Genomic DNA, 71,570 nt, shown 5'->3' with positions numbered 1-71,570 from the left:
TTTTTAGTGGGCAAAATCAACCATCTCTGGCTTTATTTAATCAGTATCAATATCCCCCAAAAAACTTGGAAGCCACCACCATCAAAGTACTACTTTTGCCGCTTTCTAGCCGCAGTCTTTAACGAACTTGTTTGTCATTGCTGTAAAAAGAACACCCAACCAAATACTCTGCTGGTCATTCATAATAAAAATAATTAGGAGAAGATACGCATTTCAGCCATTGTTAGAATATCTAGGATATTCTCTATATTAGGCCTTTATTCTAATTTCTTGTAGTTCTATTCTCTTCCTTATTTAGTTTACGGTTTTTTGTTCATAACACACTTACTTCTATATAAATCGAGACCATTGTAATACATTTAACATACTTCAATAGTAATAGTAAAGATGTAACCCTCTCTTTCTCTCTAATTCTGCTCTCTCTTTCACTTAATATATTCTATTATATATTTCTGCATGGTATTAGAATCACTTTTATATATGGCCTTCAATAAACGTCAAATTATTAAGCCGGCGGGTTTCAAGCCAAGCCAGTCAAATTAACAACCAAGTCCACTGGATTTAGGCCGATTCGACCCATTTCCAACCCAGTCTACTGATTTTGACCTCATCCATTGAGTTTTAGGTCAAGCCAATCCAGTCAATAACTCAGCCCACTATGTTCAATTAAACATCATCCATCAAGTCTAAGGCCTTCGTGGTCCATACAGACAACCCAAATTTGGCCCATTAAATGGTCTTTCTAGGCGTCCACCAGACCAGCACCAATGACCTACCAGGCATCGCAACGCTCTGGCCACCACCATCCATTGGCCATTGTCATCCTTCAACTTCCGCTGTCAATAGCAGCCGACTCTGACAACCTACCACTATATTCCATTAAGGGCATTTTCGGCAGGCCACTGACCACTACGCCAGTAGCCTTCCTCCTAAACTCATAATTAGTTTTTTTTTTTTTTTTTTTTTTCTGCGTTGCAATGTATCTTTTACCATCAGAGCTCACATGCATCTTTGCGCTCCTGACGCACAGGATTGCCATCAGCTTCATAAACGGTTATGAAAGCCTAGCTCACGCTAAGATTTTTGTGTTGTCTGTAACAAATCCAGTTTCAATAAAATAAAAAGTTCCCTTTCTTTTCCAAACTCACGCTTCCACCTTGAGTTTAAAGGAGAGTGTTAGAATATTTAGAATATTCTTTATATTAGGCCCTATTATATTTCTTGCAAGAGTATTCTCTTCCTCATTTAGTCTAATTTTGTTGTTTATCACACATTATCTTCTCTATAAATAGTGACCGTTGTAATACAATTAATATACTTCAATAGTAAATAATAAAACATAAGGATGGTGTTCTACTCCCAAATACAACAGACTCAGTCAATAACGTAATAAAGATTAAAATTTGCACAGCAAAAAATAAATTATTACAACCATAACACAAGAACTTGATTACGAAGTGGAAAACTTTTTGAAAGAATCAAAAGTAAAACCCATTCCGAGCCAGCCAAACTCGTGAAATTAATGAGCTAATATATTGTCACTTTATATTACTCCTCCATTCAAAATATATATATATATATATATATATATATATATATAGATATATATATATATTACTCCTCCTTGGAATATTTCATAGTCGAATCAAAGTCAATATATTCTCACTTTATTCAATACTTCTTACCCTTGAGTACCCAATTTAATTACATGATTACCATTTGCACTCTTGTGAGACTCGATTTCACTATGTACATAAAGTTTTAGTAAATCCCACTAAAACACTTAGGCCCAAGCTTTAGAATAATAATTCCCACTAAAATCTACATCGAGGAGAATATTCCTTATCACTATATTCTAAACAAAGGACTCTGATTCCTTTATGAAGAGGGTGTTCCCACAATGCTACATGTGATCACCCAATGCACCAAGATGTTAGCTATAGGAAGGTCTCAATCCTTGATACATCAAAGTGACCTACACTTTACATCTGAGTTCACGATTTTCTTAAGATTTAGAGTAATTGTTATAAATCATCGTACACATATAATTCGTTAAAACACTATTTAAAAGAATGATGACTCACATGGCCCGTTCGGTGCATCGCATCTCCTTATTCTTACACCATATCAACCTGAAACTCACTTGCTTTACATGATCAAGATAAATTGTTAAGGTTGACATGTTATGGTCTAGATGGAATACCCAGTTCCATTTATGACCACGAACAATGATTTATAAGTTGCAAATACGTATGTACGTATGATTAAGATCTTATGTGTGATAACCCCATAACTCACTCCAAAGTCATATACAATGCAACTTAGGGCTCTCACATCATATATATATATATATATATAAAAGTTGAGTTCTTGCTTGGAGAGGGCCTAGAAATGCGATATGTGTCTTGAACCCTTTTTTTTTTTTTTTTTTTGAGTGAACCGTTTTTTAATGTGTTTGATATACTTAACCGATTTTTCATTATTATGAGATCTTATTTCACAAATTTTCCTTAAGTGGCGGAATTTAATGTAGGATAATTATGGTTTGTCACATCTCTCTCTCTCTCCTTGTAGTGCCCCGGCTTTACCAGGCAAGCTGTAAGTGTAACTATCTGAATTCTCACGTGACATTAATACTTTTTCCTTACTAAATAACACAACGAAAAATCAGTAATAAATTTTTCTTTTCTTTTTATAGCCAACACTCGCTAATAAATATATACGAGAGCTTCTATTACACATCATCATAACATCACAAACTTTATCCATAATACAATGAGTCATATGCGTCATAAATACAGCTAAACTAACCATACTAGATAGCTCTTCAAAAGTAGAAGCCTCTAGGGTAAAAGTCTAATTAGACGTACGGATCCTCAACAACAGTCTTTATAGTGACATCTGTAAAATCATTATGGCTTTACAGGTAGAAGTGTGAGTCTACGGCTCAGTAAGTTCAAGCGAATTGACCATTTTTAATCAGAGCCCTCCTTTATTTGAAAATATATCTCATTACTAGTGTTTACCAAACAGTCATGTATGTGGGGTTTTCACAAATGAGTTTTAATAAACCACGGCTAAATGGTAAACCAAGTGATAGACAATTTGATACATAGTACTAAATCGTAATAATATTTCCTTGCATTTTCTTATTATATAATTAACTTCACATTTTATAATATGAAGCGGTAAAACAGTTCATAACATAATTAGTAAAACATTAGTTAAAAATCATCATAATTTATGTACGTAGCTTTGTGTAACATAACATATCATAACATAACATTTCATAACATACATATCATACCATACATAATATCATAAGTGAATTTAACTTCCACCTATCCCCTAGAGTTTGCTAAGTGTTTCCCTACTTAACCGCAAGGTTGCTAATAATTTATCCCTCTCATAGTTTTGAAGTGTTAAGCGTGTAACCCCGCTTAACCATGAGGCTATTAGGCAACTTTGTTTCCCCCTTCCTAACATCGGGATGTCAAGCACATGATCCCCACCTAACCGCTAGGCTTTACATGCATTCATATATGACATCATATTTTTTCAAGATATTATAATTTTTTTTGCAAATCACATTTCTTTCCAAAATTCAACCTCTTTCAACCACTTTTCATAAACCATTTCATTTGAAAACACATTTTCATTTAACACATATGTAAAAAAACATTTCAAAATATATTTGTACGTGTAATTAAAATAATAGGGCTCAACAAAACATACAAGACATGCTTTTATAAAATAATGTAAGGTCAGTAAGTTTGAACTTGCCGGTTTGAGCTTATATTCCTTAAATGTATTCTCCTTCGTCCGTACACTTTCTGCATTAATATTGTATTTTTCACATTAGCATGTATTTATTTTATTTTACTCCTAAGCCTCATTTTAAATCCTAAGATCCTTAAAATGCATTGAGAAACATTATTTTCATGCTTTTCCCTTTTCCTAAAAATTTGGGCAACATAACGGCATGTTTACAATATCTTGGAATCAATTGGGCATCATAATAACATATCTAAACATCTTAATACTATTTTGGCATCATAACGACTATACAACATTTTTTTTTCATATTTTCATACGGGCATTACTACAACATTAGTATAATATTTAATTAAAATCTCTAGCATTACTGGTATTGTAAGAGGGTGCCGAACCTTAAAGACTGCACTGATGTTGTTATCATGTTTTTCAAAATTATATAAATATAAATATATATATATATATATATATATATATATATATATATATATATATACACACACACACACACACAAAAGCCGAGTTTTGGCTCATAGATTGCATAGAATTGCGACACGTGTTCTGAACCCATGATTTTTTATGTCTGAACCCTTTTTTTTATTTTTTGGTCTTAACTCTCTCTCCCATCAACCATCGTGAATAAAAAATAAATAAAACCACTAGATCCAACGTACGTCTCTCTCTCTCTCTCTCTCCCTCTATCTCCACTTAAATGTCTTAAACCTCTCTCTCTCTCTCTCCCATAATTTATGTTTGAACCAGTTTTTTTTTTTTTTTTTTCTCTCTCCCATAAACCAATGCACGTCTCTCTCTCACCCCCTCTCTCCTTCTCTCCTATAATTTTATGTTTGAACCTTTTTTTTTTCTCTCTAAACTAATGCACTCCTCTCTCTATCTCTCCCACTCTCCCTCTCTCTCTCTACTTAAACTCACATCTCTCTCTCCCATAATTTTTTATCATAATCGGTTTTTTGTTTTTTTTTTTTTTGAATTAATTGTGTTAACTCTCTCTCTCACATAAATTTAAATTTTAGACTAGTTTTTTACGTCTCTCTCTCCTTAAAGATGTGAGACCGGTTTAGACCGGTCTTTTTTTGTGAGTGAACCGGTACTATTAGAGAGTGCCTAGAATTGCGACACGTGGCATTTTTAAGAGTGAAGTAGATGTTTAGATGTTAGCCTTTTAGTGAGACAATTAAAACATAGGGGTTTCATTTGCAATGCATTGAATTGTCTTAACGAATAAAACAAAAGTTTTTCAAATTCCCTATTTCTCTCTCTTTATTTAATTTTCTTTTTATATTCTTTTGCTTTCTATTTATATCTCAATGTGAGACAATTAAAATGTACAAGTTTTATTTATAATATATTTAATTGTCTTAATGAAAAAAACAAAAGGTTCCCAAAATTCTCTCATTATCTCTGTTTATTTTTCTTTTCTTTTCTCTTACTTTCTATTTATATCTCAATGTTCATTTGTAAATTTCACACTAAATTCTGGAAAAAGACGAGAGAGAGGTAGAGAGAGTTTCCAATCGTTGTTTCTCAATGAAAAATAATAATACAATTATTTTCCTTATTTTCTTTATTTATTTTCCAATCGTTGTTTCTCAATGAAAAATTATATTCCAGTTCTTTTCAATCTTTTCTTTTCTTTTCTTTTTTTTTCTTTTTTTCACTAGAACAGTTATTTTCATTTTATTCTGTTTTATTTATTTTTTTATCTTTATTTTCGGTGCTTATGTTCTTCCATTATTGTTTTTGTCCCTTATATTTCTATTTATATCTCAATATTTCTTTGTCAATTTCACACTCAATTAAGGAGAAAGACGAGAGAGAGAGAGAGAGGGAGAGAGTTTACAATTGTTGTTTCTCAATGAAAAATTATAGTACAATTCTTTTCTTTATTTATTTTTTATTTTTTGCTAGAATAGTTCATTTCAATTATATTAGTATTTTCCTTTTTATTTTATTTTTTTTTCCATTTTTTTCTTTATTTCTAGTGCTTATGTTCTTCTATTTTTGTTTTTGTTCCTTATTTTTTTTCTTCTAATTTATATATTATTTTATATTCAAATGATTACTTTTCTTTTGTAAATTTTATTTTGAATTCAGGAAATAATAGTGAGAGAGAGCTTCTTATCGTTATTTTTGGTTGATAATTTTTTAGTTTGTGTTGTTGTTTATTGAGTAATTTGTTTATCTGTTTACATGCATAATTAATGGATGACATTGTATTTCAAGGTTTCATTGGAATGTATACAGTAGAAAAAGACAATTCTTTCAATTATATTAATTTTTTTTTTTTATCTTTATTTAATGTGGTTATGTTCTTCCATTTTTATCCCTTAAATTTTCTACTAATTTATATATTATTTATTCAAATTGATTATTTTTTCTTTTGTAAATTTCACATTGAATTGAATGAAATGATAGTAAAAGAGTTTTCCTAACATTATTTTTAGTACGATGTATGATGCTTTTTTAGACTATGTCAGTGTTCATTGAGTAGATTTTTTTCGTCTTTGTTTTCGTGTATGCCTTAAAATTAGTTTCTTTTACTATATATATGTGAAGGATGGTTGAAAATAAATGAGGTTATGTTCTTCCATTTTTTTCCCTTAAAATTTTCTACTAATTTATATATTATTTATTCAAATTGATTATTTTCTTTTGTTAATTTCATATTGAATTAAGGGAAATGATAGTGAAAGAATTTCCTATCATTATTTTTGGTACGATGTTTGATGCTTTTTTAGATTATGTCAATGTTCGTTGAGCAGATTTTTTTTCGTCTTTGTTTTCCTGTATGTCTTAAAATTAGTTTCTTTTCCTTTATATATGTGAAAGATGGTTGAAAAAAATATGTGGTTATATTCTTCCATTTTGTTCCCTTAAAATTTTTACTAATTTATATGTTATTTATTCAAATTAATTATTTTTCTTTTGTAAATTTCACACTGAATTAAAGGAAATGATAGTGAAAGAGTTTCCTATCATTATTTTTGGTACAATGTATGATACTTTTTTAAATTATGTCAATGTTTATTGAGTAGATTTTTTTCGTCTTTGTTTTCCTGTATATCTTAAAATTAGTTTCTTATACTTTTATATACGTGAAGGATGGTTGAAAAAAAAAAAAAAAAAAAAAAAAATCTATTTGACAAGACCTTTTCTTATATTTGTGGATTTTATTGGAACTTTATTTTGGGAAAAATATACCAAAAAGAGTTCTTTTTATTATACTAGTACTTTTCATTTGGTCACGTCTTTTTCTTTTTTGTTTTTTCTTCATTCCAAGTGTTTCCGTTTTTCCTTGTTTCTTTTTTTTTTTTTTTTTTTTTTTTGTCCTTAATCTCTATTCTAATTTATATATTATTTTTCATTCAAATTTTCTTAATTTTATGGGAAAAATATAAAAAAAACCCCCCAAACTACCAGCCGTTTTCGATTTAGCCCCCTAATGTTCCAAAAGTGATAAAGCAGCCCCCCAAACTACCAAACTATTGCATTTTGGCCACTCCGTTAGTCAAAATTGTCAGTTTGGACGGAAACTACAAAACAACAGCGTTTGGTTACGGGTAAGTTACTATAATACCCTTGTATGAATTTTTTTTTAAATAAGAAGCAAAACGACACCGTTTTGCTTCGTGGTAAGGATTAATATTGAAAGGGAGCCTCTACTATGCGGTCATTTTGCAGCATCAACTCTTGTGGCGACACATCACCAAGCTCATTTTGACAAAATAAAATCAAAACACCAAACCAAAAAACAAACCGGTGCTAGCAAACTCACCCCCACCGGCGTCGAAGAGCATACAACCAGTCAGCATTGCCGGCCAGCGAAAACCAGCTTTCCGGCCCAAAAAAATCAGCATCGCCGGCCAGCTTTCTTTTTCCCAAACCCTCTTTTCTTTCTCCCAAGCCCAGCGTCGCAGGCCAGAAAAACCAGAAAAAACCCTCTTTTCTTTCTCCCAAACCCTATTTTCTTCATCCAGAAAAAAAAACAGCAGGCAAAAAACCAAGTAAAAACAAAACATAAAAAATCAACAAACCAGAAAAAACAAATCCCAAACTCCAAATCCCCTCTTCTTTCCAAACTCCAAACCCCAATCAGCCGAACCAAGAGAGACCCAACAAAATCAACAAAAACAAATTTCTGCAATCAGCTACATCAACAACCCAATCAGAAATTGCAATCAACCCAATCAGAAATCCGGCGAGACCCAGCGAAACCTAGCCTCAAAACTCGTTTCTAATGCCTCAAAATCGTTTTTGGATTCAAAACTAAAACCTAGAGGGGAAGATTAACCCTTAGGGAATTTTATCACCCTAAAGGTATCCATCAGAGAGGGCTGCCGGCTGGAGAAAGGAGACGCGTGGGTCTGCCGGCGTGAACCATAGAAGAAAGAAGAAGAGAAAGTGGGAGAGAAAGAGAAATGCTGCAAATTTTCGGTGAAAGAGAGAGAAGAAGAGAAGGTGGGAGAGAAGAATTAAGTGTATTAGCTTGTAAAGGTTTTTTTTTGCATTTTATTTGCAAGTGGAGTACCCCACATCTTTTCCCACTTCATAACCAACCTACCTGCAATTCACTCTGTCGTTGTGTTCGTCTGTGTGAAGTACCTTCCTGTCCACAAGGTCTCAAAAGAAGAAAGGTTCCTTGTAAAGCTGATCGGACCCAACCATAAGAGAGGTTTCTTATGTTTGAGGGAGATGATCGGCTGGATGGGGAAGACGGGACCGGCTGCACAGAGAAGTAGGGATTTCAGTATTAATCCTTACCACTAAGCAAAACAGCGCCGTTTTGCTTAGGGTAAGGGAACCCTAATTTGAAGCAAAACGGCGACATTTTGCTTCTTGTTTTTTTTTAAAAAAAAAAAATTCATACATGGGCATTGTAATAATTTACCCATAACCAAACGATGTCGTTTTGCAATTTTTGCCCAAACTGACGGTTTTGACTAACGAAGTAGCCAAAATGTAATAGTTTGGTAGTTTGGGGGGCTACTTTATCGCTTTTGAAACATTAGGGGGTCAAATCGAAAACGTCTGGTAGTTTGGGGGGCTTTTTTATATTTTTCCCTAATTTTATTTAATACAAGTGACAAACTTTCTTTTGTAAATTTAATTGACTTTTATTGTTTATTTTTGTTAATGGGTGCTCCAATATTCTTGCCACTGTTTTTTATCTCTTTCCTTTTTAAAAGAAAAATTAAACTACCAACATTCTTTTGTTTACAAAATTAGTAAACATAACTGTAATCAAATATCAACATGCTCCTATATTTTAAAATACTTCTTTATTTTTGTCAGTGTAATAGAAATTTCTCAAAAGAATTGTTTTTGATGAGAAAGTTCAACTCCTGAAAGACAAAAGTTTACCATAATGGATTGTGTAGTAGAGGAGAAGTGGTGTCATTGTCGGAATATAATAATTAATCAATCATTTTCTATAATTGATTAATCTAGGTTTTATTTTGAATTTTTTCCCTTTATATTTCGTTTTAAACTACATATATGGGAACAAATATTTAACACATTTCAGTTTATAAGAACTAAAATTTATGAATTTTTAAATTTATTAGATATGTATTGAGTAAAACTATGGTTTAAAATGATCTTATAAACATTTGTCATTTTTGGTAGCTAATTAGTTAATTAAGAGAAGAAAATAAAATTTGTTGTTGGTAATCTTTTAAAGACTTTTAGAGTAAATTATATATATATAAAACCCGGCGCGTAGCGCGGGCTCTAAGCTAGTTTAATTAAAAGATGGTAGTTTGTTTTCATTTGGAAACTAAATGAATAAAAGTAAAAGTAACATAGATTGTGATGAGATAGAGAATAAGGGGTTGATTTCACCACTAACTACATAACAATGATCAATCATAAATTAATTAGGAAAATTCATACTATGCATGATATAAGGCTCGTCTCACTCGAGTAGTTAAGAAAATATTATCATTAAGAAATAAGTATAAGCCATGTTCGATTGGCACGGACCATCTGCTTAACCTCTAGATGCGGTACGGTCCGTCTTCCCTAGGTATGAACTATTAAATCGCTTAATTAGTTACACGCAATCAAGGAATAAACATAACCCATCTTCAGGTCGTACGAATTGTCTACCTAGATTACACTAAGCTAGGGTGTAGAGTAATTCGCCTTCCTTAGGCATGACCTATCAAACCCTCTTGATCATGTGTTAGTTAAAACCGTTGTATAACAATAATTCATATAATCACAGAAAATATGAATGATTGAGTTCAATCAAGATAAAAATATTTTTAAGACAAAAAAATAATTTCATAATGATTGCATATAAACTTTAAGACCAAATCTCCAAGTTATACAACCATTATGTATATAGGAAATTCCTAAATAAAAAATACAATCAAGCCATTGTTACTTGGAAATTGCTATATCAATACCCTATTACGAATTTAGCCGCTAATGGTAGTGCTAGAATGCCCTTATACAATGTTCATCTTCTCTTCAACTCTTCAAGCCCCCAATAAGATATTTTCTGTCTAAAACTAAGCACACCTCTCTTCAACGCTTAAAGGCCCATTTATAGGGTGTAAAACAAATCCTATAAGCCTTAGGAATCTCAGAAAAACCATACTTTGGTCTGCTTGTCAAATTAGGAAGTAATTCTAGTACAAATCAGAATAGGATTCGTCCAAAATTGTGTTATTATACTGCGGGACAATTTTGGCATAACAAACATCTGCATTAGGAAAATCTTATTTCACAATGGTTTATAGTATTTTGAGTTAGCTTTCCAGTGCTGCTAGTTTCATCTCAATCCAATACTTGAACAAAAAATTATGGTCAAAATACTGAGATGTGTGCAGAATCCAAATTTGAATCCAATCCGATTTTAATCCCAATTAGAGAAATTCTGATTTAATAATTTCCTTGATTTGATTAAACTTAACCACATCATATAGGTCCTCTCTTATGATTGGTTAAGCTTAACCACATCTTCTAAGTCTTCTCAAAGTGTGTTTTAAGCCCAAAATCAATGGAATTTCTTGCATATTTATTTAAAACCTTAAAACAATAAAACAACACAAAATCAAATAGATAACAGTGCTAAGGAATTGACATATGTGAGTTAAGGGGCTTGAATGTGCAACATTCGGCACTTATCAACTTTCTAGCAAGCTCAAGCGTTTTTAGATTAAAAGATTCTCTAGTTAAATTTGTTGGAGGAGTTGTAGAGGATATGTTGATTCTTTTCCTTCACACATACCTCAATGTAACTGACGGTTTTTCTATAAAACCATAGGAGCTTTCATCTTACAGTGGTCCCAATTTCCGTGACTTTCTGCCATGCACAATCATTTCCAGATTAGTAGAATCTCCAGTTAATGTTGTTGGTGGAGTTCTAGAGGATATGTTGATTCCTTTCCTTCAGACATACCTCAATGTAGTTGTAGGTTTTTCTATAAAACCAATAGACCTTTCATCTTGGAATTGTCCGATTTTTCGTGATTTTTCTGGTAGGCTCAAGTGTTTCCAAATAAATATGTTCTCCAATTAATTTTGAAGGTGGAGTTGGAGAGGATATATTGATTCCTTTCTTTTGGACGTACGTCAATGTAATTGCCCCTTTTTCTATAAAACCAATAGAGCTTTCATTTTGCAATTGTCCTATTTTTCGTGACTTTTCTAGCTGGCTCAAGTGTTTCCGGATCAATAGATTCTCTTGTTAGTTTTGCTAGACGAGTTGTAAAGGATATGTTGATTGCTTTCCTTCAGACATACGCCAATGTAACTGCCGATTTTTCTATAAAACCAGTAGAGCTTTCATCTTGTAGTTGTCCTATTTTTCATGACATTTTGGTAGGCTCAAGTGTTTCCAAGTCAATAGTTTTGAAAGAATACGAGGATCGTGTTCTACCTCTGTCACCAGATAATCAGTTCAGATTTAAGCCATCGAGTAATTTAAACATGCATAGCAGAATTATAAAATCATCACAAAACACAACACAAAATTTGTTGACGAAGTGGAAAACCATTTGAACCAATCAAAGTTAAAAACCACTCTAGGGCAGCCAAACCTGGGAAATCACTATATAAAGATTCAGTTTACAGACTGTAGAAGATACTCAAGACCCTTGAGAATCTCTAGACTCTGTAAGAACGACAAGTTCCTAGCTCGTCACCAACTTGATTGATGAGCGCCGAATATTACACATTCAAGCCCGTTAACTCGCATATGTTAATTCCTTAACATTGTTATTTGTTTGATTTTGTTTTGTTTTTGTGTTTCAGGGCTTTAAATGAAAGATGCAAGAATTCTATTGAAAATTGGGATAAAAGCAAATTTGGGGAGCATCTTGAAGGCTTGGGATCGAGCACACAGCATTTGGGCTCAAGCACACCTGCGCACGAGCGCACCAGTACTCGAGCAGATACTAGCCTAGGCTCGAGCGCACGTCCCTTAGGCTTGAGCGCGCTCGGCTTTCCAAAATGCGGAAAAAGATCTTTTCCACCTTGGATTGGGTTTTCAGTCTCCTAGTCCAACTAGGAGACTGACTTACGATTTTCCTACGGTTTCTAGGGCTTCTAGGGTTCTCCTAATCCCTATAAATTGGCCTCTAAACATTAAAGAAAGACATCACTGCCTAAAGCAAAAATTAAGCAAATAGTTCTTGGAGGCTTAGCAGCGTCATGCGCTGCTAAACCCCTAGTGGGGTATTGATGTAACCCTATGCAAGCACAATGGTTTGATTGTATTTTAATTTATAGATTTTTAGTTTGTGCATGTTGGTTGTATAACTATGAGAATTGCTACAATTTGATATTGTTCTTAATGATTAAATACAATTGTTCTTAATTTCAAAGCCAATATTAGTCAAATTCTTCTCTTGTCTTAGAAAGCCTTTTACTTTAATTGAACTCAAATCATTCTTATTTTCTATGATTATGGGGATGATGGTTATACAACAGTTTTAATTGACATAGGATCAAGAGGGTTAGATAGGCCATACCTAGGAAAGACAGGTCGTGCCACATCTTAGTGGTTAGGTGGACGATTCGTGCCAACCGAAGATGGATTATACTTATTCTTTAATAAGGTATTTTCTTTTTTATTTATAATATGCATAGAATGATTTTTTTTTTTATTAAATATGATTAACCATTGTTGTGCGGATAGAGGTGGAGTCAGTACCCTATACTCTCTTTCTTATATTTCAACTCTCATTTATTTTTGTGCACTTTCATTACAAAACAAATCACAAATCTTTTCTTAAGTTACTTTTTATCTTGAAAACTTGATAACAATTCCTAGCAGTCCTTGTGGTTCGGCACCCTCAATATCGTCTTATCCTACAGGGATTCATACTATTGCGAGTAGTATTTAATTATTGATATATTTTGGTATACAAAAGACCACATCACTGACCATCTTCATGGAGTGCATCTCCTTACTGACCCTTCGGTAGACTCTTTCACCTTGTAGCAAATAAATTAATTGAGTAGTAGAACGAACAACAACCAACCAAGAGAAAAGTGAACAGTGACAGGAAAATCCTTTTATAGGAAAGTCATTTTACTCTTCGCATCTTAACAGGACTCATTTCTCATTAAGACCTGATAAACAAAACTTCTTCAATTTGAGATCTGAAAATATTCATGTCTTAACGGGAAAGGAGTACTGTCATGACGAGAAGAACAAATGATCTCATCCTCGTCACGAGTCCATCTTGACTGGGCATCTGATGAGATACCAGCAAGGATCTTCTTCACGTGCGTCACGTGTTCCTGACGATCCATCTGACGACAAAATAGGGACTCCAACTTTAGTCTCATTACAAGCCCGTCTAGATGATGCATCTGACGACAAAACAGTAGCTTTAGCTTCAGTCCTATTACATATCCGTCCTGGCAACGCTACTAATGGGAAAATAGTAAGGTCCATCTCTAGTCTCGTTACAAGGCCGTCATGACATGGTTCGTGATAGGAAACTAGAGAGCACTTCTACAAATGTCATCATGAGCCCGTCATGACGTGCTTCCTGATGGGAAAATAGAGACCCCTTCTCAAACACCAAAAACCTAACTCTTTTTCCCAAGGTTTTAAACAGCACACTAATTACAAGAAATTTCATTAAATTAGGCCAAACCTACACCTATCAATCTTTCCCTTTGGCCGTTCAATGACAAAACCCAAAACAACAATATTTAAAACCAACAAAACAACTTTCCCACAAAGACATTAAGCAAAACAATCAAACTATAAACAACACATCAAAGCCAAGGTGCTAGGTCATAGAACGCTTCACCAATGACCATCGTTGCGCTAATCCAAAGACAAACTTCCAACAACAATATACCAAAACCACACACTATCCTGATTCTGAAACATTTTACACAAGAACCATTAACTGCATTATATTCAATAACAATTGATAAACAGAACCAAGTAGCAAAACCATCAACCCAATCATAAACGTTGTCAGTTTTTTCAAGAAACAACTCTCCCCCTTTTTGTCATAAGGGATATAAAGAAAACAAAACAAATTATTCATGAACCAACATATCCTCACACGACAGTCACAAGCCACAATCGTATGTCTGAAGTAAGAGGAGAGCCAACACTTTTTAAAAGATTCAACACATGAGTGATTCTGACTTGAAAACAACTCTTACTAGTATTGTGATAGCAAGATAACTCGAAACACCAGATCAAGTTAATACAGGTCCAAGGAAACAAAGAGCGAGGATCTTAGAGACAAGGGTATGGTAAAAAGCTTAGAACAAGACATATCTCAAACAAAATATGGTTTCACAAAAGTCAAACTCCTTTATTGATCAAATAAAATGTCACACACCCATTCCTCCTCAATTGTCCAATAAATAATAAATAATGCACAATCCCTTGAGCGTTTCACCTTTTACCACAATGCATACATACCAGCTTTTTCTATAGGGATAAAGAAGCAGGTTATCATTAGGACTCATTTAAGAGGAGCACTTGATCTTTGATCAAAAAGAAATTCTTGTCATTGAGGGAGGTGATGTCATGAACACTATAAAGACAAGTGAAACTTGTGGGGTCAATTTACCAAAGACACAGATAGACATTCAAAGAACAAATGAAGTCGAAAAACGCATGTATCACACCCTCATTCTAGACACACGAGGTTACACTGAACATGTCTTAGAGAGATGCAGGCCAAAGAAGCTTGTTATCATAAACCAGCTTAATAGCAAAGAAAGAGAACAAGAAAAGAACCACTCACATTAAACAAGAGAAAGTGTTAAGACTATTCAGGCCTTACCATCATAACACGGTTTCTAGCTTGTAAGCAAGGAGAATACATCAATCATACCACACCAATTCAAACCAAAAGCTTAGTTGAAAAAAGCAAAAACATAACAACAAACAAAGATATTCACAAAACGAAACACTGACCTTCCTCAGACCCCGTTCAAACCTTTATAGAAGGTTCCCAAATACCAATTGCAGAGCAGAGGAATTCAAATCTAGACACATCTAATGGTTTTGTGAAAAAGGTCTGCCAATTGTCGTTATGTAGGAACATGATCAAGAGAGATAACTTTAGTTTCAACTAAATCGCGATTAAAATGATACCTGATGTCAATGTGTTTGGTATGAGAGTGTTGTACTGGGTTCTTGGAGATACTGATTGCACTTTGATTACCACAGAACCCTATCATGTTCTCTTGATCGAGACCATAGTCAGACATGAGCTTTTTCATCCATATCAGTTGTGCGCTATAGCTTCCAGCAGCAATGTATTCGGCTTCTGCTGTGAAGAGAGATATAGAATTCTGTTTCTTGCTCAGCCAAGCACAAGAGTGGTTCCCATATTGAAACATCCACCAAAGGTACTCTACCTACATTAGCACATCTTGCCCAATCCATATCGGAGTAGCCTGCCAAGTTTAGATTGGTGTTCTTGGAATACCAAATCCCATAAACCACAGTGTCATTCACATATCGAATGATACATTTAATAGCTGTCAAATGTGATTCTTTGGGATTGGCTTGAAATCGAGCACATACCCCAACACTGACGGAGATGTCAGGTCTGCTAGCAGTGAGATAAAGAAGACTTCCAATCGTATTTCTGTAAAGTGTTTGATCGACACTTTTTCTTGTAAGATCTGCCGAGAGTTTCACACTGATACTCATAAGAGTTTGAACATGACTTTTTCCATCAAGGCCAATTTTTTTCACAAGATCCTTGGCATACTTGGCCTAAGAAACAAACATTCCAAGGTCTGATTGTTGGACTTGTAGACCTATAAAATATGACAAATCTCCAATCACGCTCATTTCAAACATTTTCTTCATTTCTGAGGCAAAGATGTGAGAGTGAGAGTCAACTGTAGCTCCAAACACAATGTCGTCCACATAGATTTGAACAATCAACATATATTTTCCTTTCTTTTGAATAAACATATTTCAATTTGCTTTCCCACGAGTGAACCCATGTGTGACGAGATATGCTGTGGGTCTCTCATACCATGCTCTAGGTGTTTGTTTTAACCCATACAAGGCCTTCTTCAATTTGTACACATGCTCGATATGATGAAGATCTTTGAATCCTCTAGGTTGTTCCACATAGACTTCTTCTTGAAGAATTCCATTCAGAAAAGTACTTTTAACATCCATTTCGTATAGCTTGAAGCCAAAACTACAAGTTATTCCCAGAAGAATTCTAATAGACTCAAGTCTTGCTACAGGAGCAAATGTCTAATCAAAATCTATCCCTTCAATCTGAGTTTAGCCCTGAACAACCAGTCAAGCCTTATTCCGTATCACAATGTTGTTGTGAAAATTTTAATATACTCACAAGTGCATGAATTGTTTGCAGTAAAAGGATTGCAAGTGCGAGGTCGATCCCACAAGGAGTTGTGTTTATGAAAACAATTATATCCTAATATAGTTTTGAAAAAGATTTGATTTTTTTGAATTGCAAATAAAAGAAAACATAAACTAAACAAAGTAAAATAGTCAAAAGATAAAGTACTAAGGATGTGGAATCCACACTCACCAAATCATAGCAATATGTTCCATATTCATCAAAATTATCCAAAGTTCTCACAATAAAATCTGAGGTATGTTTTACTTTCGCTTCAAAGAATTAATCAAAATCATCCCATGTATCCATTCTTTTACACAAATCACAAAAGAAATCCAATTTAAATCAAATCATCAGATGTATCCATAAATCAAAAAAGATATCCAATTTAAATGAAAACATCAATTGTATCCGTAGAACAAATCACAAGGGACATCCAATTTTTTATGAATTAAAAACCAAGCAATCAACTGTATGAAATTATCTCAAATCATCAAATATATCCTTGAATCACAAAAGATATCCAAGAATCATCTCAACAGTTAATTTGAAGTAAAACAATTGAAATATAAAAACTCAATAATTGGATAATATTAACTTACATGAACACGATATTGTTCTTCATTGATGAGGCTTCATCCTTAACCTTAGTTGAGAATTTAGCTACACATGACTATGAAAATAAAACCTAAACTTAAAGAAAAACTAAACTAAAAGGGATAAAAGTTGTAGAATTTCGGACTTGATCTCCAGCCCCCTTTTCTTGAGGCTTTGCAGTCTATTTATAGGGGTTTTTAAGGCTCAAAACCCTAAAAAGGGCACTGGTACTAGCCTATTAGACAAGTGCCCTCGAGCGCATGGCCAGTATGCTCGATCGCACTCATGCATGTGTTCTTCCTTCTGTGGCTCAACGCTCGTGAGCTTATGACTTGTTGGTGGGCGTGGGTGCGCTCTAGCGCAACCCTGCTGGGATCAAGCGCATATGCGCTCGAGCGCAGGATGGTGTGCTCAATCCTACTTCCTCACATGGTTATTTTTCAGCTTTCTTCCAAACTCTGCATATTTGGCCTTAAAGTCGCCGTTTTCCTTTAACAACCTACAAAACACTAAAAACACTGAACTAACACAAAACATCAGATTAAAACACAGCTAAAGGATTAACAAATGTAAATAAGGGGCTCAAGTATGTAATATTTGGCACTCATTGAACAACCCCAAACTTACATTTTGCTAGTCCCTTAGCAAAACAAAACCAAAAATAAAATTAAAACATGAAGCATAAATCCTCTTTCGTGGGAGAGAAAATTGCATTTAGCACATACAACAAACCTTTTAAACACCTAGGCATCCTTAGTGGACGAGTGAAGTCTCGTGAGGGTTTAACAGAAATGATACCACAAACATTGTAGCACTATGTTGTTGAAAAAAATGAAGTTTCACACATACAATGATTATTATTCATGAGCAAGCTTCAAAAGACAAACACCATCATTCCAATCATTAGGGCATCCAAAATCAAATAAATGGGCAGTCACGACGTCACATGTTGTGATAGGTGCAGAGTGAAAATGGCATACAATCATGAGGCTTCAATTTAAACAAAAACTGTACCTCAAAATCTGTAGGAATTCCTATCAAATGAAACAACCAAGGCTTTAATTATTAACAAGATATGCACAATTTTTTTTTGTTTTTTTTTTGTAGGCAATGCAATGCTTAGCTCCCTTAAGCTTTCTAATTGACCCATGAAACGAGTGTTAGGCCAATGACTCCCAAGCCAAATGGCTTTAGGGCACTAGATGTAGAAACACCCTAATGGCCTATTAACTCAAGTAAAAAAGGCTACGAAGCCAAGCTAGCCATACCATCAATCAACTTAAACCTCACACCTTGTGACGCGAACAATCAATGCTTTTTGAGGCAAGAGGTCCGGTTCCTTAGTGAAAAACTCAAAATGATCTTTTTATTTTTTTTTATTTTTTTAACAAGCCAAGGTTATTCATCAATAAGTCATCCAACAAATCTCAAGATACACATTATTCAGTTCAAATTTCATACCTCACAGACTATATTCTAATATGCTCATGATGATTCTACTAAAAAACAAGTGAAGTCTCTTTTGCTTAAAAATAAGTCAAATGACTCAAATTCCTATTGAAATGATCACGTGTTCAACACTTTAAGCAAGCCAATGAAATGTAAACCATAGTTACAGCTTAACTCATACTTAACAACGATATAGCAAATTATTATTATTATTATTATTATTATTATTTGATAAGAAATTGAAACAAACAAACATAAAAACAAAAACAAATAAATAGATAGTGTGTTTTTCCATGCCTCCAAACTTGAATTACACATTGCCCTCAATGTGTAGTATAGAAATACATTAATGGAAGTAAAGAAACATCTGAGTGTGAAAAGGCCAAGGCGTCCCTCAAACTTAAACACCATAACACCTGTCAACAAAACTAGTAGCAATATTTTCTCACAGAAACAAGCATCACAAGGTTAATTGCTGTTAGAAATGAAAATAAAAGGACAAGAACTAAAATGACAAGGGAAAAAGAAAACATGAATTGAAATGCGGAAAATAAAAAAGAAAAAAATATCGTACTTTCCCTGATCATTCGAGTGTCCAACCAATCCCTTCCACCCTTTCTTCTTTAAAATTTAATAGCACTCTGAAATGATGTTTCGCCCTCTTAGGTAGCCAACTTGCTAGCTTCGAGAGATTTTCTTAGGGAGATGATTCCTAGATTTGCACGCTTGTGTGCATAAGTCCTTGAAGATCTTGACATAAGATGGCTCTTTGAGACATTGAAGAGCTAAAGCTTTGGGTTCATGATGTGTCCCAAGAGGGACTATGAAGAAGGAAGGAGCTTCAGTACTCACTTCCTTGTCATTAAACATATTTAGATTTTTTGGGGGCTCAACTTGCTCCTCTCTTTCTCCCGCCTCATTGTTATCCATAGTTTCCTCAATCCCAAGTGTAGTGGTGGTTTGGACATGCTCAAGATAAGAATTGCTAGCATCATCCTCATCAATCATGTAGTGTCTAATGAATGGATATTTGCTTACATGGTGATAAGGATTAAAACAATATGAACATGACTTATGTGGTGCGTAAGTGTGAGGAAATTAGGCATAGGCAAACCTAGCTGTCAAATACCCACCTAAATTAATAGGCGAATATTCGGTATGTTTTTCTCGCAACTGCACAAGATCAAAATGATAGTACAGTAGGCAAATATGAGATCATTCCCACGAGGATTGGTAAATTATGCTTAGAATGTTTTTCCTAATTAATTAACTAAATGTCACAAAATGAAAAGGTCGATTTGAATAAAAAAATGAAAACAAACTAAAAGATAAAAATAAAAAGAATAAAAGGGTAGGGTTTTGATATCCACCGCTAACCATACTCGAATAAGATAAACAATATGCCAATATTCCAATTATATCCATATATCCAATGTTTGCCAACCTAAGGGCATGATATCTACTCCTTAAGCTCCCTAAACAATGAATTAGGCATGGTATCAACTCTAATTCTTTTCTCTCTCAAATGATTTAGCATTACAATAAGTTGTTCTTCGAAAGAGCATTAATTTGTGGAAATGGACAACCACACGAAGCCTAGGGTATGGCATCTACTCCTAGTTCTCCATGTTAATTAATCCAAGCACCTGTGATGAGGTTCTTTTGTCACTTTATTAAGATCAGGACTCGGTCATCCAAATTGACTTAAATAACAAGTCCATACCACATGCATATGTAATTAGGCACATTCATATGAGGAATTAAATAACATAGGAAATAATCAAGTTAAACATTCAAAAAATAATTGTAGCAAAAGCGCCAATATTGCAATCCTAAAGAGACATGATTAGGGCTTCAATCTAACCCTAACTAAAATACTAGCTACATAATAAAATAAATCGGAAGAGAAGAAAAACCCAAAACTCTTCTTGATGTAGCCTTCAGTTTTTTATCCCGAGCTTGTGTCTGCTTCTCCTCCTTTTATTTGGAGTAGAGGGTCTATTTATAGGCTTGGGAACAACCCTAGACGTTCTTGTACAGCCAATCAACTCACAAATCGAGTTGGAATTGGATTCTAGAGTTTGAAACTGTATGAAATTGCGTCCTTGGCTACCCAGTGCTGCGATCGATCCTTTGTGATGGGCGCTCGAGCGCATGGCTGCCCGTGCTCCTGGCTGCATGTGCGATCGATCCTGGCTGCATGCGCTCGATCCTAGTGGTTGTGTTCTCGAGTGCAGATGCGCTCGAGCCTATTGCTGTCTGCGATTGATCCCAGCCTCCAGCTTTTTCCCAAAAATGTCTTTTTAGTGTGGAACTTGCTAGAAACACTTGCTTTTCTTCAAAACCCTCAAAACTACAAGAAAACACAAAAAACAAAGCAAAACATCAAACTATAACAAAACTAAGAGCTTAACATATGTGAATTAAGGGACTAGAATGTGTAACATTCAGCACTTATCACCCTCTCTTGTGAAATGATTCACATACATCACTATGACATGTTTTAGCCTGTTCATTTGCATCAATGTCATATGCATATTTTTGATAAACCATCATTTTTGTTCATACTTGTACTAAACTGTAGAACATGTTAGTTTTTGATAAGATGGTTTCTCTCATGTTTTAATAAGTGTTTGTTGTAAGAGCACATGTTGATTGGGTGAGAGTATTTGAGCTTGTTTGTTTTTAAAAGGAAAAAGGGGTGAAGAGGATTGTTTCCTGTCTTCCCGTCTTAACGGAAATTTTCTCCAATCATAAAGGAAATATGTTTTGTGTCCTTTCGTTAAAACAGGATTCTATGCGTTTTGTTTTATTCTCTTCTTCTCGTCTTAATGTGATTTATTTTTGTTAAGACGGAAATTGGGAGACAAATAGTCTCAACGCCTGACACCCTATTTTTTTTATAAAAATTTTTGTTGCTTCACTCAAGCTCTCTCTTCTGAGGGATTTTTTTTTTTTTTTTCCTATTGGTTTTGTGAAGCTTTCATTCTATATCATTATCAATCAGGTTTATGCCATTTCTCCTCCCTCATGTTTGAGTTGATGTTTGGATTTTGTTCATTCATTGGTCTTGAAACCTTTGTCTTTTGAATATCTCTCACCTTGTTGGGTCTATGCTTCCTTGATTGGCATTTATTGATTGTGTGTTTTGGCTTTGGTTTCAATCTCTTGAGCTAATTGGGGTCTATTTTGGCTTTTACGTCTTTGAGAATTTGAGTTTATTTTGGGGTTTTTGGTTTCATGTTTTGAAAATAAGTTCTTGTATGTTTTTGTTCTCTCAACATGCATTTTGCGTATTTTGCATGTTGCTTTTTTTGTTCTTAGTCTCTGAGTTGTTGTTTGATCTCTCTTGAAGGTATATGTCTTTATGATTCTTGTGCAATTTGGTACACACTTTAACTGAAAGTGGTACTCTCATTCATATGATTATCATAAGTATGTTGTGTTGCTTTGAAAGGAGTATCTGTTTTCTTGAAAAGCAAGTATGTTGTTTTTCAAAACATGATTGAAATGTGTTTTTCCTCAATTCTTGTCTTTCTCTGAACAAAATTTGTGTTTTTGTTTCAAAACCTTTTTGTTGATTATGTCTTGAATATCTCTTTATGCCTTCTTGAATCCAAGTGGTCATTCTTCTCTGTTTTGGCTATCTCTTCTTGAAGGTGGTTGTTGGTTGTGTCCCTCACCTTCCTGCGCTAAGTTGAGTTGTGTTTTTTAATCAGGTTGCACTTAGGTTGTTTGGATTGTATTCCATTAGTTCTTTGCAGGAATGTTGTCCCTACCACCCTCCCAAAGAACAAGAGTGGATGTTGGTCCTACACCTCCTATGGCTCCTTTTGAATTTAAATATTGGATTTGCCAAGAGATTTGTGACTGGTAGTGGCTGAGCTATGTTCCCTTCCAAAAAGCTCAATTGCAAAAAGGGGTAAAGGTTGTCTTGACCTTAATCTTTTTGTTCACACACATGCAATCGTATATGTTTGTGCACCACCTTTGCTTAGGTGATTGAATTCCTTTGTGATTGTAGTGTGCTGTGTCTTTGCATGCCTCTTGTTTTATCCTTCTTGTCTATTGCATGCTTGTTATCCCTATGATTATGTTGTTGAAATTTGGATGAACCTTTGGTCATTCACTTTCAATATTTGGGATATATATATATATATATATATATAATGCATATGTTTTTCTCTTTGAGTTTATTTTGTTCTGTGCATGTGTCTTTTGTTTTTGGATGATTTGGGTGCTCCTTGATTCACATGCTAAGTATTTCGATTACTTGGTAGGGCATTCTTTTGTCTCGCACATTTGTTGCTATACGTTGGATTGTTTTTGGGATGAATCTAGGATTCATGGTGCTTGATTGTAAGTTTATCATATCTTAACATATTCAGCTGTCTTGATAACATATTAAGTTGATTGCTTATTTTCTCCCATTACATATTCCCATAATATGTGAAATTGGTAACAATTGCATTTTGATTGTTTGTTGAGATATTGTAATTGTTCATTGACACGTTGTGATTGTGCGTTTATGACCTATTGATGATATATGTTTGAGATTTGTAAATGCCATGTTGATTGTAGCCATTTTCTTTGGGCTTTTGGTTTCATACGTCTTAACATTGTTTGGTTGATATGAAATAGCCATTAAAATGTGTTTCCTTGAAACCGTTTACAGTTGTCATGTGCATGGGTTGAGTCTACCATACTCTCATGCTTGTAGCGTGTTTTTTGACATGAGCCCTCTTTGTTCATTCTTTGGTCTTTTGTAACCCTCCTAATTTATACCTTCCAATGATACAAGTGATGCTACTTGAAGCTCCTTCCTCGTCTTTTATGACAAAATGGGGAGAATGTGGTTTGTTGAAACACTTGTTAGGGAGAGGTTGCTCATGTTAAGGGAGAGTTAATATTAGAGCTGTTTTGTTTTTCTAGAATCTTTCATATCTCTTGTTGTCTTTAACATATTCTATGAGATATTTTGGCTTGATATGCCTTTATGACACATGCTTGTTTATATGTGGTTCTTTGGTTAAATACTTTCACACGTGTCATTCTTAGTGTTGTTTATTCTCATTCCTCTTGTCATTTGAGTTGTTAATTTGGGGAGAATGTGTTTCATTTTGTATCCCTTTGACCATTCAAATAAAAAGGGGGAGAGTATTTTGTGTGATGGAAGAACTTGCTTTTTGTTGAACTTGTTTTGATCTTTGTATCTCACAAACAAGGTTATGTGTTCCTCTTCTTTATGTTGTTCATAAAATTTTGTGTGATGTGTATATAATATGGTTTATATGTGCTTCTCTTTGATTATGTTGTCTTAACTTTATGACTTGCAGATAACATGGATTGTATGCCTTTTATAATGGTCATGTACTGTTGTTCTCTCTTGTTGGCATGTTTCCTTGTATTCTGTAGCTCTTCTCTTGTTAGCATGTTAACTTGTTCGTTCTTCTCATGTTGGCGTGTTGCCTTGTTCATTCTTTTCTTGTTTTTGTGACTTAAATATAACATAGGTTATATGTCATTCTTGATACAAACTCATGCGAGTGGTTATTCGATGATAGTGTTGGAGGTGTCTACCACTTTGTTTTAATGCTATGCTTGTAATGAGTTTGTTATTGTTTTCCGAGAACAAGTACATTAACATATTCTATAAACCAAAGTCTAGTAGTAGTTTGTTAGCCTGGGGTTAGGGTTGTAAATTGTTATTTACTTGTAATTGTTGTTATCTTTGATGTTTTTGGGTTTTGTCATTGAATAGCCGAAGGGGGAGATTGTTAGGTCGTATTTGGCCGTATTCAATTAGCAAAACATGTGTTTGTAATTTCTCATTCATTCCCTTGTGTTAAGGGGAAGATTGGAGATGTTTTGGGTTTTGTCAATAAATGGCCAAAGGGGGAGATTGTTAGGTTTAGTTTGACCTTATTTAATGATCAAAACATTTGTTTATATTTTTCCATTCTTCCTCAAGTGTCGTGGTGAAGATTGGATGTTTGTTAGAGTTCTTTGCCTTCCCCGTTGGATGGGGCGTCAGAACGAGCTCGTGACAGCACTAAAGGAGTGCTCTCTAGTTTCCCATTAGGAACCCCATCAGGACGGGACATGTAACGGGAAGTTTCTGTTTCCTCGTCAGAAGTCGCGTCAGAATGGGACATGTAACGGAAGGCTACTGGTTCCTCATTAGAAGTCGCGTCAGAACGGGACATGTAACAAGAGGCTACTGGTTCCTTGTCAGGAATCTCATCAAAACGGGACAAGTGATGAGAGCATTTCTCGTTAGGAAGCTTGTCAAAACAGGACAAGTGACGAGAGCAAAATTGAAGCCTTTGTTTTCTCGTCCGGAACCCTGTTAGGAGGGGACATGTAACGGGAAGTTTTTGTTTCCTCGTCAGAATAGGACATACAACGGGAAGCTACTGGTTCCTTGTCAAGAACCTCGTTAGGACAGGACATGTAACAGGAGGTTACTGTTTCCTTGTTAGGAACCTCGTCAGAACGGGACATGTGACGGGACCAAAGCTAAAGCTACTATTTTCTCGTTTGAAGATGCTTTATGACGGGCTCGTGACGGGCATTTAGATATACTTTTTACTCATTGCATCCTAACGAGGATTAACTTCCGTTATGATGGAAATGGCTCAAAATACAAATTTTAGCCTTCCCGTCAAAACAGAAGAAAATCCCCGTTAAGACGAAAATAAGTAAAATTTCAGATCTATAAATACCTGTCTCATTTTCTGCAAAACTCTTTGAACCTCTCCATTTCCATTTATGCTTCTCTGAGCTTGGAGGTTCCCGGTGAAGAAAGGGTTGCTGCTATCACTCATGGAAGTGATACCCTTCACCGTTTTGTGTACCAAAGTGGAGTTCCTAAAAAGCTTGATGCTTTTCACCACTTGAGGTTTTTGTTTTTGTTGATTTCAAACCACACTATACACATCACTCAACCGCAAAGAAGTCTACCGAATGTGATCGGTAAGGAGATGCATGTGCATGAAGGTGGTCACGATGGAGACAAGCTGGGAATCTTGTTGTTCTTTCTAAGTCCAGAGGTGTGACGTCCCACATCGCCTGGGTATGGAGATGGAAATGTATTTAAATGTATACTACACCCTTAATGACAACAACGCGTTTTAAAGCCGTGATGATCATGATCCCATCAGAACTCCGCAGTTAAGCGTGCTTCTGCTGGAGTAGTACCAAGATGGGTGACCTCCTGGGAAGTCTAGTTCGAGGGGAGCCAAAAGCGGACAATATTGTGTGTCATTGGGGTGGGATGTTACAAATGGTATCAGAGCCATTGTCCAGCCTGAGATGGGGGGAGTGTGCACAAGCCCATGAAGGTCGCTAGCGGGCGCTCGCTGGGGCGGACGCCAAGAATGGGCTAATCCCATGAGGGTCGCCAGCGAGGACGCTGGGTCTTAAGAGGGGGTGATTGTGACGTCCCACATCGCCTGGGTATGGAGATGGGAATGTGCTTAAATGTATACTACACCCTTAATGACAACAACGCGTTTTAAAGCCATGATGGTCATGATGCCATCAGAACTCCGCAGTTAAGCGTGCTTCTGCTGGAGTAGTACCAGGATGGGTGACCTCCTGGGAAGTCTGGTTCGAGCGGAGCCAAAAGTGGACAATATTGTGTGTCATTGGGGTGGGATGTTACAAGAGGTCCTCCAAGGAGTGAGTATCGTCTAGTATATAACTATGAATCTTCATAGAGTGATTTCTTGGGTTTAGCTGCTCTAGAGTGATTTTTCCCTTAAGGTGCTCAAAGGGTTTTCCACTTCGTCAACAAATTTTGTGTTGTGGTTGTGTGAATATTCTTTATTATTGTGCTGGTTTATTTTTAAGCATAGCTTTTATTCTGGCTATATAAATCGCTTATGCGTTTGATTTTGGGGTAGAACACGATCCTCATTGTTTTTTCAGTTAGTAACTCACCGTCAAAAATTGCATTTTTTTTTTTTTCCAAATGGATTTCTATGAAATTCTATTATTCGGTAGAGAATCTTGAGATAAAGAAGAGGGGGAATATAGCCTTTATATCGAAAACCTAATGGAATCTTCCATCGTAAACTTCATACTCTAATTAGGTTTACCAACCTTCCTACGGTTTACCGTATTAAAGAGAAAATTTATTCCTACACAGCTAAGGTGCATAACGCTCAAAAATAAAATTATAATTGAGAAGCAGCAGATCGAAGAAAGCAGAAGAAGAAGAAGAAGAAGAAGAAGAAGAAAGAGAAAAGGAAAAAAAAAAAAGAGAAGAGAAGAAGAAGATAAGAAGATAAGAAGATTTTTTGGGTTTTTTAAGATTTGTTGGGTTTGACGTTTGAGTTTTTGATTTTTCAGATTGATTTTTTGATTTGGGTTTTTGATTTTTTAAAGATTTTTTTGGTTTGGGTTTTTGAAAATGGAGATCGAAAAGAAGAGAGAGAGAGTGAGAAAAGGGAGAAAAGGGAGAGCTAGCTGGAGAAAAGAAGAGAGAGAAAGAGAAAATTGAGAAAAGAAGAAAGGTGTCGTCCAGAGAAACGAAAAAATTTTCTCTGCTCCATTAATGGTGTAGAGAAAATTTTTCGTTTCTCTGCACCACTCGAGTGGTGCAGAGAAATTCCTAAAAAAAAAATAATTTAATTGAAAATTAATTTAAATTAATAAATTTTTTAATTGAAAAAAAAAAATTCCAGAAAAAATTTAAAAGAAGAAATTTTTTTTAATTAATTTTTTAAAATTTATTGATGTGTCAATTTTGACATGTCAGTAAATTTCTGACGTGTTCCAAAATTGACAAGTCAGAAAATTCTAATGTGCTAAACAAGAACACGTCAGGAAAAAAAAAAAAATTACTGACTCCTATGTATCTAACATTCAACACACACTACAAAAAAAAGGGGAGTTTCTGACGTGGTAAACAGTGTCTTTTTTTTGCCACGTCAGTAATTACTGACGTGCTAATTAGACACGTCAGCAAAATTATTTTCTGACGTGTCAAAGTTAACACGTCAGGATTTACTGACGTGTTAATTCTTGACGCGTCAGTAAAAAACTTAACCAAATTTAATTTTGACGCAAATTTTTTAATTAGAAATAAAAATTATTAATTTCTGACGTGCCAACATTCGGCACGTCAGAAATTGCTGACGTGTCAAAATGACACGTCAGAAATTTCTGACGTGTCGTTTTGGCACGTCAGAAATTTCTGACGTGCCAAAACGACACGTCAGTAATTTCTGACGTGTCGTTTTGACATGTCAGAAATTTCTGACGCGTCGTTTTGACACGTCAGAAATTGCTGACGTGTCAGAAATTTTTATTTCTATAATTATTATTATGTTTATTATTATTATTATTATTTTTGTTTTCTTTTGGTTTTTTGTTTTTGTTTATACAACTTATTTAATATTTATATACTTCAATATGCCTAATGCATGTTAATTACTTAATTTTATTATTTTAAGGAGATTCCAAAATATATAGTGATATAAAAATCGATCTAACGGTCATTTTTTTTTGCCATGTCAAATAAATTTAAACCAATCAGAACTAAACTTTTCTTCAATGTGTCGACCCAGCATTCCTTCTTTTTTGATAAACCTTCATCTAAGCACAACCAAAAATTAGCTTATCCAACGTTACATCATCCTCAATCATGAAAGCCAAGTTGTCAAGTTGGCCTAGTAATTTGTGTCATCACTCTTATGATCAGCATAATACAATTTTGGGGAATTTGTTATGATTTCAAGTGTTTTAGATGACTTAAATACAATTTTAATTACGTGTCCATAAATTTTTGGACAATTTACTTTTACAAGTGGTTTTTTTTTTTTTTTTTTTTAAATGGCTATCATCTAATCATGGGTAATTGGCCGGGTATTGTGTCTAAGTTAAAGGATGAATGTCGATAGAGGTAGGCATTGAAATAGGCTGCTGGCCCAAAATTATTAATTGAGGCTTTATGGACTTCATTTAACTATAATCTCCACACGATATTACAATTAATGTGTCAATTAATTAGTGCAAAGATGTAATTTGGAACTCCCCCCTCAAATTTAATTAATTAATTATTTTTTAAAAAAAGATATTAATGTATCGGCATATAAAACACATGATAGTAATTGATAAGTTTAACGTGATGGCTATTAAGTTTTAGACAACCAAAAAAAAAAAAAAAAAAAAAAAAGAAGGAAAAATTAACTTTGATAATTACACAACTCCAAATACCACGAAGTAAATATTTAATAATGGTCCAATTAAACACATATACTAAAATAGTATTTAATGCTTTTTTAAATTAAAACCTAAATTATGTGAATTGAAGCAAAAAGAAAATAAAATAAAAATATAATACAAATATTTAACTTATATATATATATATACATAATTACTGACGTGCCATCTTGGCACGTCAGGCGTTCCTGACGTGCTAAGATGGCGCGTCAGGCGTGGCCTTGGGAAGGCCAGCGCCTGCTGGCCGTCCCATCGGCCACGCCTTGCAGGCGTACGCTGGCGTTTAAATTTGGGATTTCTCCCATTTTTTTTTTTTTTTTCCCTCCAGCTACCTCCTCCCGCCGGCCTGCCTTCTTCTTCCCTCCCATTCTTTTTTTTCTTCTCTCCTCCGGCGCCCACAGCTCCCTCTAGCTCCCGCGCTCTCTCTCTCTCTCAGAGCTCTCCCGCGCTCTCTCTCTCTCATCAGCTCCCTCTCCCGCGCTCTCTCTCTCTCTCTCTCGCTCTATCTCTCTCCAGCTCACGTGACGCGCGTGCTCCGGCCATCTCCATCACTTCGCCGGCTGAAACTTCTCCGTCGTCGATCAACTACCTCCAGCTCGATCTCCTGCAGGTATATATATATATATATATATATATATATATATATATATATATATATATATATATAGTTTTATTTTATATATACTGTTTTATTATATATATATATATATATATATATATTTTGTCTTGTTTAATCAAATTTATGTTTTATTTTGTCATGAATCCGTATGATGTTTGGTTAATATATATATTGGATTGATCGAGCATTTGTGAGTAGGTATTAATTGATGGAGGTGTTTGTTATTTTTTTTTTTTGCTTGAAATGTTATTTACTTATTGTACGTTCGCTGTATATGCACATGCATGCATGCAAGATGATGTTTCTGATGATAGCTAGGTTTTTGTTTCATAATATAATAGTTTTTAAAATGTCGCCGGATTGTTGTTTTATTTTTTTTATTTTTTGTTTGTTTAGCTGAAAAATGTTGGCTTATTAATTAGTAAATAATTTATACAACATTATTTAATTTCAATTTTAATCATTTGACCTTCTAATTAAGTACGTGTAGTACGTAGTGATAATTATAGAGATTTAATTCCATACTTTGTTTAATTAATACTTAAATTGAATGAGTCTTAATATTGAGACGTACATTAAATCTCTTATTAATTTGTAAGTTATACATGAGTATTAATTAAATAGAGACAGTACTCCAAATGAATACACACTTTAATTGGTACTATCCCCTTATTTTTTCTAACAAATTCATATCCATGAATATTGGAACTTCATATTAATTAAATAACTAACCTAGTTATTTAATTATTTTAGGGTCCCCATATATATATATATGTATATATATATATATGCATGAATATTATTATATTTGCACATAAAAAATTTAAACCTATATGATAATGTATATATAGGTTTATATTTTTAACGTGGTTGAAATATTTAGGTTTATATATATGCATGTGCTTGAAATGAGGTATATATTTTTTAAGTCTTTTATATTATTGATTCGTAATTTATGTACGTAGCGAAAAATGGACAAGAGTTGGATGACAAAGTCTAGGGGTACGAGGGAATACAGAGACGGGTGTAGACTGTTCGTGGAGTTTGCAGTTAGTAACTGTAAAACCCCTGATGGAAAAATCAATTGCCCTTGCAAGATTTGTCGAAATAACCGGCGCCACCCGCCGGATTTCGTATTCGACCACTTGACAGGGGGAAAAGGAATGATGCCGGAATATACATTATGGTACTATCATGGTGAGAAGCATGTACAGGGTCCTGATAGACCGTCTGGTTCGAATCGCCCGGCTTCAGATGCGGGTGCAACTGCAAATCAGGGTGGAGACATGCACGCAATGTTGCGTGACTTATTCGGCATGCACGAAGTGGTCAGGGAAGACAATTGTGAGCCTCAAGTCGTAGTGCAAGGGGGTGAAGACATTGTAAACGAAGAAGCCGCTGAAGGTGACGCAGTAAAGTATTATATGCTTATGAAAAAGGCGGAGAAACCACTTCATAACGGAACAAAACATAGCAAACTAAGTGCGACTGTACACTTGTACAACCTGAAGTGCGTTGGTGGACTAAGTAACGCAAGCTTCTCGGCCTTCCTAGAGTTCATCAACCAGTTGCTGCCTGAGAGTGATGAAAAGCTGCCTGGTAATACATATGAGGCGAAAAAGTTTTTACGAGATATGGGACTTGGGTATGAGAAGATACCGGCCTGTCGTAATGACTGTATGTTATTCTGGAAGGGCACAAAGGAGTTGGATTCATGTACCGTATGTGGAAAATCTAAATGGATGGATGCAATCAATTTAGATGAGGATGGTCAACCTATATCGTCGGGCAAGAAACGTCCGGTAAAGGTGTTGCGGTGGTTTCCACTTGTACCACGACTACAGAGGTTGTTTATGTCAGAGCATACTGCACGCTTTATGAGGTGGCATGCAGAAGGCCGCACAAAGGACGGCGTATTGAGGCATCCGGTTGATGGCGAAGCATGGAAGTCATTCGACAATTTACATCCGGAGTTTTCAGCGGACAGCAGGAATGTAAGGCTCGGACTAACCTCGGATGGATTTAATCCATTTGGAAACATGAGCACATCTCACAGCACTTGCCCTGTACTGCTTATGCCCTATAACTTGCCTCCTTGGATGTGCATGAAGCAGACATCTTTTATACTATCATTGATTATTCCAGGCCCAAGTTCACCTGGAATGGATATAGATGTCTACCTTCAACCCTTAATTGAGGAGTTACAAGAACTATGGAATGTAGGGGTGCCCACATACGACGTCTCAAAGAAAAAAAATTTTGTCCTACAAGCGCAGTTGATGTGGACAATTAATGACTTTCCAGCATATGCAGATTTGTCTGGATGGTCTACCAGGGGTGAGAAGGCATGTCCATGCTGTATGAACTCGACATGGTCGAAGTGGTTAAAACATGGTCATAAATGGTGTTATATGGGGCACAGACGATACTTGCCCATGGATCATCCATGGAGGAGGAACAAAAGAACATTTGACGGCAACGTCGAATTAGAATGTGCCCCTGATGTCCCAAGTGGAAACGAAATCATGAACCAATTAGAAGGGATGGTGTTTGGGGATGAGAACGCTGGTCAGGCAAGGGAGGCTGCGAAAGAAAAAGGAAAGAAGCAGAAGACGAATACTTCTAATGTAGTATTCAAGAAGAAAAGTATTTTCTTTAGGTTGCCGTATTGGAAAGATAATTTATTACGGCACAACCTTGATGTTATGCACATAGAGAAAAACGTGATGGACAACATACTTGGTACAATACTGGACATTCCAGGGAAAACGAAGGACAACTTCGCCGCCCGCTTAGATTTGCAAGAAATGGGTTTGAGACGTACACTTCATCCCTACACTGGCGAGAATGGTAAGACATATATGCGGCAAGCTACCCACACGATGTCCAAGGATGATAAGACACATTTTTTGAAAGTGTTACGAAATGTAAGGGTGCCCGATGGATATGCCTCGAACATTTCCCGTTGTATACGACTTAAGGACTGTACGATATCGGGGTTAAAGAGTCATGACAGTCACGTATTGATGCAGCAGCTTCTACCTATTGCATTGCGTGGATCACTTCCAAGCAACGTGGTTAGACCACTTGTTGAGATGTCTGCATTCTTCAGGGAACTATGTTCAACAACATTGACACAAGAGGATATTGACCGACTACAGTGTGCCGTCTATATCACGTTGTGCAAGTTGGAACAGGTTTTTCCTCCCAGCTTTTTCACAAGCATGGTTCATGTGGTCGTGCATCTTATCGGTGAATGCCGACTCGGTGGACCAGTACAGTATAGGTGGATGTATCCGGCAGAGAGGTAAACTTTGTTTACGAATATTTCATATTTTATGGTTTAACTATAATACAAGACAAGTATTAACTGCACTGATTGATTGTATATTCGTTCATATTTAGGAGCCTTGGAGTTTTCAAATCTAATGTGCGTAACAAAGCGGCCCCTGAAGGCTGCATTGCGGAGGGTTACATAGCTACTGAGTTGGTGACGTTCTGTTCGAGATATTTAGATAATACACCAACATTTCACAATAGGATACAAAGAAATCCGGATGGTTCAAAGGGACATGGAACACGAGTCCGGCTCGACCGAATCACAATGACACAGATACACCGGTATATTATGTTCAATTCGGACGACTTCCTTCAATTGCGAACGTAAGTCGATGTCATTCTACGCCATATTGTATATTCAATGAACTTGTAACATTTCCCGTATCGAATTATAATTAACTTCATCATCGAATTGTAGAATGCACATGGATACGCTTAGGGGGCGAACAACAGAGGATCAGTTGGAAACCCAACATTATGAGCTGTTCTGCGACTGGTACCGTGACTACGTAAGAATGACGTGATGTTAACAAAATCACTTGTCGGATTATATTTGCATGCATAATGTTTTCCAAATGAACTGGAACACTCTTTAACCAAGTGTTAACATTGTATTGTAAATATTCACAGGTCGATCGATTGGATGATCGATGTAGGAAGGAACTTGGTGAGAAATTGATAATGCATTGTAGAGGGCCGCGGGAGTCAGCAGTCAGATACAATAGATATGTGGTTAACGGCAAGTTGTTTCGTACAATTGCATCTGATGCCGGAAAGAGGACTCAGAACAGCGGGGTGTGTGTGCCGACTGTTGATGGCGAAACGTACTACGGGAAGTTGACGGAAGTACTTGAGATTGAGTACTACGACAGAACTACGTACGTTATGTTCAGGTGTGATTGGGCGGACACCACGAGGGACAAGGGGTACAAGGTGGATGAGTATGGCATGATACTTGTGAACTTCAAAAACCTTGTTCACACCGGAGAATTGATTACTGATGAGCCATATGTGCTAACTTCACAAGTTGATCAGGTGTTTTACGTAGAAGATGGCAGATACCCGGATTGGGTTTGCGCAGTAAGGACCAAACCAAGAAATATATACGACGTTGGTCAGAGTGAAGGGCATCAGGATTCAGGTGCCAATTATCACGAGTGTGAGCCGCTCATATTGACCAGAAATTGTGATCAGGATCTGCAGGATCATATCCAATACGTCAGACCCGACTTAGATCCAATTGAAGCGTATGTGATTGAATAAAAGCTATATATATATATATATATATGTTTAGATTGGTAGTTGTTCACTATATGCCCATCAACGCATTTAATAGAGTTGTTTAATTGGGAAAAAACGTCAGTATATATATCTTATTTCATACGTGTGAGTCATGCATACATAACGTAGTGAATATTTCATACATTGTATACGTGATTAATTGAATTTGTGGTATTTTTTGCAGGTTACTATGAGCCATAGGGGGAAGAGAAGAGCACGCAGGGGCTCGTCTCTCAAGTGACAGCCTATGTCGCTTGGGTCTCCGTCAGTCCACCTTGATGATAGCGAGCAACAAGACGTTGCTCAGCTTTTGGGTATTCAGGACGGGTATCGACCGGTACTTCCAGGCGATATGGAAGGGGAGATCCCTCTCCATAATCCATACGGTCGGGCAGGCATGGCCCAGACGGGGTATCTGCCAGAGAGCCAGCTTGGACAGCGTATGCAGGGACATGTAGAGCACCTTGATGATAGCCAGCATAGCGCAGGTATGACCGAATTTTTTTTTGGAAAGATTGCAAGTTTTTTGGAAATTTCTAAATGTATTGGTGCGATATCAATTATATTATTTAACTACAACTACAATTTCATATAATTCTAAATATTCTAAAAAACATATATAGCAGGTCCCGACGACAGTGACACATCGGCCGAGGAGGACTGTATTGGTGCGACACAGGACACGGCTGACCCGCAGCCAACCGACCCTGCTCCCGGTGACCACTTACTCCCTCGGCAGGTCCGCACCATAAGTAAGTGGATATGTTCGAATGTTGTGTATATATGTCTTAATTTAGTTGTAATTAGTATTGAATTCGACATAACTTACATCGGTAATTTTTTAATTTATTAGGTACCGATTCAGAGGGAAACGAAGTTATTGAGGTGTTTACCATCCGTGACTCGCACAGGTTGCCGGGAGTCCCTGCCGGCAAGCGGATCATTATGGAGTACAATGCTGCATGCCAGCCCGTCGGCGTTAGTTCCATGAGGTTTAAACGGATGGCTGGAGATATCGTAAGGAGCTCCAATTATGTCCGAATACCGGACGATTGGTTAAAGGTACCGCAGCGTACCAAAGAGGATATTTGGGACGCCTTGATGGTATGTGTTGCATATATGTTAAAACACTCATAATGTATATATGTATATATACGCTCTAAGTTGCACACATATATTTTAGTTTTTGTAATTTAATAATTTTGAACATGTGCAGGCATACTTTTTCGTCCCGCCCGAATTCAATTTGAAAGCCATAAAGAATGAAGCATTCAAGGATATGGGATCAAAGCTGCGGACTTGGAGGTACGAGCTTAAAAGACGCTGTGCAATTACGGAGGAAGATACTCCGGATACTATACGGGCAAGAGTGGGGGACAAAACACTTGACGAGTACAATGCCGAAGACGTGGAGATCTTATTGGAGAGATGGTGTACTCGTCAGAATAAGGTAGGTCATGAGTTAAATTCTTCATTTTGTGTAGTGTCATTATATGGTTTTATTAACATGTACGAGTGTCATGTAAAACAAAATTGCCTCTTTATTGTGTAGTGTTGCATATAAAGAGTACTAAAACCAAATTTCCTTACATTATTAACATATCAATATGGTAACTGTGTAGGACTATGCGAACAAAATGAAGAGCTTGCGAGCATTAAATAAAGAGCCCCATTGCACCGGATCGAAGAGCTATGCCAGAGCGACAGATGAGGAGGTAAGTGTGTAATTTAACATGTAAACAACAAATCATTTGATATATTTAAAAATATTTGTATGTCCTATTTTTTCGGCAGGCCATACGTCTGGGCAAGTATCCTACTCGTGCAGAGAGTTACATCAGCACGCACACGAAGGCGGACAAAAGCTATCCGAATGAGATAGTGGAAGAAAGATGTGTATGCTACAATTTAATTCTTTGTTTATATACTTTAAAATTATCTGCAATTAACAGTTGTATGACCCACTGACCCAATAATGAATGTAACATACAGAAAAGGATGAAGGAGCTGATACCCACCGACCCTGCAGCGTCGTCTAGCATCACAGAGGGAACGGTCAAGTGGGCGCCAAACGACGCGTATGCACAGGCCCATGGAAATAAGCCTGAATACGCCGGTAGGGTTCGGCAGCTTGGATCGGGTATTTTGCCCGTGCGGGGCTCCATACGTTCATACTATACACCTTCACAAGCAAGGTCAGAAAACACCAGCCAGTACTCCATGATATCACAAGAAACGCTTGACAGAGCTCTTGAGGCGGAGAGGGCGAAGCACAAGGAAGAGATAGATGCATTGGTGGCCGAGAACAATGCACGTCAGGCAGCGTTTGACGCCCGATTGCGCCAGATTGAGGCAATGATGCGGTTCAGCTCTGCACCAGATGGAGCTTCCCCACATATTGCGGTGGTGCCATCGTCGATCGACGGCGAAGCAGGTACTGACATTTTTTAATGGTCAAATGTGTTTTTAGACCTTTACCTATATATATGTGAACTTCTATAACCTATATATATGTTAACGTATAACTTATGACCTTTTCAGTTATAACTTATGACCTTATAACTTATAACTTATAACTTATAACTTATAACTTATGACCTATATATATGGAATTGTGTTATCTTATGACCTTTTCAGTTTTATGGAGGGGCCTACTGTTTCCTAGATTAGAGTAGCGGGGCCGAGGATCCCTCCCTCATGTATTATTTTTGAAGAAGAAATCCCTCATGTGTATTAAATCAGAAAGCATTGTTACCCATATACTAATTCTTGCGTGACTTGTCACATACAGCATTCCAATTGGGCTGCCTTAGGAGATAGAAAATAGTGGCCACCTTTTCTTGAATTAACTTGCTTGCTTCTATTTTTAATGGTCAAATGTGTTTCTAGAACTTTAGCTATATCATGTGAACTTCTAAAACCTATATATATGTCAACTTATAAATTTAGAGTATGGATATATATGTTGTAGTCATTCTCTTAATTAATTAATGTTGTGTAATTCCTGTTGAATTTGGTTTATATATCATTGTTGGTTTGGTGGTGGATGTGGGTACGTACGAGCGTTGCTTTTGAACTGTTTTATTGGTATTATGAGATCAATATACAACTATAGTCCTTGTAGAATATTAACAATCTAGTGTATGTGATTGTTTGAGAGTATGAAACGATCAAGTATTAACTAGATGAATATCATAATTTTTTGGAAATAATATAACATGATTTGAATATATGTAAAGTCCTATGTGTTAATATCCTCAACAAATTAAAATGTTAATAAATATCTCACATAATTGCCATGGCAAAAATGAAGCGCATGAGTCTATAAATTTAACGTCAACATTGATTGCTCTTGAGGCGGAGAATTTTAGTTTTTTTTTTTATATGCATTTTTGGCTAATTAACTTCATCATCGTTTTACCTCTTGTTGTGATATCATTTACTGTGTTAGACTCAACAATTGAGTTGGGTGAATATTTGGACATAAATGAATTGCCCTTACATAGTCAATATTGTTTGGTGATTGTTTGTTTTTATCGTTTGCAGGTGATGGAGAAGATGCTATGAATGTCAATAATCAGCATTGACCGTCTGGTTTGCCATTCATACTTGTATAAAAGTTACTTTGTTGACGTAATTGTATTTATGATATCCCTTTTTATAACAACAGAGATAGTTTTTTGATAATTGTGGTTGGTTATTGACACTGGTATATATATGTTATTTTGTGTGTGTTAAGATTGATGGAAAAATAGTCTGATGTGTTAACTTATTAGGTTATGACTTATGTTATTTGTTATTGATGGAAAAATAACATGACTTAAGTTATTTGTATAGATTGACGGAAAAATTGCTAGAATTATTTGCAATGATTGATGGATAAATTGTATATCAGGTTAATTGTAATCCAAAATTCGAGTATAGTCTCAAAAAAATTAAAGAAAAATATATTGGGGGGTGGAAAAGAATTTAAAAAAATTAACCAAATTTTCTGACGTGTCAATTTGTGACGTGTCAATTTGTGACACGTCAGAAAATTTCTGACGTGCCACAATTTAACACGTCAGAAAATTTTCTGACGTGTCAATTTGTGGCACGTCAGAAATTTCTGACGTGTTGAATTTGACACGTCAGAAAAAAATTTCTGACGTGTCGATTTATAACACGTCAGAAATTTCTGACGTGTTATAAATCGACACGTCAGAAATTTTCCATTTCTGACACTTATAATATTCACGCGCGAGACACGTCAGGAACACCACGTCAGGGACGTTTTCTGACGTGTCAGGCAGCCTGACACGTCAGAAAACGTACGTCAGAAAAAAATCATTTTCTTGTAGTGACACGTCAAAAATGCCACATCAGAAAAAAATTTCTAACGTGTCAGACACCATGACACGTCAGAAAACTCAAGTAAGGAAAAAATTGTTTTTTTAGTAGTAAAACCAAAATCAACAATGAAGCCAAAAAAAAAAAAAAAAAAAAAAAAATCAACAATCAATGAAAGCTCAATTAAGAAAATATTGAACTAGAAAATGTATTTTCATAGACCTTTATCATTTACTTGTTTATTCTTTTTCATGCTATGTCTCAATCACTTAGGACTATATGCATGGACTTCGAATAATTCGTTGCATGTCCTTGTACCTTGGACTATGTATATAGACTTTGATACAACATAGTTCATCAACTTGCTTCATAAGTTGCTTTGTTAATTCCATACACCTTATAATCTATGATGTATAGTTTAAATAGGTTTGCTAGAAAATGAAAGACGATTGCGATATTCTGCAAGTGCCCACAATGGGAAGGTACTCCTGAAAAGTGCGTAGTGCAGCATGTTATTCTTCATAAATGCTCCGATAACCTCCTACAATAAAAGTAGTAGTAAATTGTTATATGCTACGTACACATTGGATATGACAAAACCATTTTCTAATATAAATAAAAGCTAATTGGGTTGTTTCACTGATTTTCTAATAATTAAGACAAGGAGGAGTGGTACCTGTTGGGGGAAATCACCACTCTTCATTTGAGAATTGATCAATAGTTTTGCTGCACGATGAAGAGGAGTAGGGTCTCTTTGTGCCTATTATATATGACATAAAATTTAATTCTTCAATTTTTTGAAAAGACTACATGAAAAATTAAAATGATTTATGAATGGAGTGTTAACTCTAGAATGCTTAAATCATGAAGTCACCTGCTGAGCATGAATTAGGCCCATCAAAGCCATTGCAGTCTGCACCAAATTTGATTTATTTCCCTTAAGAGGCGTATATTCCTGTAAACCATAGACAATAATTGGAGATAGTCAGAGATAGGCCCAAACATTACAGTATTGAATATTTTCAGCAATTAACTCAAGATCAGATGTTTGTTACTCCATTAACTAAACTTAGGGATCAATGAGGGCATAAGAAAGATTATTTTGAAGCAAATAAACTACCTTGTTTGGGCATGAAAGATAGCTCTCTCCCCAACCGCCATCATCATTTTGTGTTTTGAGTAGAAATTCTACACCTTTTCGCGTTGCCAGACAATTGTCATAAGTCTTACCAGCAGCTTCTAGCCCTACAAGTGCAAACCAGGTTGCATATATGAAGCAAATTCCCCAAATCCCATACCTGCATGTTAGAATATAAATTAAATGTTTAAATTCATCAATTCCCATGAACTTAAGCTTTTGGAATGAGAGAAAATTTAACTTGGTATCAAAATAAAGGTATTGAGTTCGAACCTTAGCGTCGATAATTTACCTCTAATTTTAATTAAATATTTAAATGTGATGGGCTTCACTTATTAAATGAGAGTTTGAGTCCGCATGTGAGGTGGAGATTTATATGATTAAATTTATTATTTTCTTATCATCTTTAAGTTTTTAGGATAAGTAGTAATTTAATACCGTAGAAGTGCTTATATATATACTCATGCTTCCTTGTGAATAATAGAAAAATGACTCAAACGAATTTAGTAACTCAACAAAGAAACATACCATGAGCCATTAGGCTTTTGTTCGTCTTCTAGGTACTGTACAGCTTTTCTGATGAAAATTTCGATCTCTTTCTTCCTATGCCCTGGATATAATTTCTTGAACAAAACCAATGCTTGTATTGCTGATGAAGTGCACTCAACATACCTGAATCACTTGGTTTTTAGTCCTTAAGTAATTTAAAAGCTAAACAACTTTTAGAAATAAAAGGTGCCAAGTCTTACTCATGCTCAACGACATTGTCCTCAAGAAATTCTACAGGATTAATAAGCTGAAAAACATCACAGAAAGAGAATAGCTTAATTTGGTCAATGATTGCTAAAGATGCTGGCAAAAGAGTAATACTTCAAGTTTTTCACTAACATTATATGTGATAGAAGTATCTCTTAAAAGAATATGTTAAAGCATTTACCTCCAACCACGACGCACCAGTTGCTGGCTCCCAGCCTGGTACACCACCATTTTCACTCTGCAATAGTTTCATAAGATGGAGCTTTTTATCATAGTAATATCTTTGAGAGAAAAATGGAACTCAAGTTTATCTAATTTGAGCAAACATATATAGAGTAGTTGAAATACACAATTGCAGTGCAGTCTAATTCTAACCTGTAGAGAGAGTATGAAATTGACGGAGTCATATAACTCTTCAGGCTCCATTTTCTCACCAACAATTTCGGGTGGCAGCATAGATAGCAACAAGCAACACTATCATATAAGATAGCTCAATGAGCAATCCCTTTTAATGTGGATGAGGTTCAAGTCTCAAATGAATTGTAGTTGAACATAATTAGTTACCTTTAAAGCTTCTGCAGTGCAATCAGAAACAGTCCATCCATGATCTTCATCAGAGAACGTCCATCCCCCTTTAGTAATGTGACGAAACATCCTTCTAAAGTTTCCAGGAGGATTATCCTTGACCTTTTCAAATTTATGTTTGTTGACAAGTCAAAATGTTAAAGAAAAAGATCTCATCAAACACATGTAAAAACAAACATGATGCCCGAAGAGACGGTATGTATATGTATGAAAATTGTTTGGGGTACTACAACTTTTAGTATAAAGTCATTTACAAATTGTTTTCGCGCAATCCATAATTGGTGAAATATATATATATATATATATATATATATATATATATATATATATATATTTATATATATATATAATGTATTTGAGAAAAACCTGGGATTTCTTTAGAAAGTTGTGTGCTTTCATAAGGGTAGGTCCAATTTCATGACTGAGATTAGTAGCGAGCAAAGCTTGGATGGTAAAGCTAGCATCCCAAACCTGGCTACCGCAAGCCTGCATGTGAATAGGAGACATGAAAATTGGCTAGACAACTAGTAATTTAAAAGAAAAAAAAAAAAAAATAGAAATGTCATAGTGCAAGGCTAAATATAAATTGAAAGGCATAATTTGGAAGCATCTCCAATGTTATTGAAAATTAAGCGAAAGATATTTTTTTTAAAAAAAAAAAAAGTTAAGAAACTTGGATAAATAAAAACTGCAAGTTCTCAAGATTATATGATAGTTGTGACTAATATCTACTAACCTGCAACTTCAATCCATCTTCTCCAACCCATAAGATATCATGTATCCTAGCAAGATGCTTCTTAAAGTAATCCCCATTTGGATCTTCAATCCAAGTAGATAGCATAAAGAATGGCTGTCCAATTGAAGTGGCATAAAAGTCTCAAGTTAAGGAGTGGGCATATATAACTTGATCATGATATATATATATATATATATATATATATATATATATATATATAAATTTTAAAAATAAAAATTACCCTTATTAAATAATTTAATTTTTAAAAAAGAAAAAACATGGAACCCACTGGCTTAGGCGTGGGTGAACATAGCAGTCAATTGTAATTTTTTTAACTGGGGTCAATTTTGGGTATTTTTGCGTCATCTGTTAGGATTTAAAGAATGAAGATCTGATTACAAAAGTGATAAAATATCATGAGTGTAGGTGAAGTTTCCCCTTACTCTATATATCCCTTTATGTAAAACTAGTGTTACCTTGTCCACCCCTCCAATGACAATGTACCGACTACTCTCATCTTCATAATGAATGTGTTTCATGTTAACCATACTCATTCACTCACTTCTGCCGTTGAAGATAAGAAAGGTATTGAAGGTTAAATGTTGTGTGACTTTTGAGTTACATAACAGTAGCTGGATTAAATGAGTTTGTAACATAAGACATTTGAAATTCATAACAGTAGCTGGATTAAAGAGTGGGTAACTGAAGGAAGTTGTTTATGATGTTTAAAGTTTAAATTGTAACAGTTAGTACAACCACTTTATTGTATAGGCTTTTCAATTCAAATGTAACTGATGTTATGTGTAGTTGTGTATAAATACTCAAGGAATACAAGTGATCTGGTATCATAAAAAAATACCAGAGTTTCAAATTTGTTTTCTAACTTGGTATCAGAGCCTTTTAGGCTAACGCTTTTTTTGATCCCTCTGAAATGGCCTCATCCTCATTCACATTTGTTCCACCAAATGTCACTCCACTAGCCTCCAAACTAGATGGACCCAATTACACAAATTGGACTACCCAATTTTTACCGGCTCTTCGTACCCATGATCTCTTGGGTATTGTTGATGGCTCAAAGCCTTGTCCTCCGCAATTCATTCTTGATGCGGAAGGAAAGCCCACTTCTTCCATAAGTCCAGAATATTCTGTCTGGCAGAAGAAAGATCAATTTGTTTTGGCTTGGATAAATGCCACGCTAACTGACAAGGTTCTTTCCACTGTTTACGGATTGGATACCTCACATCAGGTTTGGAATCATTTAGCAACACGTTTTGCTCCTAAATCTAAGTCCCATATCTCTCATTTGAAGAGACAATTGCAAACCATGCAGCAAGGGACCAAAGGGTGTTCCGATTATCTTTTGGCTGCCAAAAGTTTGGCAGATCAGTTGGCTGCTGCTAGCAAGCCTGTCGATGATGAGGACTTGATTTCCTATATTGTGGGAGGTCTCAACTCTTCATACCAGAATTTTATCACTACCTTCAACTTTGTTACTCGTGAGCAATCAATTTCGTTTGCTGATTTTCAAGAAGAGCTGCTGAATTTTGATCATATGCTTGACATCCATCAGCAAAGTGTCCCTCCTGCAGCCAATCAGATCGCCTTCTTTGCTCAGAAGCCACGGACTCCTCATTATAGCAAGAAGACAAAGTTCTCACCACAATATCGTGGTCCACCAAGACAACATATGCCCAGACAACAATTCTCCAAATCAGCCTCTGCTGTAACTTCATCAAAACATATGCTTGGTAAACCTTCCTCAAGTCATTCCTCACTTTTTTCTGCTAATAGACCTCCATGTCAGATTTGTGGAAAAACAAGTCACCAAGCTTTGGATTGCTACCATCGTATGGACTTCACTTTTCAAGGACGACATCCACCTTCTCAACTAGCTGCAATGGCTGCCCATACTCATGTTGCTATTGACGAAGAACAACCTTGGTACTTGGACAGTGGTGCTAACAATCATGTGACTGGTGATATTGAGAATCTGAGTTTACAGCAGCCTTATACGGGAAATGAAAATGTTACTGTTGGCAATGGAAATGGGTTGCAGATATCTAATACGAGTTCCTCTCTTCTCATTACTCCCCATACAAAATTGTCTCTTAAAAATATTTTACATTGCCCAAATGCTTCCACCAATCTTCTTTCAATTCAGAAATTTTGCAAAGATAACAATTGCTACTTTAAACTTACCTCTTCCTATTTTGTTATAAAGGACATGCTGACCAAGGAGGTGCTTCTGCAAGGGCCGAGTAGAGCTGGGCTATACCCCATCTTTCTACAAAAATTTCGGAAAAATAAGGCTTCTAGTCAAGCTGCCACTGCTGTCTCTTTTACTGCTTTATTAGGAGTTTCTGTGCCTCTTCATATCTGGCATCTACGACTGGGACATCCCACATCTGCTGCCATTCAACATCTGCTACGACACTCTTTGCTTCAAGTTTCAGGTTCCACAAAAAGTCATTCTTTGTGTGAACCCTGCCAAGTTTCCAAGAGCAAGAAATTGCCCTTCTCAGCTTCTACTCATCGATCCACTTCTCCACTAGAATTAATTCACTCAGATGTGTGGACTTCTCCCATAGTTTCTGTAGGAGGTTGCAAATACTATGTTTTGTTTGTTGATGATCATTCCCGGTTTGCTTGGATGTATCCTCTAAGACAAAAGTCTGATGTATTGCTTTGTTTTATGAAATTTAAGAGTCTTGTTGAAAATTTGTTCTCTTGCAAAATTAAACAAATTCAAACAGACAACGGTGGTGAATATATTTCACATGCCTTCACTAAATTTCTTGAAACACATGGTATACTACATCGTCTTACATGTCCGTATACATCAGAACAAAACGGTATTGCTGAACGTAAACATAGGCATATCACTGAGACCGGCTTGTCTTTGTTAGCTCAATCTCATCTTTCAAATAAGTATTGGGTTGATGCTTTCTTAACAGCCATTTACTTGATCAACCGTATGCCTACACCCGTTCTTCATAATAACTCCCCTTATTTCACATTGTTCCAACGTCATCCAGATTATACCTCTCTTAGGTCCTTTGGTTGTGCTTGCTTCCCATTACTTAGACCATATAATTCTCACAAATTGTCTTTTCGCAGCAAAAAATGCATCTTCTTGGGTTATAGCACAAATCAAAAAGGATATAGGTGTTTGGATCCAACTTCTCATCGTGTTTACATTTCTAGGCACGTTGTTTTTGATGAAACTAAATTTCCAGCACAAGATGGGGTCTCAGCTTCCACTCCCCAAACAGCAGCTCTCCCAATCAGCAGCCCATGCCTACCAGGTATTTCTGTTCCTTTAGTTTCTTCTTTTGATTTAAATACTCCTGCTACTGATTGGGTTCCTCAAATTTCTTCATTGTCTCTATCTCCTGCGGAGGATACTTCACCTCTTTCTTTTGATAATGTGTCACCCTCATCCCCACATATCTCATCTACTACCCCTGATGAAGTATTACCTGATAGTTCACTTTCTCAGTCTCCATATGATCATGCTAATTCTTCCACTTCCAGCCCACCCATTCCTCTGCCTGCTTCTGCTACCCGCATGATCACACGGTCCCAAACAAATTCTTTGAAGCCTAAACAGTTCCCTGACTACAAGCTTTTCTTTTCTACAAAACATCCACTCACTGCCTTGTCTTCCGTTGTTCTCCCTTCAGAACCTCACACTTACAAACAAGCAGTAGGGAATCCGAATTGGGAATTTGCAATGCAAGCTGAGTTTGAGGCTCTTATTGCCAACAAGACCTGGACTTTGTGCCCAAGACCTGCACATAATCGCATCATTCGTAACAAATGGGTTTACAAACTTAAGCAGAAATCTGATGGCTCGATTGACAGGTACAAAGCACGACTTGTTGCAAAGGGCTTTGATCAAGTTGATGGCCTTGATTTTACAGAAACTTTTAGTCCTGTCATTAAGCCTGCAACCGTGCGTCTCATACTTGCTGTAGCTGTGCACTATAATTGGCCCATTCACCAATTAGATGTTTCCAATGCATTTCTACATGGGCACTTGGAAGAAGAAGTCTTTATGGAACAACCTCAAGGGTTTGAGGATCCTACTCATCCAGAATTTGTTTGTAAACTTCATAAGTCTCTTTATGGTCTCAAACAAGCTCCTCGAGCTTGGTTCCTTCGCTTGTCTCAAGCATTGTTGGAGCTTGGATTTGTAGGTTCGAGTGTGGACACCTCTTTGTTCTTTTTTCATCGTGACTCAGTAAGTGTTTTTCTGTTAGTATACGTTGATGATATCATCGTAACTAGTAATACTCCTACTGCTATTGGTGCTATTATTTCTCAACTCAAATGTGATTTTGCATTAAAAGACCTTGGTCATCTTTCATTTTTCTTGGGGATTCAGGCTAATCGTGACTCCCATGGTCTCCATCTTCATCAAGGAAAATATGTCACTGATTTGCTTATTCGTGTTAACATGGCTGGAGCCAAACCTGCATCTACCCCTTGTGTTTCAGGCAGTAAACTTTCCAAGTTTCAGGGTGATCCTCTTTCTGATCCCAAAGAATACCGTCACATTGTTGGTGCTCTTCAATATTGTACATTGACTCGCCCAGATATTGCATATAGTGTTAATCAATTATGCCAGTTTCTTCATTCACCAACTTCAGTGCATTTGACAGCTGCCAAACGTGTACTTCGGTATCTTAAGGGCACCTTGCATTATGGTTTGTATTATACACAGGGTTCTTTGAAATTGAATGGCTTTTGTGATTCTGATTGGGCTGGAAGCCCTGATGACAGAAAATCCACGACAGGTTATGCAATATACTTAGGTCCGTGCTTGATTTCTTGGGCTGCTAAGAAGCAACCTACTGTTGCTCGGTCAAGCACAGAAGCTGAGTATCGTTCTATGGCTCTTACCGTGGCTGAGTTATATTGGATTCGTATGCTACTCAAAGAAATTCGACTATTCCTATTCTCGGCTCCTTGCTTATGGGTCGACAATATTGGGGCTCTATCTCTCTCCTCTAATCCTGTTTTTCATGCTCGCACTAAACACATCGAAGTGGATTATCACTTTATTCGAGAGAAAGTGTTTAACAAGGATTTGGTTGCTCGGTATATATCAACTGCAGATCAGCCCTCAGATATTTTTACTAAAGGTCTCACATCAGCTCGTTTCCTCCTATTAAGAGACAAGCTCATGGTTCGTTCCCTCCCCATTAGCTTGAGGGGGGATGTTAACCATACTCATTCACTCACTTCTGCCGTTGAAGATAAGAAAGGTATTGAAGGTTAAATGTTGTGTGACTTTTGAGTTACATAACAGTAGCTGGATTAAATGAGTTTGTAACATAAGACATTTGAAATTCATAACAGTAGCTGGATTAAAGAGTGGGTAACTGAAGGAAGTTGTTTATGATGTTTAAAGTTTAAATTGTAACAGTTAGTACAACCACTTTATTGTATAGGCTTTTCAATTCTGATTGTAACTGATGTTATGTGTAGTTGTGTATAAATACTCAAGGAATACAAGTGATCTGGTATCATAAAAAAATACCAGAGTTTCAAATTTGTTTTCTAACTTTTCATCACTAGTTGAAGAGCCTTATTTCTCAACTTGTTAAAAGGCCAACGAGTTAGAACAGGCTCCGTTAGCATGTAAACACCATCCCAAAGAAAATCTTGTATCCAATGATGAGGATGATAGAGATCCTCCTACAACAATTTTACAAAATCATTTTCTTCTATATATGGAATCAAATGTTGTTAAATGGTATGTATATATGCAAAACTTTGACCATATTTGTGCTTAAGGAAAATCGAGATGTATTGATCATCACCTTCGAACATAAGTGGCGTGCTCTCCTCCAGTTAATACTATGGTAAGGTTCAACATAGAGCTCTTTTCTCAATTCTAAAATGAGAGGTGTTATCCGGCCAACAAACCTCTTCCCATACAAATACGAGATGGGAAAATAAGTTACCCGAAGATAGCACCAAAGTTTTGCTGCATGTACGTATGAGATATATATAATATTAATTAATATTTCCGAAAAGCTATTTTAGTATCATAATTGAGAAATATTTCTTTGCATTTTGGTATCCATCTCGTGTATATCTCCCCCTAAGTTTGCATACTTCATCCACCCTTAATTAGAAATGACAAAAAACACCAATAATAGTTGAAATATGCCAACCCAGAGGAGATAAGTTTGCATACTTCATCCACCCTTAATTAGAAATGACAAAAAACACCAATAATAGTTGAAATATGCCAACCCAGAGGAGATATACATGAGATAAACACGAAAATGCAAAGAAGCATTTCTCATGATAATTACAATCAATATTTATGTGTAAAAGGAAATTGTGCAAACCAGGATCAATCGGAGGAAATAGCCAAAACTCTGGGGGCATCGGCTTGCACCCAGACCATTCATACACACCAAGCAACTACAAGAAAATGGTAGGTACTAAATAATTGCTTGATCAGGAAAACAATAAAATATGTGTTTTAATTTATTATATTGTACCGAAAGCCAAATCTTTCCCCAAGATAGTATATGTGTTGCACCACCATGATCCAGAATCCACTTCCGAGCCCTCGCACAAGCATTTTCTTGACCACCTTCTACTCCTTCTCCAAGTATACGCATAGTAACGTAGCACAAAGTTGTGCTAAACATGCTACTATTACCTTCTAAATGCAGTCCCCACCCACCATCTTCATGCTGTGCAAACATAACTTAGAAAATCAATTAGTGCAACTTTATAATATCTTAAAATTTTGTGAGAAATTAATGTACCTGTTGATTGTATATATATCGAAGGATTTCTTTGCGATGTTCTACAGAGAACACAATATCAAGATGCCCTGTAATGTATAGACAGATGACCTGCACTTTTTGTTTTTTCAATTTTTTTTAAAAAAATTAATTCTAGTTAGAAATTGCATCAACTAGATAAAGAGCTGTGCTTATTTAACCCAAAACAATCCTCAATGAATTACATACTCTAATTTGGCCACCTATTAGATGTTAAAGGCTAAACGTCTGACAAAGCATTAATTCTCATATTAACCCAAAACAAATATATGAGCAAACATTAACAATCATCACTAAGTCTATTATGCTATGAGTAATGCTAAAGACCATCTTTTTATCCTTCTAAAGCTGATGTGGCTTTTAAAATCACTATTAGATCAAAATTCAAGTATGATTCATCTAAAATTTAATGGTGATTTTAAAAGTCACATCAGCTTTAGGAGAATAAAAATAGGATAAAAAGATGGTCCCTAGCACTCATTATGCTATATATGTACATCTTAGTTATATAAAATTATGTTGATTAAGACTAAAAGGAAAAGATCTTCGGATTTAATTCATACTGATTTCAGTAGATCTTTTCTTCCTAACTTATATCAATTGCAATTAACATTTCATCACCTTGGCTAATGAATTCTCATGCTATGTATATATATTTATCTCATTAATGATAAGCTTGAAAAATAATGTGGGAACAATATTAAGCCCTCGCATTTGACCATAATGGTGAATATGAGAATAACTTCTATAAGGATTTTGCACAAACACAACATTTTCTGTCGTCCAATGAGAGAAAGAAACATCAGCATGGAACAAGAAAAAGGAGCAAGACGAAAACACCAGATTTTTGTCCAACTCATTGTCAAAGCAACCATTTTTTTCTCAAATTGTCAAAATCCCAATTTGAGGTTTCAATTTGACGTGAAACACATGGATTTCAACTTTGGCTATATAAGAACTACTAAGCATGATTTCTAAGGTGCTAAAGCCATTCATTACACAGTATTTATGCCTTTAATTTTTTTGTGCCGAAAGATTTCTTTGTTTTCTGAGCTGTGATTCTATATTCTCTTTTGGAGTTTTTGTAAACCAGACCATTACACAAATCACAAACCTTTAGCCACCAAAGTTTCGGTAGAAGAGTTCAAGTAGAAGAATTGTCCAAAGGTTATGGAAGAGCTATAGCGGTAGAGAGAAAGTGGCTCGCTTATCTAGTATAAGGGTATGCCAACTACAAATGTTTTATAAGTATGAACAACTTGTAATCTCTTATTCTTTTATAATAGATTTGTTTACATGGTTTGGCTGCTCCAAAATGTTTTACCTTTGAAAAGTTCTTCAAAGAGTTTGATCACTTGATTAATAAAATCATTTATTGATTGTGTGTTTGATTTTGGTTTTAATTTTTCTATATTATTTTATTAATTGTTTTGCTCCGTAATTTATTAATTGGAGATATTTTCTACATGACACGTGTTAGAAGAGTTATTAGAGTTTGGAGGTATTTTGGTGATTGTGCTATTTCTCTAACCCTATATAATAAGATGTGTGGCAGACTAAGTAACAAGTAGGGAGTAACGTGCTTCCACCTTTTGTATCTAAATCGTTCATGCAAACTACAACATGGTATTAAAGCCTTAGGGTTTAAATTTTGTTCCCTTTATTTTTAATAGTTTTCCACTCTTTTTCTTTTGGTTGAACCTCACACCTATTGTTGGTGAGTCTCCTTCTGGTGGCAGCACTGTCCTGCCTTGATGAAGCTTTAGAGTTGTTCTTGGAGAACGAGAGGAAAAAAAAAAAAAAATTGTTTCTTTTGGTGCTCTGTGATGGTTTCGGTGATTTAGAGGTGTTCCTCTCAGTAGTTCTCATGTTAGTCAAAGGTTTCTGTGATGCTTACCGGCTCTGGCCATTAATAGTGGTTTTCGTGGTTGCCGGCAGTGGTTATGGTGCTTTTCGGCATATTTGTGGCATTTAATGGCATTTTTGAGTTCTTTGGTGACTTCTATGGTGTTATGAGAGATGTTTTTGGCAAAGTTTGGCAATATTCAGCCATTTCTGTGAGTGTTGGTTATCACCGGCAGGTTTTTGGCAAATTTGTTGGAAAAGACGATCTCTGTTTGGCTACTCATGCTTGATATTCCTATCCTTGGATAAGGATAGCTGGAGTTATATTTGGATCTTCCTTATCCTAGTTAATGATAATTGGTTTTGCTGTTTTAGACCAGTTTAATGTGTTTTTATACCAATTCAATGGCTTCTAGGTCCAGTTCAATGTGGTTTTAGACTGGTTCATTCGTTTTCTTACTAGTTTAGTGTGTTTTCAAACTGGTTCAACGTGGTTTCAGACTTGTTCAATTTTTTTTGGAACTGGTGCATTAGTTTTCTTCCCAGTTCAGAGGGTTTGGATACTGGTTCACTCTCTTTTACAGCCGGTTCAATTCTTCTTTGACCAGTTCAATGCCTTTCTCGACCAGTTTAGTGGGTTTTATGACCGGTCCAATGAGGTTAATGTTCGGTTCAATGGTGTTTTAGCCTAGTTCATATTAGTTTGGGCTACATGAAGCTTCCATCAGGTTTGTTGCTTAAGGGGAGAAGTTCCCGTTCAAGTTTTCGTTGTTGTTGGTTGATCACAGGAAACGTGATCATCGTTTGTTATCGAGATACAACCGGCCATGGTGTTTTGCGGTTAGATCCAACTGGCTTTGTTGTTTTGCAGTGGTTTCCGACTGGTTAGTTGTTTTCCGGTGAGATTTTACTAGCCTTAGTGTTTTGCGGTGAGATTCATCCGGCCTTGGTGTTTTGCGGTGAGATCTGATCTACTCTTAGTGTTTTGCAGCGAGATTCGACCGACCTTGGTGTTTTGTGGTGGGTTTCGACCAATCCTTGTTGTTTTCCGGCGAGATCCTATTGGCCTTGGTGTTTTTCGGAGAGATCCAACCCCTCACTACAATTTTTGGCGAGTTTTCAACCGATGTTGAAGTTTTTAGCAAATTTTCTTGTTATTTTATTCAGTCTTTGTATTATGCGCTCTAAGCTGTTCCAGCTTGAGGGAGAGTCTTAGAGTGTATTTTTCTAGGTGTTTTTTGTTTGCTTGTTTCTTCCAAGCTAGATTTATGTGATATATATGCTACAGCTTAAGGGGGAGTATTAAAAGAGTTATTAGGGTTTAGCTAAGTGTCATGACAGGCTAGCAACGGCACCTTAATGACTGCTCACTGTTTTCTCATCAGATGGTGAGTCATGACGGGTAGGTGACGGCACTTTGAGATGTACTCACTGTTTTCTTGTCAGATGCCTCGTCAAGACGGGTATGTGATGTGACTGAAGAATGAGCTCCCTAGTTTCTTGTCAGATGCCTTGTCAGGACGGGACATGTGACGTGACTGAAGATTAAACTAAATGTTATCTCGTCAGGACAAACTTGTGACGGGGCTGAGATAATTTTACTCATCATGTCATGACAAGATTTCTTTCCTGTTAAGACTTGAATATTTCCACATCTTAGATCTGCATATTTTGTTCATCATGTCTTAATGCGAAATGAGTCATGTTAAGACGTGATGAGTAAAATTTCTTTCCTATAAAGTCTTTTTCATGTTATTGTTCATGCTAGAAATTTTGGGTATTTTTTCTTGATAGTCTCAAAGATTTTCCTCCGAGTAGTTAGTTCTTGTGAGTTGGCTTCCAAGAGAGGAAGTGGTGAAAGCTTCGGGATGTCCTTTCTCTTGATGTGTTGATTGTCGTTCCATATTGATCTACAACTATGCTTGTTCTACAACTGTGAAGAAGTCTACCAAATGATTGGTAAGTACAAGCACTCCATGAAGATAATTGGCTAGGAAACAAGCAAGTGAGTGTGTTGTTCTTATAGAGTCTAGAGAGTCACAAGAGGTTGTAAGTATTTTCTACTGTCTGTAATCGGAATTTTCCTATATTGATTTCTAGGGTTTGGCGGCCCCGGAGTGGTTTTTCCGTTTGATTGGTTCAAAGGGTTTTCTACTTTGTCACCAACTTTTGGTGTTGTGATTTTGATGTATTAATTTTCGTTGTGCATGATTATTCTGTGTTTGCATTATCTTTTGTTTTAGTTGGTGGTTGGAGTTATAACATGATTCTCGTATTTTATCAAATTCTTTTAGATAAAATAAGTGGTTTCAAAGAAAATACAATTTATATTTTATGTTTACATTGTTCTATAAAAGTTGCTATTTTATGTTACATATCTATGTCTTAACGCAATTCGGTAAATTGGGGTTGACCGTAGCCACCCCAATGCCCATTTGGGTGATCCACCCCCATGGCCTGTGGGGGGTGGCCGATCACCCCCAAGGGGCCAAATGGGGGTGGCCGAAACCACCCCCAAACCCTCGACCACCCTCAAGTGGCAAAAGAGACACCCCCAAATGGCCGGATTGGGGTTGGCTACGGCCAACCCCAATTATTTTATTTTATTTTTTTTTTGGTTTATTGAATTGAGGGCATTCTTGAAAATTTTTAAAAATACATGGGGGCAATTTTGGAAATTTTATACAAAAAAATTCACGTATATTGCTCATAAGCAATTTTCTGTCAAATTGGTCGGAAATTGTTAACGGAGTGGCTACATTGCAAATTTTTGATACTTTATTGAGGTATATTGCAAATTTTTAAGCATTGGAAATTAAATTACAAATCGGGTAAAACATTAAGCAGGTCAAGTATAATTTTCCCTTTTTATATTATCATGCATGCAGAGTTATACATTATCATGTAAATGAGTGGATTAAGCGTTGAATATTAGAAGATATGATGTTCATATGCATTATTAGAATATTGGAAGCTATAAACATCTATTTTAACATACAAATACACATGTTAGCAGCATTGTGATCAAGTTGAATAAAAGCATGAAAAATCCTGTTAAAAAAATGTTTCCATCGTCCATTAATCCTTACTCTCTCTTCCTGTGTACGTGTGTTTCAATGAAGAGATGTTAATGATGAATAATGGAGATGAAAAGAAGATACGTACCATGGGAGGAAGGGCATATATTCCACAAGTATTTTCAGCAGGCCAATGGCCGTCGCTGGCCTGCAAGGCTGTAAAGATGTTGACGGCCCTCCTCATCGCGATTGTGGCCGTCTCATACGACATTTCCTCACCGTCCTTCACCTTCACTTGGGGAATCGTTTGTTTGAAATTTTTCTCTCTTAAAAACTGCAATATTATAAATCATAACAAAAATTAATGACATCTTGTTTAAGAAACATGCAAGGTCGTCAAGAATCAGCCAAAAGAATGTTGTCTTTTATTAATGTATATCTAGAGTACGTTCTTTAACGTATTTAATTTTAAAGAATGTTTAAAATATAAAAGAAAAGAGTGTTTGATTAATATATCTAAGTGGACCTTAGCCCATTAACTTAGACTTTTGGGCTAGAATTGTGTTCAACTATGTATATTAATGTACTCTTGGTAAAAACTCCATAACCACTTTATCTCCTAACAAATCACCACAACTAATTAATTCTTTTCAAACTAATTCATTATGTATCACGTTAACTAACTTAATTAATATATCTTTCCATGAATTAAGAATATTTTAAAAGTTGATAAATGAAAACGATTAGAATAAACAAAAACAAGTTATATATATATAATCCACTTGCAGGCCAAGCGTGAGAGCATTCCTAGCAACTTCCTTACCATTTTCTCTAAATTTAAGAATCAAAACTACTTTTTACTTCTATATCTATATACACTCCACAATAACTTTCCTTTATCATTCACTATACTAATTAAATATCATTTGTTTACTTTCTTTATTTTTAATTCTTTATTTCTCTACTTTTTTAATGATTCAATCAAGAGAGACAATGAATTTTTTTCTTTTTCTTTTTTTTCTTTTTTGTCTTTATCTTTCAATAAGCACAAGGATCGCTACAGTGCAACCCAATACATTGGGTTGCACTGTAGCGATCCTTGTGCTTATTGAAAGAGAAAGACAAAAAACATTGGGTTGCACTGTAGCGATCCTAATGTTGAGAGGTGATATAAGAAGTCTATTGTGGGTGGCTTTTGTGGCTTTTTTTTACATTTTTCTTAAACTTAGGGAAGGGAACCACATATAGGGGAGCTGCTGTGAATGCTCTAAGATGAGGCCTAGTTTTTGATAGTATCCCATACATGACCACAGTCGTACATGGCGTCGATCATGTTTCTCTAAATCTTAAATGTCTGATGTGAATGTGTTGTTGCAGCAAGAGAGAGAGAAAGAAACATTGGGGGTCCAGTTTTGAAACAATACACTTTTGGACAAGCACTAGCAGAAGATACCCTATAATCCAATCTCTTCCCTATGTTTAGGAAAATTTTTTAAAAAATCACAAAAACTCACCCACATCAGTTTCCCTAAATTTAACAAACACCCTTTGGCAGCTACAATGTTTCCCAATATGTAGGGAACCAAAAGTGGTTTCTTATTCATTATTTTAATATAAATATTTTTCTTTCCACTTTCATCTTTCATCATTTTGTCTTTCATTGGGGATTGTGTTGGAATTTTGTGAAAAATATGATGGTAGGTAGGGAACTTGTATTTTGTAAAGAAATTATATTTTAATGGTAAAGGAAAATCTAAGAGGAGCTTTTGTGAAATACATTTTGATAGGAAAGCAAAAAGTAGTTTTGTTCTTTAAACTTAGGGAAAATCAAAAGGAAGCTACAACTAGTGTTTTTAGAATCGTATGAGGCAAGAGCTCAAGGGTGTAAGTGAAACACTGAAGCCGGATTTGATGCCGACAAAAATGACCTCATCATCATAAAGGGAGGGTCAGATTTATCCCTCGGCCCAAAAAGAGAGTTGGGGGGTATTTAAAGAAGAAATACCTCTCGGGAATTAAACCAATGCATTGAATTGTATCAATAATGTTTGAGTGACTCCAAGATGTGCTCCAAGGTAGACATGAGCCTTGGATAGCCTCGGTTCATCCTGGGACTTTGGTTGAATTCCCATTATCGAAGTTCCTCGGATAAGAGAATTGGGAGGTAACTAGTGGAAATAATTCCACTCTATTAGCCCACATGATACATCATGGGCCTCAAGACCAATACAAGCCTACTAGAAGAATAATATGCCACAACTCTCAGAACTTATAGGGCAAGTCGAAGTAGAAGACTTAATTCTAACCTATAAATAGGCCCCTCTACTAGTTATAAACCCTAGACTCAATTATTGTATATTGGGCAGACTTTTCTCAAAATAACTAACTCAGGAATTAGAGTGAGACCCGCTAGCACTCCACCGGGGAGTTCTCTTAATTGGTTATTGTCTTGCATGAGTGAACACGAAGATTGAAGATCAAGGACACCTCGAAGAACAAGAAGAACGTACAAATCACACCAATCGAAAACTGTTAGACCAAAAAATGTCTTAACAACATGTGTCATAATCTGAATGGTACTGCTGACATGTCATTTAACGTTTTCCATTAAAAAATTAGACGGAAGTAGAGTGCATAAACCTATTTGTTATTTTTGTATATTACTGATCTAGAGAGCTAGCTTTTAGAACATTTTTATACTATCAAGAGCTTATTGCAAATAAGTCTAACACATAGACTGATTTTGCATTATTTCATAAAAATTAAAAATAAATAAATAAAGGTATTTGAGAATTGTGGCACAAGGGTCTACAATTGTCCTAAAAGAGGCCCATACTCTCTTTTAATAAGTGATATCCAACATAGTGAATTAACGGAGTCATAGTTCGAACTAATTATGACTTATTTTGATATCATGTTAAATAATTATTTATTCCAAAAGCTTAAACTTATAAGTAAATAAATTTAATCGGTGGATCAATACTTTAGCATTTAGAAAATCTTCATTATTATTTATGATCTTTAATTAAATGATTGAGAAATAGTATTTTGGTTTTCAAGCACATACGTGCATAATAATTTAGGTTCAAAACACAAAGAAGAGAGAGTGAGAGAGTGCGAGTGATCAGAAAGGAGACCTGCAATCGCCATAGAAGATCGCTGCAGTTCCTGTTGTTATGGCGGTTCTCGTAAAATATTTGACGAGCCTCTTCAACCTCGGCTCGCTCTTCAGGTGTACCGACATTAGAGTCAAACTCCCATACTTGCCTTCCCACGAAGTTGTTCGTGCTAAAGAGGAAAGGGCTGTTGCCACCTTCCGCAATCTTCAGCCTCCACATTCTTCTTCTGCATGCAAACTCCTACCACACACAAATAATACTGCGCGCGCACACACACATATATATAGACACACACGTTTAACACCATTAATTGTGTTATTGTCCAAGTCTCAACTACCCTTCATGTGAGACCAATTAATACGCAAGCACTATAATTTTGAGGACATATTAAAGAGTCATAATAATCCCTCCAAAATCTTAAAAAAAAAAAAAAAATCATACTAAATATATGGCATGTTGCGCTAAAGTTTAAACGTCATAAATACAATTAAAAATCTTTTATAGCTATATTTTATTCACGACTTGTTTAACGGTTGCATTGATTAGTCTGGGCATAGCAAATTCTGCCAATGCGTCTATTAATGGTTTGACAAAAAAAATCTCTTTAATTTCTGAATAATGGTTTTTTTTTTTTAAAGTTGTAAATTATTTTTTAAGTTTGAATTTCTCATTCTTAAATAGAGACTCTCAACGGAAATGTATCCTGGACCTGTCAAATATTTAAAAATGATTCATTAATTTATGAATATAACCATTAAATAATAATAAAGAATATGCTGAACAATTAGTACGTAAAATAATTTACAGCACAGAAGAAGAATCCCTTTCCTACGATGAGAGCAGGCCGCCGAGCACTATAATTGAGAGCCGCCAATCTTAATGTTGTGTTACGGAACTAACATAGGGATAAAGTAGACATTATATTATAGTAGATTTATATTTAAAATGAATTAGATTTTATTTAGATTAGTTTTGTTATCAGTATTTTTAGATTAGAGATAAACATGTATCTATTTGTATTTTAATTATCGATCTAGTTATTTATTCTAGAGACAAGATTGCATTAGTTATCTTTCTAGGTTTATCTTCAGTGTAGGAGTTTTACTCCAAGTCTAAGTCATTGTAATCTTCCTATTTAAATGATGATATTTTAATAAAAAGGGGACCAGAAAATTAATCCCAAACCTTGAGTTTGAAAAGGTTTGGGATTAAGTTATTTGTTTAATTTGTCCCATTTTTTGTATTTATTATATTTCCTTCTCTTGATTTACACAACATTTAAATGTTACGTGAATACGTAACAGAGATAGATTATATGTTCTGAAGGAACCTAGACCTTTTAGATTTTGAGGAAACCTAAAAAACCATTTTCAAATTCAAGGTTTGGAATTAATTTTCTGATTCCTTTTTATTAAAATACCATCCTTTAAATAGGAAGATTACAATGACTTAGACTTGGAGTAAAACTCCTACACTGAAGATAAACCTAGAAAGATAACTAATGCAATCTTGTCTCTAAAATAAATAACTAGATAATTGAAATACAAATAGACATATGTTTATCTCTAATCTAAAAATACTGATAACAAAACTAATCTAAATAAAATCTAATTCATTTTAAATATAAATCTACTATAATATAATGTCTACTTTATCCCTATGTTACTTCCGTAACATGTTGACTGTGCTATTTTTTTTATTGCATATATTCACTCTTGCCAAACAATCACGACCAAGTATTATTTTCTTAGCTAACAATCACTTTATGACATATTATTTCTCGCAAAGACAGGACTTTATAATATATTTTGCTTTTGAGGGAGACTGCCAACTTAATTATTTGCACCATTACCATCCACATATATATACACGCACATTAAATAAGCACTTATCCTCAAACTTTCAAAAGTTTTGTAATAATAACCTCTAATTGTGCACATTTAAAATGTCAGGTTCGTTCCCAATCATCATCACCTTTTACTTTCACTAATTGTTAAGATTTTTTTGTTAAATCCTATTGGAGAATGCTAAAATGACCAAAATACACTTGTTTTTATTTTTTAATTTATTTTTTAAATAACTATACATTTGACGCATGACGGGACCTTTTAGTTTTTTTTTTTTTGCTGTTTCTATTTTATTTGTTTTTAAAAATTTTTAATTAAGGGTAAATTTTTAAATTTACAATTTTTACAAGGTATAAGGAATATTTCACCTGTTTACTTTTTGAAGGTATTGGTGAAATTAAATGAGGTTGAAACATGCAATACCAACATTGCAAATTTTTATAATTTGATGTTACCATTGCAAAATACGTGACATTTGAGTGATGGAGGTAAGTAAAGTTTCCTAATAAAAATTTAACTTGGACAAGAAACTTGATTCAATTTTTCTAAAACAACACTTTTAGCTGTATAACATGACAAAGTTTGCAAGAAAGAATTTATGTTAATTAGCTGTTAACTAACTTGTGAAGTTAGTCTATAAATTAGGGCAGCACTTTAATAAATTAGAAGTTTATGGAAACGATGAACTAGCTGTATTAAAGTAGTTAATCTGTTTATGGAAACGATGAACTAGCTGTTCGGTACAATAATGTACCGAACAGCTAGTTCATAGTTTCTACAAACTACTAATTTATTAATGTGCAGCCCTAATTTATAGACTAACTTCACAAGTTAGTCTAGTAGACGTGCAAATTTATGGGGTTAAAAATTGGTCAACAATTGTGGTAGTATTTGGCAAACAACATGGTTTTTTTATGGTATTGTTCGCAATTAAAAAAAAAAAATTAAAAAAAGTGATATTAAAAAGTGAAATATATATATATTGTAGTGATTTTTTTTTTTTTTTGAATAGGAGTAAAAAGTAAATGATGAGACATATTAGTTAAAAAATGCCAGTTAGAACTTTTTTTTTTTTTTTTTTTTTTTTTTTTTTGTAGTAATAATATTTGGGAAGGGGGGTTTTGTTTAACAAACAACCCGTCTTGCGTGCCTTAACTCAAAAAAAAAAAAAAAAAAAAAAAACATTTTACAGTTAGAGCACTCCTTGCAGCCACATTAAAACAATTTTTGGTTATTATGATGAGGCAATTTAACAAAAGTAGTTTAAATATTCACTTTTCAGACTCACTATTTTAACCAAAACAAAATGGAGAGTGAATGGTACTCACTAAAGACAGTGAGTACTATTCATTCACCAAATGAATAAAAAATAATATAAATTTTTTCTCTCATTCCCTATTCTTTGAAAAAGTTAATATATATATATATAAACAAGCATTTGAAAAAGAATATTTAAATGGAATAGTGAAAGTTGACAGTTAAAATAATGAGGCTGCTAGGATGCTTTAAAAAAGTAAGTAGTTAAAATAGAGAAAATAGTACTTTTGATTATTTTGGTGAGTAAAATTTGATAAGGCTGCTAAGAATGCTCTTAGAACCTGCACCACTTTTTTAATTTTGCATCCAATATTTAAAAATTGATATTGTCTTATTCTAAGTTTTTGAAATTGTTTATGTAACTATCCGCCAATAATTTTGATCTTGACTAATGAAAGAAGGCCCACATGCGCCCAAGGCTGACTCCATATGTTTTAATTTGGGCGAAAAGTTTAAGCGGATAATTTTTCTTATATTTAAATATTAATTAAATAATATTTATTTTAATATTACTATTATATTTTTTATTTAAAAATCATTCTTTTTGCTTTTTGGGATGCAAAATTTATTACTGTCCAAAATTTTTGTTGCTCAATGCTTCTCACAAGGCCAAAAAAAATTTACCCACAACCTTCAAGAATGGAATGTTTAAGATTGGATTTTATGTAATAATGTCTTTATTATTATTTGATTCCCTAATTAATTGTTATCGATTTTTTAAGCCTTATATAGTTTGGAATGTTAGATAATCAAATGATATTAATTCGAATTTTCAATTTGCTCACAAATTAAAATTGTAATTTTTTTTTTTTTTTTTTTTTTAACGATTTTTACCGATTCCTCTCCATTTCAAGAAATCTTAAAATGGAAGTTTCTTCTCTCTAGGGTCTTCTACGAACGCCCTGAGGTGAAGCCTTCTATCCCCTGTTTCTAGGGTGGAGTCTAATCTCTCGAATACGAGTGTCTTCTCCTTCGAGTGCTGAAGTAACGAAGAAGAGCGATGGGAACAACGGCGGAGGAACTGTCCCGGCTTTGGGAGAATCTCACTCTAATGGAGGAAGAAGGTGCAGATTTGACCATTGGGGAATCTGATCTAGCCCCTCTGGCAGCGAGAGAAGTCTCTTGTGTTGTTGGGAAACTATTAGCAGATCGAGTTGTGGGGAAGGACGTGATCAAAACACCACTAATCCGGGCTTGGCACCCAACTGACTGGATCTCTTTTTAGGCGTTAGGTGCAAACTTATTTCTAATCGAATTTGGGAATGAATGTGATAAAGTCCGGATTTTAGAAGGCCGGCCATGGAAGTTTGATGATCATCTATTTGCCATAGTGGATTATGATGGAGTAACTTCGCCTTTCGAATTGGAGTTTGATAAGGCGTCTTTCTGGGTACGCATGTTTGGCCTTCCGTTGTCTTGTATGGGCAGAGAGGTGGGGATGAAGATTGGTGCTTCGGTGGGAGAGGTTGAAGATATTGATGTTACAGAAGAAGGAGTGGGGTGGGGGGAGTTTCTGAGGGTTCGGATTCGTCTGGACCTCTCAAAACTGCTCTCACGTGGGAGAACCATTAACCTTCGGGGTAAATCCTTATGGATTGTTTTTCAATATGAAAAGATCCCCCGATATTGCTATACCTGTGGGGTCATAAAGCATGGCAAGCAAGGTTGTGGAGGAACTGCAGGATGGAGAATCAATGGGGGAGAGAAAAAAGTCGAATTTGGTCTTTGGCTTCGGGTTCCATCGCCGACGAGGAGACATGGGAGGGGTGGCGGCTGGGCTACTGGAAGTGGTAACAGATATGGGGATCCAGCAGGAACTTGCTATGGCGATCGGGGACAAAGAAATAGATATGGGCAGAGGAGGGAAGCGGAGCCGGAGAAGGATCCACATGATGGCGATTCATCGGAAAACTCCAAAACTCCGATGAGGGGTAGCTTCGGAAAATCCCATGATCGCAGCCCTTCTGTTAGCCCAAATCTCCGGAACGCTAATTATGGGAGGCTGAAATTACGGGATGAGGAGCTGATTGAGGATGGAGATTCGGGCGGAGTTAATGGTGACATTAATTCTTGTCCCAACGGGGGAAAGCGTGTTCACACAGAAGCTTTCGAAGGCATTCAAAACGTAAATTATGGGAGGTTACAGCTTCGGGATGAAGAGAATAATGAGGGTGACAATTTAGGAGCGAATTATGATGGTGTAAATTCTTGTCCTAATGGGGAGAAGAATATCAATGTCGCCGATTTGGGAGCCAAGCCGAGGAGCCATTCTTTAAAGGAAAATTGTATAGAGGGGGAATGTAACATATACGTGGGCCAATGGGATTCCATTAAGGAAAAAATGATATGGGCAACTGTTGACAAAAGGGTTGATTTAGATGACATCAGGGGTGGGGGCTTAGCTGGCAGTAAGACTCCTCTACCTCCTGTCGGCCAAAACAATGTGTCACCAGCCTTTGTTTTTGGAACGACCAATGTGCAGGGTAGTAATCACGTGGCTTCTCCAAAGAGCAAAAAACTGAAAACTCCAATGAGACAAAAGTATGAACATGGTAGCATGGATGTACGTAGAGGCATGGGGAATAATGGTTTGGGAAAATGAAAAGATGTGGAGAGTGAAGGGGGAGGCTATCGGGAATCAGAAAAAAGGAAGAGGAGGGAAAGGGTATCGGAAGACAGGTCTGATGGAGATTTGGTGGCGGCTGCTCAGCAGCCCACCCTCACTCATGAATTTCTTAAGTTGGAACTGCCGAGGGCTTGGGAACCCTCAGACAGTTCGAGACCTTCATCAGATGGTGAAGGAAAAGAAACCCGCGGTGGTTTTCCTCATGGAAACCAAAGTGCACGACAAGAATCTAGATTATTTGCGAATCAAACTAGGGATGCAGAATATGTTTGTAGTGGACAGTGTTGGAAAAAGCGGAGGTTTGATTCTTTTTTGGAATAATAATTTAAGTGTTGCCATTCTGAATTATAGCCGGAGACATATAAAAGCAATTGTTCGCATGAAAGAGAGCGGGGTAGAATGGAAGTTTACTGGCTTCTATGGCCATCCAAAAGTAGCTAAAAGAAAGGATGCTTGGGGTCTCCTTAGATTTCTATCAAAGTTTACTCCTACTCCTTGGTTAGTTATGGGCGATTTTAATGAGATTATCAGCTTTTCAGAGCAGAGGGGAGCAGTATCAAAAACAAGAAGACAAATGGATGATTTCCAAAATGTGCTGGAGGATTGCAAGTTGAGTGACATGGGATTCAGAGGGCCAAAGTTCACATGGTCCAATGGCAGGCCAGATGGAGCTTTTACACAAGAACGTCTGGACAGGGCAGTTGCGAATTTGGAGTGGATGTCAAACTTTGCAAACACAGAGGTATTGGTGCTGGCTCGTCGGAATTCTGATCATAACCCACTCCTTCTTCGGTATGATGCTGGTGGTCTCAGGCGGTGTCGAGGTCGACCGTTCAAATTTGAAGCAAGCTGGGAGTCCAATCCAGATTTTCACGCTGAAGTGGGGACAAGTTGGCACTCGGGTCCACGAAGGGGGAACCCTTTGCAGCAAGTCCATGCAATGCTTAAGTCATGCACACGTTCTATATTGGGCTGGGTGAAGAAGACAGTAACTGTAACTGAGGATTTGATTCGGCAAAAACAGAGGAGCTTGAAAAGTTGCAAGGGATGGATGGAATCCCAAATATGGAGGCTGAAAAAATTCTCAGGGAGGAAGTGAATGGGCTCCTTGAAAAAGAGGACACAAAATGGAGGCAAAGAGCTAAGGAGAATTGGCTCCTTCATGGCGACCGTAATACAAAATTTTTCCATGCCTGTGCTACGCAGAGAAAGCAACTAAATATGATCTCCCAGATTGTTGATGAAGAAGGTCAAGAGTGGGACACTACGGAGGGGATTGAGTAGGCTCTGGTGCGGTATTACAAAAATCTTTTCCTTTCGGCAAGACCCCACTTGATTGATGAATGCATAGCAGCGGTGGAACCAAAAGTTACACATGCAATGAGGACCAAATTATTGGCAGACTTTACAAGGGAAGAAGTCACAACAGCCCTGAAACAAATGGCTCCAATGAAAACTCCAGGTCCTGACGGCTACACTGCTGGGTTTTATCAACAACATTGGAGCACTGTAGGCCCGGAGGTATGTGATGCGGTCCTTCATTTTTTAAAATTTTCTGTAATGGAGCCTGAAATAAATTCTACACATATCGCTTTGATCCCAAAAAATAATAATCCCAGAAGTGTTTATGATTACCGCCCTATTAGTTTATGCAATGTATTGTATAAGCTTATTTCAAAAGTCTTGGCTAATAGGCTCAAGGAGGTTTTACCTCATGTATATCATCTTTCCAAAGTGCTTTTCTTCCAGGGCGCCTGATAACAGACAATATATTAGCCGCATACGAAACACTGCATACCATGCATAGCCGGCTATAGAGTAAAGTAGGCTATATGGGCATCAAGCTGGATATGAGCAAAGCCTATGACAGAGTGGAGTGGGCTTTTTTGGAGGCAGTCATGAGCAAGATGGCGTTCCCTGCAAGATGGATTAATTTGATAATGGAGTGCATTCAAATCGTTACTTATCAGATTATTGTCAATGGACAACCGGTGGGGCATATAATTCCAGAGCGAGGTTTGAGACAAGGAGACCCGCTATCTCCTTATTTATTTCTTTTATGTGCCGAGGCCCTCAGCTCAATGCTCTGTCAAGCAGAAGCAAGGGGGATCATCACAGGGGTTCCTACTTCCAAGAATGGGCCGCGAATTAGTCATTTGTTTTTTGCAGATGATAGTCTCCTATTTTGCAAAGCGAATTCGGTGGAATGGGGACGAATCACCAAAATACTTGAGAAGTATGAAGTTGCTTCGAGACAAAAATTGAATAAGGACAAGACTTCCTTATTTTTTAGTCGTAATACCAGTGCTAATAAAAAAGCTGAGATCACTAATTTGTCTGGTTTGCAAGCCACCCACAAATATGAAAAATATTTGGGGTTGCCAACCCTGGTGGGTAAATCGAGATCCAAAGCATTCAAGAACATCAAGGATCGAGTATGGGATCGGCTCCATAACTGGAAGGTCAATTTTCTCTCTCAAGCTGGGAAGGAAATACTGTTAAAGGCAGTCATTCAAGCCATCCCTACGTATTGCATGTCAGTATTTTTACTCCCGGTCACTCTATGCAAGGACATTAATCAGCTAATGCAAAGATTTTGGTGGGGACATAAGGAGAATACCTCCAAAATCCATTGGATGAGTTAGGAGAGAATGAGTTGTTCCAAATCAAAGGGGGGCCTTGGATTCAGAGATTTGGTCTTGTTCAACAAGGCCCTTTTGGCAAAGCAACTATGGAGACTTATACAACAACCGGAATCTTTAGTGGCAAGGATTTTCAAAGCTAAATACTACCCTTCCGTGATGGTTATGGAAGCTCAAGTAGGAAAAAGGCCATCTTTGGCTTGGAGAAGCATACATTCAGCAAGAGGAATTATCAAGAAGGGAGCAATCTGGAGGGTTGGGAATGGGCACAATATTAGGGTGTGGGGCGACTGTTGGCTTCCAAACCCAAGGACCTATGCGGTTAAATCACCTCGGATTAATCTTGCGGCGGACACTTTGGTGTATGATCTCATTGAAGGGGATACGGGAAGATGGAATCACTCATTAATTTCAGAAAATTTTTCTGAGGAGGCAACAATGATAATGTCGATCCCTTTAAGCCCCTTATTACCTAAAGACAAACTTATATGGAGATGCACAGCAAACGGTCAGTTCTCTGTCCGTAGTGCCTATCACTTAGCAGTGGAATGGCAGGAAGAGGAAAGTGGTGGACCATCAAATCCGGGAGAAGGATGTGATATGTGGAGGTTTGCTGGCAATTAAATGTTCCTAATGCTGTCAAGGTGTTTGTATGGAGGGCTTGTCATAACATTTTACCAACAAAAGCCAATTTGTTCAAGCGTAAGGTGATTACTGCATCTTTGTGCCCCATCTGTAATTTGGCGGAAGAAAGTGTGGAGCATATTGTCTGGTCATGTCCCTCTGCAGTTGATGTATGGAGCGTCCCATTAAACTCCAGAAGAGTATAAGCGAACATCAGGATTTTGCCCAGTTGTTTGAAGCGATGATCAGGCGATATGACAAGCACGAATTGGAGCTCTTTACGGTGGTTGCTAGAAAAGTTTGGATGAGACATAATACAGTAGTGCATGGGGGGGATTTCATCCCTCCAAATCAAGTGTTTATGACGGCAGCGGTTGGTTTGGAGGATTTTCAGAGGGTTAATACTCAGGTTTCGGGGTCAACCAGTGAAACTCCACCCGCTCAAACGACAATTTGGCAGCCACCGCCGGCAAATATGGTGAAGGTGAACTGGGATGCTGCCATAGATAAAAAAAATTCCTGTGTTGGGATTGGAATAGTAGCAAGGAATGCAAATGGGCAATTTATGGCGGCTTGTGGACTCAAGAAGAAGACTTTAATGGATCCTACTGTGGCTGAAGCATTTGCTGCCCTCCACGCTGTGCTATTTGTGAGGGAGCTGGGCTTTGATCATGTAGTCTTTGAGGGAGATGCACTAACGGTGGAATTCTACTGACACGTGTGAGAGTAGCTATGGACATATCGTGGAAGATGTGAAGCATTCTCGGAGCGAAATAGCAATATCCAGTTTTGTTCATGTGCTAAGGGGAGCAAATTCAGCTGCCCATAATTTAGCAAAGGAGGCTTGTACCCATGTCACTGATATTTGTCGGTGGCATTGTATTCCACCATGTATTGGTGATATTATGAGGAAGGAGGGGACTCTTCTCTCTTCTTGATTTGCTCTTTTTGAGTTTTAATAAGATTGAAATTTTCTTCAAAAAATAAAAAATAAAAAATGATATTAATTCATTTTCTAAAAAAAAAAATTAAGTAGGGGGCCTTTATTAGGATTCATTAATTGGGGGCCTTTTTAAAATTACTTATTTACCATGATTAGATAGCCTTAATTAAAGAATATGGACCGTAATAAAGGCTTTAATTGCTTTTTACGATTTTTTTAATATTTATTAATTAGGAGCCTTATTAAATTGGGGCCTAAACAGCCGCTTAATCCGCCTAGGGGTTGAGCTGGGCATTGCAAGTGAATTTTTAGGAGATGAAAAGTTTAAAATGCCTCATTTTTCTTACATATATTAAAAAAAAGAAAAAATGGGGGACCCCGTGCATTGCACGTGGGCCTTTTTTATCCGAGAAAATTGAAATTGTTAAGAGATAGGTTACATTGACAATTTTAGAAACTTAACAGGGAATAATGAATATTGTTAATTTTTAAACCATAAAGGCAAAATTAAAAAATATGGTGCAAATTGAGGGGGTAAATTTTTTTTTTTTTTTTTTTTTGGTTTTTCTAGATAAATGGAATGTGTGTTCAAAAACCTAAATCTCAAAAATACTAGAATATTGATTAGATTAACTACTAAATTCATGAGCCTTTCTCATAAAACAATTATGAGAAACTTCACAAAACCTGTAACACTCCGGTCTCATACTGAGAAAATGAGAAGAAGCACACATAGAGTATATGGTGTATAAAGATAATCATGAGTGCTATGTCTCACATTGCCTAGTTATTAGGTGAAACTGAGATTTATAATGAATTCTAAGGAAAGTTTAAATTGACTAGTCATTTTAGAGTAATAACACAGATGTGATTAGACCTTTACTCTAGGTCCTTACAAAACCCCTTCGAATTTTTATGCATTTTATCCCCTTGAAATTCAAAAACTCTTTATAAAATTGATATGGCTTTTAAAATTACCATTGATTCAATGAAAATCTTAAAAGGTATACCAATTTTAAAAAGACATGAATTTTCCCTATAGTTAGTGCCCATCAAAGGCGTACACGAGCCATATGGCCAAACTTTTCATACACAACACACTATAGTTACATATACACTCCCTTCTCTCAAGGGGAATATAATCCTCTTCATTTCAAGTTGTTGGCATTTCTCAAGGTCATCCAGAGATGCAGGTGCAATCACCAACACATTCAAAGAAGACCTTGCCTGCTAGCTGCTTAGGGGTTAGGGTTGGAATTTTTTAGATTTAATTTTTAAATTAAATTAATAAAAAAAATAATATGCTGATGTGACAAAATAGTACGTTTAGTTGGGATTGACGTTAAACATTTGGGAAAAAAATGTAATATTAGGGTTTAATTTGCATTTTCAATTGACACACAAAGTAAAAATTCGAAAAAAAACAAAACACAAAAAAAAAAAAAAAAAAAAAGGAAAAGAAGAAGAAGAAAGAAAGAGCCCAGAGAGTTTTCTGTTTTAGCGCGTTGATTCAAATATTTAACAAGTATTTTTATGTTGATATAATGTCTCTCGCATAAGTGATAAAATTGCTGAGACCTGATTGTGAGAGATCGATTGGCAAGAAGCAGTTTCATCTTACAAGTTTTATTTTATCATTTATGGTGCTTTGACAATTGGTGAGCTAGTGGGGCATGCACTAAATCTAACCAAGGGTAGAAAGACTAAAGAGAAAAATAGGGAAAACTTATGTAAATTAGCTGGTAACTAACTTGTGAAGCTAGTCTATAAATTAAGGCTGCACTTTAATGAGTAAGTAGTTTGTAGATAGGATGAGTTTGTTGTAGACGTGCCAACTTATGGGGTTAAAAATTGGTCAACACTTGTATCGTGTGCAAATGGAACAATTACACTTAAAGAGCATAACTATTGTTTTTGGCATATCTCTAAAAAAAAAAAAATTAAAAAAATTAAAAAAAAAATTAAAAAAATCTATTATGTTTGGCTCTACAAAATAGATAAAAGGAAAAATATATATTTTACCACTGTTGGGTAATGGATCAACCACAGAACCACAATGGGCCCCCAAGATCAAGCAAGCCCATCAAAAAAGGCACAAGCCCAAGTTGTACCGGCCCGCCGAGAGTAAAACAGGAAACAACAATTACAAGGAGGGAAGCCATGTTTGTTATGAAAATTTTAATTACTCGCAAATGTACGAATCGTTTGCAATAAAGGGTTGCAAATGTGAGGTTGATCCCACAAGGAATTGTATTTCTGAAAAACAATTATATCTGAAATAATTAAATCTTAACCTAGTTTCGAAAAAGATTTGATTTTTGGTTAGCTTTCCAATGCCGTTGGTTTCACCTTAATCCGATACTTGAGGTGAAAGTTACAATCAAAATATTAAAATGTGTGAAGAATTTGAAATTTAATCCAATCCGATTTTGACTCCAATAAGAGAAATTTCGATATAATCATTTCCTTGATTTGGTTAAACTTAACCATATCATTTAGGTCTTCTCAAAGTGTGTTTTAAGCCCAAAATCAATAGAATTTATTGCATTTTTCCTTAAGAACCTCACAACACTAAAACAAAACAACATCAAACAAATAACAATACTAAGGAATTAACATATGCAAATTTAGGGAATAGGATCGTCTCCAGTTTATAATGGACTGAAGAATATCCAATTCGTGGCTGAGATTTCTTATTAGAAATCCAACAGCCACAAATAGGACACATGTCCCACTACAAAAAAATAAAAATAAAAAAAATATTTCAAATTTAAAAATTAATAAAAAAAATAAGGGGGCTGGCCACCCCATCTTGGCCATAGAGGGTGGCCGGACCACCCCATGCCACTTGGGGGTGGTCCGGCCACCCCCAAAGGCCAAAACAATTTTTTTTTTTTTTTTTTTTTTTTAAGATCTGGCCCTTGGGGTTAGTCCGGTGGCTTTGGCCACCCCTAGCGGTCTAGGGTGGCCAAAGCCACCCCCAACCCCAACTGGGGTGGTCTGGCCACTCCCAATGGGTTGCCAGCCACCCCTTAATTTTTTATAATTTTGTTTTACATATATATATATTTTATTATTACTTTTTTTATTAATGGGACAGATGTCCTATTTATTGCCTCAGGATGTCTTAAAGAGATCCTGACCATTAACTGGATATTCTCCAGTCCAAAATGGACTGGAGAGGATCATCTTCCCAAATTTAGGGGCTCAAATATGCAATATTTTGCACTCATCAAACACTTCCAAACTTACATATTGCTAGTTCCTTAGCAATACAAAACTAAAAATAAAATAAAAACATGAAACATAAATCATTTATCGTGGGAGATACGATTGCATTTGGCATATGCAACAAGACTTTTAACCCTTAGGCATCCCTAATGGACGAGTGAAGTCTCGTGAGAGTTAAATAGAAATGATATCCACAAACATTTTCAACACTATGTTATTGAAAAGAATGAAGTTTCACACAAACAATAATTCTTATTCATGAGCAAGCTTAAGAAGATGAATTCCATCTTTAAAATCTTTAGGACAACCAAAGTCAAATAACTCATAAATGGACAATTGAGACATCATATGTTCCAAAAGGTGCAAAGTGAAACTAGCATACAATCATTAGGCTTCAATTTAATCTCAAGACAAGTTCAGTACCCAGTGACTCCCAAACTAGATGGCTTTAAGGCGCCAGATGTAGAAACATCCCTAAGGGCTTATTAAAATAAGTCAAAAAGGCTACGACGTCAAGCTAGTCATACCATTAATCAACCTAAACTTCACACATTTTTACGCAAATACTTAATGCTTAATGAGACAAGAGGTCCGATTACTCAGTGAAAAACTCAAAATGATCTCCCTTTTTTCTTTTTTTTTTAGAAGCCAAGGTTATTCATCCATAGGTCATCCAACAAATCTCAAGATAAACATGATTAAGCTCAAATTTCGTACCTCACAAACTATATGCTAATTTGCTCATGATAATTCTACTCAAAACAAGTGAAATCTATTTTGCCCAAAAATAAGTCAAAAGACTCAGATTGCTAATGAAATGATCATGTGTTCAACATTTTAAGCAAGTCAATGAAATGCAAACCACAGTTATAGTTGACCTCATACTTGGCAACAACACATCACAATTTTTTTTTTAGAACAAACAGACAGATAAAAACAAACAGATAAATTAAAATAAACAAACAGACCGTGTGTCTTTCCATACCCCCAAACTTGAATTACACATTGTCCTTAATGTATAGCATAGAAATACATTATCAAAAGTAAGTAAACATCTGTGTATGCCAAAGGTAGGGCGTCCTCCAAACTTAAACACGAGAACAACTGCCAACAAAACTAACAACAAATTTTTCTCACAGAAACAATCATCATCAGATCAATTGCTATGAAAAATAAAAAATAAAATGACAAGAAGTAAAATAAATAAATAAATAACTAAATAAAAAAAGAAAAGAGTTGAAGCCAACTTGCTTGCTTCGATGGGTTTTCTTAGGACAATGGTTCCTAAATTTGCGCGCTTGTGTGCAGAAGTCCTTGAAGATCTTGACATAAGATGGCTCTTTGAGACATTGAGGAGCTGAAGCTTTGGGCTCATGATACGTCTTAAGAGAGGCAATGATGAAGGAAGGAGCTTCAGTGCTCATTTCCTTGTCATTGGACAAACTTGTATCTACTAGGGGCTCAACTTGCTATGGGTGCTCAACCTGTTCCCCTTTTCCTTCCTCCTCATAGTTATCAACAATGAGAGGCTCAGCTGCTAATGAAGATGGGTTAGAGAATGATATCTCAGTGGTTTCCTCATTCTCATTTGGCATCTCAGGAGTGGAATCCAATAAGGCATCAGCTTGCTCAAGGTCCCGATCACATTCAAATTGAGCAAAGCACTCTTCCAAAGGATCCTCCAAACCTGGCTCATTAAAAGTCTCAACTTGCTCAAGTAACTTGTCAAGGTCTAGATCACATCCAAATTGAGTAAAGTACTCTCCCAAAGGGTCCTCAAGACTTGGCTCATTAAAAGTCTCCTCAACAATTTCCTCACTCCCAAGTGTGGTGGTGGCTTGGACATGCTCATGATAAGAATTGCTA

At 36.0% G+C, this 71,570-nt stretch overlaps 6 protein-coding genes and 1 non-coding gene across 7 annotated transcripts; 6 read left to right on the top strand and 1 right to left on the bottom strand.

The window, feature by feature from the left end:
* The first annotated feature begins 30,683 nt into the window (after positions 1-30,683).
* Positions 30,684-33,380, top strand: LOC148584908 (uncharacterized). Its single transcript, XM_088517574.1, has 4 exons — positions 30,684-30,745; positions 30,851-32,065; positions 32,923-33,012; positions 33,275-33,380. The coding sequence occupies exons 1-4, from the start codon at positions 30,684-30,686 to the stop codon at positions 33,378-33,380; spliced, it is 1,473 nt and encodes a 490-aa protein (XP_088373700.1).
* A 139-nt stretch (positions 33,381-33,519) lies between these two features.
* LOC148584907 (uncharacterized) lies at positions 33,520-34,119 on the top strand. The gene has a single exon (XM_088517146.1). It carries the CDS (start codon positions 33,538-33,540, stop codon positions 34,117-34,119), a length of 582 nt encoding a protein of 193 aa, XP_088373272.1. The 5' UTR covers positions 33,520-33,537.
* A 757-nt stretch (positions 34,120-34,876) lies between these two features.
* Positions 34,877-37,823, top strand: LOC132177195 (uncharacterized). Its single transcript, XM_088517919.1, has 7 exons — positions 34,877-34,889; positions 34,991-35,241; positions 35,354-35,587; positions 35,760-35,852; positions 35,932-36,033; positions 36,130-36,571; positions 37,684-37,823. Exons 2-7 carry the CDS (start codon positions 35,083-35,085, stop codon positions 37,722-37,724), a joined length of 1,071 nt encoding a protein of 356 aa, XP_088374045.1. The 5' UTR covers positions 34,877-34,889; positions 34,991-35,082; the 3' UTR covers positions 37,725-37,823.
* Positions 37,824-38,167: 344 nt separating this feature from the next.
* Positions 38,168-38,276, top strand: LOC148584906 (small nucleolar RNA SNORD90). Its single transcript, XR_015912770.1, has one exon. It is a non-coding gene; the product is annotated as a small nucleolar RNA SNORD90 (small nucleolar RNA).
* Positions 38,277-38,696: 420 nt separating this feature from the next.
* LOC132186893 (beta-amyrin synthase-like) lies at positions 38,697-56,693 on the bottom strand. Its single transcript, XM_088517196.1, has 19 exons — positions 56,493-56,693; positions 53,504-53,689; positions 48,476-48,565; positions 48,203-48,400; positions 48,047-48,122; positions 47,510-47,676; positions 47,259-47,384; positions 42,158-42,220; positions 41,682-41,795; positions 41,312-41,431; positions 40,925-41,047; positions 40,736-40,834; positions 40,542-40,598; positions 40,354-40,400; positions 40,133-40,276; positions 39,587-39,764; positions 39,341-39,421; positions 39,143-39,226; positions 38,697-39,007 (listed from the first exon to the last, which is right to left on the bottom strand). Exons 1-19 carry the CDS (start codon positions 56,691-56,693, stop codon positions 38,885-38,887), a joined length of 2,277 nt encoding a protein of 758 aa, XP_088373322.1. The 3' UTR covers positions 38,697-38,884.
* Positions 56,694-62,244: 5,551 nt separating this feature from the next.
* LOC148584905 (uncharacterized) lies at positions 62,245-63,548 on the top strand. Its single transcript, XM_088517573.1, has 2 exons — positions 62,245-63,154; positions 63,289-63,548. The coding sequence occupies exons 1-2, from the start codon at positions 62,245-62,247 to the stop codon at positions 63,546-63,548; spliced, it is 1,170 nt and encodes a 389-aa protein (XP_088373699.1).
* A 2,154-nt stretch (positions 63,549-65,702) lies between these two features.
* On the top strand, positions 65,703-66,245 carry LOC148584904 (uncharacterized). Its single transcript, XM_088517572.1, has one exon. It carries the CDS (start codon positions 65,703-65,705, stop codon positions 66,243-66,245), a length of 543 nt encoding a protein of 180 aa, XP_088373698.1.
* Positions 66,246-71,570: the final 5,325 nt, after the last annotated feature.

This window comes from Corylus avellana, chromosome 6, assembly GCF_965113065.1.
Source record: "Corylus avellana chromosome 6, dhCorAvel1.hap1.2, whole genome shotgun sequence".
In the NCBI taxonomy this organism is placed as follows: Eukaryota; Viridiplantae; Streptophyta; class Magnoliopsida; order Fagales; family Betulaceae; genus Corylus; species Corylus avellana.
This window is presented reverse-complemented; position numbering and strand designations above follow the sequence as displayed.

What these genes read in the sequence shown, in the direction of transcription:
- LOC148584908 (XM_088517574.1), top strand. Translation starts at nt 30,684, where the DNA reads ATGCCGGAATATACATTATGGTACTATCATGGTGAGAAGCATGTACAG. An exon ending in GTACAGGGTCCTGATAGACC is followed by an intron (nt 30,746 to 30,850) that starts GTCTGGTTCGAA and finishes CGAAGTGGTCAG; the next exon opens with GGAAGACAATTGTGAGCCTC. An exon ending in AACCAATTAGAAGGGATGGT is followed by an intron (nt 32,066 to 32,922) that starts GTTTGGGGATGA and finishes GTTCATATTTAG; the next exon opens with GAGCCTTGGAGTTTTCAAAT.
- LOC148584905 (XM_088517573.1), top strand. Translation starts at nt 62,245, where the DNA reads ATGTGGAGAGTGAAGGGGGAGGCTATCGGGAATCAGAAAAAAGGAAGA. An exon ending in TCACGCTGAAGTGGGGACAA is followed by an intron (nt 63,155 to 63,288) that starts GTTGGCACTCGG and finishes CGGCAAAAACAG; the next exon opens with AGGAGCTTGAAAAGTTGCAA.
- LOC148584907 (XM_088517146.1), top strand. Translation starts at nt 33,538, where the DNA reads ATGCATTGTAGAGGGCCGCGGGAGTCAGCAGTCAGATACAATAGATAT.
- LOC132177195 (XM_088517919.1), top strand. Translation starts at nt 35,083, where the DNA reads ATGGAGTACAATGCTGCATGCCAGCCCGTCGGCGTTAGTTCCATGAGG. An exon ending in GGTGTACTCGTCAGAATAAG is followed by an intron (nt 35,588 to 35,759) that starts GTAGGTCATGAG and finishes GTAACTGTGTAG; the next exon opens with GACTATGCGAACAAAATGAA. An exon ending in CCAGAGCGACAGATGAGGAG is followed by an intron (nt 35,853 to 35,931) that starts GTAAGTGTGTAA and finishes TTTTTTCGGCAG; the next exon opens with GCCATACGTCTGGGCAAGTA.
- LOC148584904 (XM_088517572.1), top strand. Translation starts at nt 65,703, where the DNA reads ATGGAGCGTCCCATTAAACTCCAGAAGAGTATAAGCGAACATCAGGAT.
- LOC132186893 (XM_088517196.1), bottom strand. Translation starts at nt 56,693, where the DNA reads ATGTGGAGGCTGAAGATTGCGGAAGGTGGCAACAGCCCTTTCCTCTTT. An exon ending in ATTTCCTCCGATTGATCCTG is followed by an intron (nt 47,677 to 48,046) that starts GTTTGCACAATT and finishes ACGTACATGCAG; the next exon opens with CAAAACTTTGGTGCTATCTT. An exon ending in CACGCCACTTATGTTCGAAG is followed by an intron (nt 47,385 to 47,509) that starts GTGATGATCAAT and finishes AAATTGTTGTAG; the next exon opens with GAGGATCTCTATCATCCTCA.